The sequence below is a fragment of the Thunnus albacares genome, chromosome 1 (genome assembly GCF_914725855.1).
Source record: "Thunnus albacares chromosome 1, fThuAlb1.1, whole genome shotgun sequence".
NCBI lineage: Eukaryota > Metazoa > Chordata > Actinopteri > Scombriformes > Scombridae > Thunnus > Thunnus albacares.
The window spans coordinates 221463-293551 of record NC_058106.1 but is presented as its reverse complement, the minus strand read 5'-3'; the positions used below and the strand labels follow the sequence as shown (position 1 = coordinate 293551).

The window sequence follows — 72089 nt, the reverse complement described above, 5'->3', positions numbered from 1 at the left end:
AAATGATACAATACGCTTACCGTAGCACGTAGCACGTCAGCACGTCAGTTAGTGTGTATTGTTATCCAAATCTTTATTAGGGCCTGAGCCCAAAGGGCAAAGACCCTATTGTTTTTCGTGTGTTTGTTTCTTTATTATTCTTTCTTTATTAATACGCCACTTTAACTCTAAATTTGACCCCCTAAACATGCTCAAAAACTCACCAAATTTGGCACGCATATCAGGTCTGGTGAAAAATTTGATAAAATGTAAAAATTAACCCCTGAAGTGCCAAAATGTGCTCGAGAGCGCCACCTATGTATCTAAAATGGCCGCCACGGCCCGTAGGAATGTCGTAGAGAGATCGAACCAAAACTCAATTATTCGTCTCATCAAGACCTAAAAATCATATGCTGACACCCCTGACCTAAATCCAACAGGAAGTCTGCAATCAGCTTTTCAAAATAAGACTTTGCCCCAATTTTGGCCCCCGAACAAACGCTATCTCCTCCGAGGGCGTTAATGGTATCGGCTTCAAACTTGAATACATGACTTATCACACTGTGTTGAGCAAAAGTTATTAAAAACTTTGTAATAACTCGAACGGTTTAGATTTAGTAAGCCCTGAAAGTTGGAGTGCGACATTACACCTTACAATGTAAACCAATGGGGAAGCAATCTCTGGGCATGGACTTTGTGTCAAACAGAGGCTTCTGACATCTGAACTATAGGTCTGACCACTTTCAAACTTGTATCAATGGATTCGCAACGAAATTTCCTACTAAAATATGATTTTTAATGTTAGATTTGGCCAAAGTCATGGGATTTATGAGGATATTTCACAAGAAGCCTCCTCTCCAACTGCTCCTGGTGATGTCACTCCCTCAGTGCTGTGAAACATTCCGCAATACACACTCATTATAAAATCACAGGAGGAGCAAGAAAAGACTTTAAAACTCACACTCTAATATCTCAAAAACAATAAAAGATAGAAAACACATGTAAATTCAAGATTTGTAGGTCAAAGTCTCGTGACTCACTTAAAGTTCAAATGAAGTTTGTATCTAAAATTATGTGGAAGCAGTAAATGTTCAAAAAGGTGTGGGTTCGCTCACACTCTCCATTCAAATATATGAGTATTTTTCTGTGTCCAGCTGCAGTTACTTATTGTCTCTACACACCTGACAGTACACATGTCAATCAAACTTTCAAAATAAAAGCACACCACACTTGTAAGAAATATCCTTCATTTTTAAAAAGCGTGATCTGATCCCGACAGGCCAGAGTGCAACAGGAAGTATCATGCGTCGTTCTTTGTTGTATTACTCCTAGGAAATTTGGCCGATGCACCTGAAATTGATTCAGCTAAGATGTAAGACCTTGGTGATGCTACATTGGGCAGGTCATGACCCATGACCAAACGCCGTTGCCATGGCGACACATCCTTCGCCATGAAATACGATGCTGTATTTTAGGGATAAGGGATGGGTCTACAATCACGAAACTTGGCACACATGTCTGGAGCGACACCAGTTAAAATCCTGGATAGGTCATTTGCATAGACGTGACAATATGGCTCAACAGCGCCCCCTTGAAAATTTCAAAATTGTAGCCCCGCCTTCCAGATTAACCTAGGAAAAAGAAATTCGGGAGGCTTATGTATCATGTGAAGACGCACAAAAAAGCCTCTTAGAGCCGTATTGTAAGTCCTACAGGAAGTCGGCCATCTTGATAAAAGTGGTCATTTTTCGCGTTTTTTTGACCATTTCGCATACCTTGCATTTTAACAAACTCCTCCTACAGACTTCAAAATCAGTGTGTGTCATCTACACTAGTGTGTGATCAAAAGTTACCAAAAGACTTAGTTATCATTGAAGCGTGTGGCCGTGGCGTGGCGTTGAGTTTTGATGTTTCGCCATGACAGGCGAAATTGCTATAAGTTTAGTGTAAATGCTGGAGTCTAAACTTTACATGTTTGATAAGACTCCCAGCCTGAACACGTCTAAATAGCAATATTCAGCCAGTGATGAAAACTGGCTCCATAGCGCCCCCTACGACATTTCAATGCAGCAGCCCCTGCAGCAGGCACAGTAGGTGATTAAGGATGTGACGTTATTCTCCCCTTGCACTGTCTGAAAACAGCCCAGGTCTGGGGACATCTATATGCCCGTGACAGAAGCCCTTCACCAGCGCCGAGCCCTGACAAACGCAAGGACGCGAGGGCCCGATCATCGCTGCTTGCAGCTTTAATTCTTTATTAATACGCCACTTTAACTCTGAGTTTGACCCCCTAAAAATGCTCAAAAACTCACCAAATTTGGCACGCACATCATAAAAATGTGATTTTTATGTAGGATTTGGCCAAAGTTATGGGATTTATGAGGATATTTCACAAGAAGATCACTTTGAAATCCTTCCTTCCAACTGAGAGGGAGAGAGAGAATGGGAGGGGGGGATGGGTAAAGTAAACATCTACTGCCTGTGACAGAAGCCCTTAGACTGTGCCACACTCCACTTACTTAGTGTTTCTACACATCTGACAGCAGTGTTCAATCCTTACTTTTTTTCAAGGAGTACATGTGCTCCTAAATGAAAGAAATTAGGAGCATACATACAACTTTAGGAGCAGACTGAAAAATGTTCAAGTAAGAGTTTCTTACAGAAAACAATTCATTACATACATATTTACAATTTATCACATACATATTTAAACTGTGTGTGTGTGTGTGTGTGTGTATGTGTGTGTGTATGTATGTAAATCACAATTTGCTGATTTTAAGGGTTCCTTGATTATGGCAAAAATTATAATCACGATCATTTTTGTTCAATATTGAGATCATGATTATTTAACATGATTACTTTTTGACTGTCATCTTCTCCAATTGCTGTTGTTCATACATGCACATATTTTTTCTAACTTGGCTGAGGGGACTATTACACATGTGATCATATATTGTACTAATGATCAAGAAAGACTATAGCTGATATGAGGGAAAAACTCAGGAAGAGGGTGCAGTAATGCACCTAATATGCTGGTTGCCAACCGTTGTTATAAACCAAAAAGGGGAGGGTAAAATATTTTTCCTCACAGAGTGGTACATCCTGTCAGCCGAGGGATTTCCTATCTGTGCAGCTGAACACAGTAGTTCTCTACGGACTGTTTTACCGTGATGGTCACGGTGTTTTTTCCGCAGGTTTCACTTCACTCAGCTGGCCGACAGACCCGCTGATTCTCTCCGCTTTAACCTAAATAACAAATCGGGACTCGGTGCTCCGTTTGGATCTAAACAGAGAGCCGGGGTTAGCTGAGAGGCTAGCAGAGGCTAACTGGTTGTGCTTCTTTCGGTCATGCTGCAGTTAACGCTCCGCTGCTGCCTGTTTGCTGCCTGTTAGTTGTGTTGACCACGCTAGACTATTTTGTGTTTGTCCCGCTCGGGACTACTGCTGTGTTTGTGCTGCCGTGAGTGAGAAAGTAAACTGATTTGTCGATCTGAAACCAGACAACGTGCGTTACAGACTGCCGTCCATACGTGCGCTCTCTGTGGAAAAAGAACCGCTTCTCTCTCTCTCACGATCGCTTTCCCTCCTCCCTCTCTTGTGACTAACACCACACTCACACGCGCACAGATACACGCACCGACATCGTTTTGCACATCTGATGGTCAGATAATGTCGGACAAAAGTGTCCAACCTGCAAGTGTCCAACCCTGTGCAAAGCTGTTTGTGTTTTGTTTGGTAGAATTAGAGAATAGCTATTTATTGAATGAAGCATTTGTTAACTTTGTTAATTTTGCTAAGTTTAATAAACACTGTTATATTTTTAAAGAGAAGTTCTTTTGTCATTATTGGTAACATATTGTGAAAAGTGGCTGATTGAAGGAGTCAGAGCTCGAATTCAACCCTTCTTTGTTCACCCTTGAATGATTATCTCTCAGATATTAACATTCTAGGTGAACTCCCATTTATGAGATTACCTTGTTCGGTTATTAGTCCCGGTTTCCGGGTGGTGCTCCGTATTTGTTAGTTCATATTAATAATTCTATTAATTGTTATAATTAATCATTATTGATAATTGATAATTATTGCAAATAATCAATTGTGTTCCTCACAGATCCTACAGTTGGTGCCTGAATTATTGATTAAGGTTAACAATAATTTGATTTCATAATTCATAATTGTCAGTGAAAAGAGGGGTGGGCTCACAGAGAGACACTGGTTAATATTGTGTGTCAAAAGACTCTCACACTGATCATCTCCAAACGTTTTCTTGGTTCCCAGAAGCTTAGCTGACTGCGCCGCGGCCCGCTGTGCGCCTGGGCGCAAAGGCCCGTTCAACGCTGCTTGCAGCTTTAATTATCATTCTTTATTAATACGCCACTTTAACTCTAAATTTGACCCCCTAAACATGCTCAAAAACTCACCAAATTTGGCACGCACATCAGGTCTGGTGAAAAATTTGATAAAATGTAAAAATTAACCCCCGAGGTGCCAAAATGTGCTCGAGAGCGCCACCTATGTATCTAAAACGGCCGCCACGGCCCGTAGGAATGTCGTAGAGAGATCGAACCAAAACTCAATTATTCGTCTCATCAAGACCTACAAATCATACGCTGACACCCCTGACCTAAATCCAACAGGAAGTCTGCAATCAGCTTTTCAAAATAAGACTTTGCCCCAATTTTGGCCCCCGAACAAACGCTATCTCCTCCGAGGGCGTTAATGGTATCGGCTTCAAACTTTAATAGATGACTTTTCTTCGAAAGGTGTTGCCATGACGACGCGGCGAATTTCGATGTCTCGCCATGAAATTTCAAAGCCTTATAACTTGACTCCACATGGTCTGATCTTTTCCAAATTTCATATGCTTGTTAAGAGTCCCAGTCTGAACACATTTTCAGGCCCATATTTAGTGACAGTCATTGCGCCACCTACTGGCAACAGGAAATATCATGCGTCGTTCTTTGTTGTATTACTCCTAGGAAATTTGGCCGATGCATCTGAAATTGATTCAGCTAAGATGTAAGACCTTGGTGATGCTACATTGGGCAGGTCATGACCCATGACCAAACGCCGTTGCCATGGCGACACATCCTTCGCCATGAAATACGATGCTGTATTTTAGGGACAAGGGATGGGTATACAGTCACGAAACTTGGCACACATGTCTGGAGCGACATCAGTTAAAATCCTGGATAGGTCATTTGCATAGGCATGGCAATATGGCTCAACAGCGCCCCCTTGAAAATTTCAAAATTGTAGCCCTGCCTTCCAGATTAACCTAGGAAAATGAAATTCAGGAGGCTTATGTATCATGTCAAGACACACAAAAAAGCCTCTTGGAGCCGTATTGTAAGTCCTACATGAAGTCGGCCATCGTCATAAAAGTGGTCATTTTTCGCGTTTTTTTGACCATTTCGCATACCTTGTATTTTAACGAACTCCTCCTACAGAATTCATCGTAACGACTTCAAAATCAGTGTGTGTCATCTACACTAGTGTGTGATCAAAAGCTATGAAAAGATTTAGTTATTATTGAAGCGTGTGGCCGTGGCGTGGCGTTGAGTTTTGATGTTTCCCCATGACAGGCGAAATTGCTATAACTTTAGTGTAAATGCTGGAGTCTACACCAAACTTTATATGTTTGATAAGACTCCCAGCCTGAACACGTCTAAATAGCAATATTCAGTCAGTTACCAAAAGACTTAGTTACCAAAAGACTTAGTTATCATTGAAGCGTGTGGCCGTGGCGTGGCGTTGAGTTTTGATGTTTCGCCATGACAGGCGAAATTGCTATAAGTTTAGTGTAAATGCTGGAGTCTAAACTTTACATGTTTGATAAGACTCCCAGCCTGAACACGTCTAAATAGCAATATTCAGCCAGTGATGAAAACTGGCTCCATAGCGCCCCCTACGACATTTCAATGCAGCAGCCCCTGCAGCAGGCACAGTAGGTGATTAAGGATGTGACGTTATTCTCCCCTTGCACTGTCTGAAAACAGCCCAGGTCTGGGGACATCTATATGCCCGTGACAGAAGCCCTTCACCAGCGCCGAGCCCTGACAAACGCAAGGACGCGAGGGCCCGATCATCGCTGCTTGCAGCTTTAATTCTTTATTAATACGCCACTTTAACTCTGAGTTTGACCCCCTAAAAATGCTCAAAAACTCACCAAATTTGGCACGCACATCATAAAAATGTGATTTTTATGTAGGATTTGGCCAAAGTTATGGGATTTATGAGGATATTTCACAAGAAGATCACTTTGAAATCCTTCCTTCCAACTGAGAGGGAGAGAGAGAATGGGAGGGGGGGATGGGTAAAGTAAACATCTACTGCCTGTGACAGAAGCCCTTAGACTGTGCCACACTCCACTTACTTAGTGTTTCTACACATCTGACAGCAGTGTTCAATCCTTACTTTTTTTCAAGGAGTACATGTGCTCCTAAATGAAAGAAATTAGGAGCATACATACAACTTTAGGAGCAGACTGAAAAATGTTCAAGTAAGAGTTTCTTACAGAAAACAATTCATTACATACATATTTACAATTTATCACATACATATTTAAACTGTGTGTGTGTGTGTGTGTGTATGTGTGTGTGTATGTATGTAAATCACAATTTGCTGATTTTAAGGGTTCCTTGATTATGGCAAAAATTATAATCACGATCATTTTTGATCATGGTCTGATCTTTTCCAAATTTCATATGCTTGTTAAGAGTCCCAGTCTGAACACATTTTCAGGCCCATATTTAGTGACAGTCATTGCGCCACCTACTGGCAACAGGAAATATCATGCGTCGTTCTTTGTTGTATTACTCCTAGGAAATTTGGCCGATGCATCTGAAATTGATTCAGCTAAGATGTAAGACCTTGGTGATGCTACATTGGGCAGGTCATGACCCATGACCAAACGCCGTTGCCATGGCGACACATCCTTCGCCATGAAATACGATGCTGTATTTTAGGGACAAGGGATGGGTATACAGTCACGAAACTTGGCACACATGTCTGGAGCGACATCAGTTAAAATCCTGGATAGGTCATTTGCATAGGCATGGCAATATGGCTCAACAGCGCCCCCTTGAAAATTTCAAAATTGTAGCCCTGCCTTCCAGATTAACCTAGGAAAATGAAATTCAGGAGGCTTATGTATCATGTCAAGACACACAAAAAAGCCTCTTGGAGCCGTATTGTAAGTCCTACATGAAGTCGGCCATCGTCATAAAAGTGGTCATTTTTCGCGTTTTTTTGACCATTTCGCATACCTTGTATTTTAACGAACTCCTCCTACAGAATTCATCGTAACGACTTCAAAATCAGTGTGTGTCATCTACACTAGTGTGTGATCAAAAGCTATGAAAAGATTTAGTTATTATTGAAGCGTGTGGCCGTGGCGTGGCGTTGAGTTTTGATGTTTCCCCATGACAGGCGAAATTGCTATAACTTTAGTGTAAATGCTGGAGTCTACACCAAACTTTACATGTTTGATAAGACTCCCAGCCTGAACACGTCTAAATAGCAATATTCAGTCAGTGATGAAAACTGGCTCCATAACGCCCCAGACGACATTTCAATGCAGCAGCCCCTGCAGCAGGCACAGTAGGTGATTGAGGATGTGATGTTAATCTCCCCTTGCACTGTCTGAAAACAGCCCAGGTCTGGGGACATCTATATGCCCGTGACAGAAGCCCTTCACCAGCGCCGAGCCCCAACATACGCAAGGACGCGAGGGCCCGATCATCGCTGCTTGCAGCTTTAATTATTATTATCATTATTCCATACTTTTTTCACAAACTCCTTCATACTTTCAGCTATTTCAACCATTCAAATATCGCAATATTCAGCTCTTTAAATACTTTTATGCAGTTTTTTCACATCCTTTCACCTCTTTCATACTTTCAGCTATTTCAGCCATTCAAATATCACAATATTCAGCTCTTTAAGTACTTTTATGCAGCAATTTTTTGCGATTCATTTCAGCTGTCAGCATTCACACGCATTTTCCGCAGGAAATGCATTTTCTAGTTATTATTATTATTCTTTTTCCTCTTCTGTACGTTTTTCGCAACCTTTCAACTCCTCCATACTTTCAGCTATTTCAACCATTCAAATATCAAAATGTTCAGCTCTTTAAGGACATTTATGCTTGTATTCAGCTTTTTTGTATCTTTTATACTTTTTAAAATATTCAGCTTTTTCCAAAAAATTTCTGCCATTGAAATGAATGGACGGAATGTTCAAATCCTCTTCAACCCACCCCACTTTGACATTCAACTACTTTCACATACTTTCAGCTAGAGACTTCATTTCAGCTTTAAACGGGTCACAAGACTTTCAGCTATTAAACTTGTATTCAGCTTTTTGATATCTTTTACGGTTTTTACACAATCACAGTTGAAGTTTTATGAAATTTTCAGCCCTTCTCAGATGTTTACATTAGTGTGTATTGCACGGAATGTTCAAACTTAGAGTGCATGATGTCATGAGTGACAGTTCAGGCCTTCAAATTTTATCAAAATTTTTTAAAACATTATGATCTTACTTCCCCATCTTACACTCTACAAGCACAATTTATACAAAAAAATGTAGACAAACTTTGTTTTTTCTGTTATCGGTTAGCAAACTTTTGAAGGCGTGGCCTAATGCACTTAATGGACAATAACTCCTCAATAAAGAGTTGGATTGTGACCAAATTTGGGAATTTTGTACACAAGGTGAACTGTCAGAAGTGTGTAACATTTCATAAAATTTTGCCCAAAGGGGGCGCTAAAGTAATTTTTTAACATGCTATTTCTACAATTCTGTTGTCTTTAATGAAATGAAACTTGGTAGATAGGTTTTCCAAGAGAATCTGCACAAAATACTGAATTATGGCACCAATAGCCCCACGTTGTGGTCATAAATAAAACACCACCATACGACTTATTAACTGCCAAATCTGTTAAATGTAACATGCCATGGTAATCAAATTGTATTCGTACAGATGGGGATCCTGAATGAGTGTTTAGTATTAGTATTAGTATTTTCAACAGCGCTTTGCGATTTATTTCATTATTCAGCATTCACACACATTTTCCGCAGGAAATGCATTTCTAGTTATTATTATTCTTCCGTACGTTTTTTGAGAGTTTTCGACTCCTCCATACTTTGAGCGACAGAAACCATTCAAATATCAAAATGTTGAGCTCTTTAAGGACATTCAGGCTATTACTTTTCAGCTTTCTATCATATTCCAGTGATTTTATATATTTTTTTAAAATATTAAAATTTATAATGGAAAGTCTATGGGAGGAATGTTTGAAATCTAATATCTCAAAAACTAAAAATGGTAGAATGTTGATATTTGTGGTATACGTGTCCCATCAGTAAATGCTTACATTTTTCAAACATGGTACCAATAGCGCCACCATGTGGTCAGTTATTAAGTGTTTTGCGTTTTGGCCAATAACTCCTGAATAATAAGTCCTATCAAAAAAATTGGTGAGCATGTTCCTTGGATGATGCTGAGTAGACTGATATAGGCCACACCCATTTGCGCCTATAAAATTTTTCCGCCATTTCTTTTTTTTTTTTAATAAACATATGTTTTGCTTCTGTTGGCACATATTTCATCCAATCTTCACCAAACTTGGTACATACCATGTTTAGAGGACCCCGAACAAAACAATTTCATTTGTTTTCAGATATCACTTACAATTTGTCTGTTATTGGTTAGCAAACTTTTGAAGGCATGGCCTAACGCACTTAATGGTCAATAACTCCTCAATACTGAATCAGATTTCAACCAATTTTGGGAATGTTGTACACAAGGTGACCTTACAGGAGTGTGTAACATTTCATAAAATTCTGCGATGTCATGAGTGACATCACGCACTGACAGTTCAGGCCTTCAAATTTTATCAAAATTTTTTAAAACATTATGATCTTACTTCCCCATCTTACACTCTACAAGCACAATTTATACAAAAAAATGTAGACAAACTTTGTTTTTTCTGTTATCGGTTAGCGAACTTTTGAAGGCGTGGCCTAATGCACTTAATGGACAATAACTCCTCAATTAAGAGTCGGATTGTGACCAAATTTGGGAATTTTGTACACAAGGTGAACTGTCAGAAGTTTCATAAAATTTTGCCCAAAGGGGGCGCTAAAGTAACTTTTTAACATGATATTTCTGCAATTCTGTTGTCTTTAATGAAGTGAAGCTTGGTAGATAAGTTTTCCATGAGAATCTGCACAACATACTGAATTATGGCACCAATAGCCCCACGTTGTGGTCATAAATAAAACACCACTATACAACTTATTAACTGCCAAATCTGTTAAATGTAACATGCCATGGTAATCAACTTGTATTCGTACTGATGGGGATCCTGAACGAGTGTTTAGTATTTTCAGCAATGATTTGCGATTTATTTCAGTATTTAGCATTCACATGCATTTTCCGCAGGAAGCAATCACACATCGTGCTTCTCAGGCTTTATTCTTATTCCGTCATCCGTACGTTTTTTGTGGCATTTCAACTGCTGCATACTTTGTGCTATAAAAACCATTCAACTGTCAATCTGTGCAACTCATTCAGCAGATGTGTGCTTGTATTTTTCTGAAATGTAACATGTTTCAGCGATTTTATATAATTTTTTAAAACATTAAAATTTATAATGGCAGTCTATGAGATGAACCGTCCAACTGAGTTGGAACCTTGGTCACTTTGAGACTCAACTGCTCGGAAGTCCCTTATTGTACAAACGCCATTCAAACTGTAAAATGTTCACAAAACTTTGAACTTTCAAAGTTATCAGATTATTTAGTGATATCTGTTGTAGTTTTCCAGCAATTTAAGCCCAAAGTCAGGGGTTTGGCAGACTTTGTCAGGTCTCACCAGTGTGTCATGTGATCAGGCACAGTGGAGGGCACAGATATTTTTAGACCAGAAATGTTTTTCTAAACTGCTGTCACTCCCACAATTTTAACTCCTCAAGCACATATCTTGCCTCAGTACGTTGCCACAAGCCTCCTCTCTCTCAAAATGTAACTAGAAAATGCAATTTCTGTAGACATTGCGTGTGATTGCTGAAAGCAGATTCAGATTGCATAACTGGAAGCTGAACACTATTGAAAAATCTACCAAGATTAAAATTAGCAATGGGTAGAATTGAACCTACACCCTAAGGTTTATAAGACAGACATGCTATGCATTGAGCTAACATGTCTCACAGCAATGCTAGGCCAGATTTTGGTATTTAGTCTGCCAATTGCATGAAATTGACAAAAAAAGCAGTTCAGTTCAGCTCATTAAGCAGATTGACATCAGCTGTGCACTCCTGCATCCTTCAACTCTACTGAGTTCTGCCCTAAGTGGGACTTGAGCTACCAACCTTTGGATCTAAAAGGAGCTGAGAGGTGACATGAACTTAAACCACTGGACTACTCAGACAGGATCTGTAGAAGTGGAAAAGATGTATTTAACAAGAATAGCAATCCACACTTTAGGTGATAATGTTGAAGTAAGCTAGAGAGGAATTGACTTATGGTACATGATAGAGATGGAAAGCAACTTTGTACATGACAGCAATATCATGAGACACACACTGCAGTGAGCGGGTATCAAACACATAACCGTTTCATCTAAGTTGAAGCTCATCAGAGAACAGTGTTCTAAACCACTGAGCCAACAGAGATTCACAAAAATGTGAGGAAAAAATCTCCATTTTGATGAGGAAAATGTATTTGTCTCAAACCAGAGCCTGAAGCCTAGAGATTTGTACATCATTAGTGAAAGCAAGACTAGTTTAACATGAGAATGAATGATATGTGCAAAAAGTGTTTGAAAGAAGAGAGAATCTGTAAGTTTAAGAAACCGGAGTGAGAGGAGACACACATCCTGCAGACTGTATTGCAGTCAATGAGAACATGACAGGGACTCTCTATCAATTAAGGTTCAGATCTCAAAAACTATAAGTCCTATGTGAAATGTACTCACGTTTTGAGAGAGAGGAGGCTTGTGGTAACATACTGAGACAAGATATGTGCTTGAGGAGTTAAAATTGTGGGAGTGACAGCAGTTTAGAAAACATTTCTGGTCTAAAATTATCTGTGCTCTCCACTGTGCCTGATCACATGACACACTGGTGAGACCTGAAAAAGTCTGAAAACCCCCTGACTTTGGGCTTAAATTGCTGAAAAACTACAAAAGATATCACTAAACAAAAGTGGAAGTTTCGTGAACATTTTGAAGTTCAAATGGCGTCTGTAGGATAAGGGACATCCGAGCTGTTGAGTGTCAAAGTGACAAAGGCTCCAAATCAGTTGGACAATTCCTCCCATAGACTGCCATTATAAATTTTAATATTTAAAAATGTATATACAATCACTGTAAGACATTACAATAAAGTACAATACAAGCAAACATCTGCTGAGTGAGCTGCACACATTGACATTTGAATGGTTTTTATAGCACAACGTATGCAGCAGCTCTCACAAAATAATAATAAAGAGCAAAGATAGCTCTCACACTGTTATCATTTTAACTAGGCCTAAAACCGTCTACATACCCATAATAAAACCCTTCGACTGCAGCATACCCGAACATGCCCTGCTTGCAGCTCTAATTATTATATTCTAGTACGCCATTGCATTTTTGGGGAGCTTGGGAAGCTCAAAAACTGAAAATTGGGACAGAGCTGGCAAAAATTGCAAATTTCTGCAATGATTGAGCTCGGGCGTGGCCAGAGTGCTCCACAGTGCCCCCAAATGCAGAGCCATTTTGGAACAAAGTTTCTTTGATGTTCATGAAATTTGGTGGGATCACTGCTCTCATTTCCCACCCAACATAAAGTCAGCCATTTTGGATTTTGTGTGTCAATTTTCATCTAATGAACACGTTCGAGGCCTTTAGGATGTGCGAAAACTCACAAAACTTTGCACTTATGTTGAAAATAGTAAATATTTAAATTAATACTCATTATAACAACCTCAGTCCAGCTGAGAGTGAGCTGCACTCGGGCTCCATTGTAAATGCCCCCTGAAGATGTAATGTAAAATTTGAGCCAATTCATTTTGAAAGAGCAACGGCCAATGGGGAAACTCCATCACTGGGCTGGCTTACCAATGGTGTTATTTCATCACTCGGTGAGTCGGTTAAACATTTGGGGTTATAGGGCTGAGGCCTGTACTACGAAGTAAGTTCAACATACCCAGGATATCTTTTCGTTATCTGGCTTCACTGAACTTGAGTATAGAGAGAGTATTTTTGCTATTTAATTGGATGATATAGAAATCATTCTGAATATGTCACATAAAAAAGAAACTTTAAAGTAATGCCAAACTGTTTCTGCTACTGAAGCAAAGAGTGGAAAAGTAGTTAATGGCCGATGAGGTCTATCTGACCCAAATGTTGCATTTATAATCATGGGAGCCGATTAACAGTGTGGGCTATTTTTCTGATAAAAGACAATATTTTGTTTTCATTTCGTTATCATCACATAGTTGTATGATGTTATTCTGAGCTGTAGTGATGGAAAAAATCATTCACACTGTCAGCTGTCACTCCAGGGATAAAACAAATATTTATACTATTAAAAGGCAGCTAAAATAATCATTATGTGTTTAGTGTTGTAAACTATCTCTCCATTTGTTAGAGGCTCTGTTTTAAAACCAAAGCGGAAGTCTGGAACAATAAAATGTTTCCACTGACCTATAAAAATATATATTGCTCTTTTTTACTTGTCACTTTATTGTCCATGTCGGGATCTTGTGGGAATGATGACTCATTTGTTTTTCCAGTGATCTGATTGGTCAGTGGTCGCAGTGTTGACAGGTTGTGACCCGATCCTCTGAAGTTAACCTGCTCCGGAGCAGGTTAGCTGTTCAGCATAAGTTACCATAGTGATGAACCCCGGTAAAAAGTGAATCACCATCGTAGGACTGAAAACCCAGAGTTAAACCTAAAGTTACCTCACTAACCCCTAATCCTGCTTCGAAGTACAGGCATCTGGTCTGTTGCCTGTCCAGCCAAAAAAGATTGCTTGAGGTCTTTTTTTTTTTTTTTAAACAATATTCATCGAGTGGGCTGGAATTTTTGGAATCATAAGTGTGTAAAGTGTTCATTTCGTTGCTGTAATCAGAGAAACACATGGAGGACATAATACTGTATACAAGATAATAATGTAAGGCAGTCACTCAATATATTATTGATAATACTTTATTATATGCTGTGTATGTAAAATTAACAAAATGCAATCATGTATTGTTAATAATTTCAATTTTATTTCAGCACAATGATAATTGATCTTTAATCTGATCTTTTCTTTATGTGATTTACAAGTGGGTTTACACACAGATTCAAAAAGGGAGAGAAACTGATCAATACTGCCTCCAACAAATCAACGATGAGAGCTAAGAAAGAGAGATAAGCAGACACTGTCACATGGTGCAGCAAGTAATTCCAAAATCTTACACGCAAATGTGTACATCATTACGTGATCAGTATGGCAACTTGTCAACTAGCATACAATTCTGAGAATCACTGCAACCCCCCAACAACATGACTTGTCACCAAACAGTGGATTACTGCTTGGTGACAAAGTCACACATTGTAGTTGGTGGGATCTATAGAATAAACTGAAAACCAGGCCTTATTGTACAAGCATGCTAAAGCACACAAACACATGCTGCAGCTTTTCTGAACATGTCCATCCACTGACAGGTCCAGAAATAAACTGATTAATGAAACAGAGTCCATAGAGAGACACATCTGATGTTATTAATGAAAAGCACTGCCTAAGTATGAGATCATATGATCTTTTTTGACAAATATGTCAATCCTCCGACATACAATTTACTAAATTTTACTGCCATTTGCCATTTCTTTGCTGCCCAGCTGGGATGGTAAATGAATTCAGGGTCATGCAAAACGCTGCACAATTATTAACTGAACTGCAGCTGCCACAAACAAAGAATGACTAGATGAAAAGATGCTTTGCTTTAATGGGAACAACACTGTTTGTCCCTGTGGGGCCAAACCTAGCACGTGCTTCCATTTGTCCAGTCTTCAGTTTGGTTTAAAAGAACCTGTTTAAAACTGTCCACAAAGCCATCCTAAAGAACATCAGTTATTGATTATTCAAGGGTGGGGACTAGCTCATAAGCAACACCACTACCAGATTCTGTAGCCTTTATGCACACTCAGCTAATACATTCATCTCTCAATATGCCAAGATGCGGGGTTGATGACTCAGTGGATACACCTATCACAGCTAGCAATTCTACTATCAACAGTAAAATGATACAGGTTAAAGACAAACTGGTCAAGTAGGAATTCACAAAGGAATGGTGAAGACTTGCCACAAGTGCACATTGAAGGTAAGTGCAGTGTTGCTGACACATGCTTCTTATAATATAACATCTTCAACCTGTTGCAGAAAAAGGTTCTGCTAATGAGGGACAGTGGGGAGGAAATAATGCAGAAACATGAATAATAATAAAAATAAAAAGGAGTTATTTTAGCTCTTGGGAAAATAATGACATTTATTTTTATCCCTGATGTACAGGATGGGATTTTGTGTGTAGTTGTATATTCATTTTATAGTGAAATATCTATGGATGAGGATGGATGAGGACCTCACATCCTTCCAACCTGCAATAGTTTTAAAGGACCAGGCCCTCATAGACGGGGCCCTCAGACTCAGGGGATTCTCTCTGCAGGCGAAGATGCTCCAGTGTGTTGTGGAAGTGTTTGTTGATCTGCTCTGTTTCCTCACTTGCCTCCAGGTTGGGAAGATCCTCCCTGATCTTTTGAATCAGCTGGTTTAATACCTGGACAGTCACCTAGATGGGTGGAGGATCAGAGACAGTGAATAAAAGTGTTCCTGTTTATAGTGTGATATTTACAAAACTTTTAAGGACTACATTCAAAATCATATGGAAGCAATTATCTCAGTTCATACTCGTGCCTGTACTCATTTGAAGCCATAAAAATGACTTTTACCATAGGTGAACTCTTAGCTGTAGAAATTTACATACAGTATATAACAAAACTGAGTACACCACTGTGCAATATCACTAAAATGTTAAAAGATTCAAAATTATATCATCTTACAATAATTGTAGTATTTTTTGGGTGAAGTGTGGGGTATTTGCTCTTATTTGTAATTAAAAACAAACAGGTTAGACTAAATGACAGTACAGACAATTTGCTATCTACACAATCTTGCATTGAAAAACACACGGGCAAGCGCTTCTCACTTGGCACAAGGATTATCTGTGGAAATTGGTGCTTCAGTGACTGCAGTGACTGTGCAAAGGACATTGCATGAAGTCAACCTCAAACTTTGCAAAAAAACATGAAAAGAAGCCTGATGAATACTGGCAGCATATTCTTTGGTTGGATGAAACCAAAATGAATAAGTTTGGATCAGATGGGGTCCAGCATATTTGGTGTGGACCTGGCCCGGACTACCACAGTGACTGCATAGTGCTGACCATGAAACATGGAGGTGGGAGTGCGCTGATATGGGGCTGCATGAGTGCAAAAGGTGTAGGGGAGATAACATTTATAGATGGCACTATGAATGCAAGTTTGTATACCCAAATACTGAATGAAAAGATGACACCCAGTCTCAATAAGGTTGGCAGGAAAGGAATTTTCATACAATGAATGATCCCAAACACACTGTAAAAATCACACAAGATTTTTTAAAGAAGAAAAAAGTGAAAACAATGTGATGGCTAAGTATGTCCCATGACCTGAATCCAATAGATCACCTTTCTTAGTATTTTAAAGAGTAACAGAACCCCTCCAGCAAAGAGCAGCTGAAAAGAATAATTTGTGAAGGACAACAGAACATCTCTCCACAGATTTGTGCAAGACTGGTATCACCCATGCCCAGGGTGTCATCAAAAATAAAGACGGGCATACAAAATAAAAAATAAAATGGAGTCTCACTAAAGAAGGGTGTGCTGACTTTTGTTGCAGCTCATTCTTAAATATGAACCTTTCATTATAGTTTAATTAGTTATTAACATTCAGTGTTTCAAATGAATTGACTTAAGAAAGAAAGTAAGAAAACCTAGATAACATGGAAGTTAAATACAGCACAATTTAAAATATTGCATGTGTGTTGGACCTCAAGAATACACACAATATGTTTTGGTGAGTAACATCTAAACATAGCTTTGTTTACAAGAAGGCTCCACAGGGTATTTTTAATACCAGTTTCAGTTTTATTCTAACCTTGAAATAAAAAGACTTCTCTCTAAATGTAACGGTCATAGCTATACACATAATATTGATTACCTACTTTTGTGTCATCAATTTTATCAGTAACCTGCTTACTAAAGAGCAAGTGGCGCAGCTGGGAATAGGTGTCTTAACCATGTAGAAATTTAACATTTGTGGTGTCATACCGCATCGTTTTCCCTCTCATAGAAGCAGACGTATCTGTTGAGGATTTCAATGAAGAGCTGAACTTGCAGTGATGGGTCCATGCACTGGTTGGCAATCTTCAGGGCTTTCTTTAAACACTCCATCACCCGTTTACCATCACGGATCTAAAGATGCAACATCAGTAGTTAGAAATGACAGATGTGGAAACAGGAGTAAGTGCACCACATGTGTCAGTACAATGAACTAGCAACTTCACTGGGCAAATATATGTTATTGAAAGATAACTGTTGAAAAATACAAAAACCGTTTCCTACTGTATCAATTATTGCCATCTTTTTGGGGGTCAATTTCTGAGACATCATGAGTCTAGGAATTTAAAATGGATCAAGCCCACCTATGTGTCGTGACATCCAGCAGTCGGTTCTGGAGTCTGGCACAGGAAATTGCAAATATACCTGTATCTGCATATATGTTGGCACATGTACAAAAACACTCCTCAAACTCCAACACACCTCTTCACCATTTTTGTCGGTGCTGCGACCTGACCAGAAAAGGTGGGCACAGATACTGACGGCTCGGCACTGGTCAGGCTTCTTCAGCAGCTTGGAGGCAGCCAGTGCACACTGAGTCCTCAGCGGCTCATGGTTTTCCTCACTGAAACATCGCATTCGCTCAAAGGTACCAATGATCAGTGTGATGGCTGCCAACTGGGCTTTGGAGTCGCTGATCTCATCCTCATATAGAGAGAAGGCCTGGTGAGGGGTATGTATTGATGAGCAACAGAAGAAATGGTAAAAGTGGGTTGGTGTGCAAGGAGGGAGAGAGGAATATGAATGGTAGAGGATGTCAAAAGGAGAGAGCTAGAAGTTTGGGTGTTCACAATATTTGACAATCAGGAAAAAAAAAACAAATCACCATGGTTACCTCTGGATTTTCCTGTCTTTCTTAGTTGCTCAATTTTAAGTTTTACTGCACTCAGATTGTTCAGTGCTACTTTTCTATGAACTAGCTGCACAAATTCAATTGCTGAGGAGTCTAAAGCTAACACTTTTGTACCTCATCACATTTTCAGGATTTCCACTCATCATGTCATGTAACTGAAGCTCAAATGACTGTGCTGCCAATCTTTCTCAAATTTCTCTTTCTCCCCCATACATTTTCTGCTAGCTAGTCTGTCTGTTATGTCCCAATTTTTTAAATTTGTGCAATTATTTCTAAAAAACAACATGCAGAACTTTTTTTGTTGCCATTTTCTTTATCATTACCTGTATGTCATGATAAACACTTCTGAGGATATTCTATAGTAACAGTATCTGTAGCTTTTCCCCAATCCATAAACATTTAACTCTTAACATGTACATTAACTATTGGGACCAGCAGGAAAAAAATGTATTATTATAGACACAAAAATAACATTCACATGGGCAGGAAACCAGAGGGTTTATTATCGTAACCTGGGTTGCTTTCACACTTGTATTTGGGTTAATTTGGTCAGGACCAAAGATGGACTGCTTTCACTATGTAGCTTTTATAAGAGGTATAAGCAGCCAACACGTGCTCTAGAGTCTTTTTTAAAACCATTTACCTGTGACATGAACTCATAAGCTACAGTCTCGTGGTTCTCAAAGCCAATGTCACCTGCAGCCAGTGCCCCCTGCAGGAAAAGTCGGAGAGGCAGCTCAGCAAGCTCAGCCTTGATTAGAGCACTGATGGTCTGGTGGGCGAAAGAAAAGATCTTTTGACATTTCTTCTCCCACTTGTCGTCCTAATAAAAGAAAAAAAAAATGGTGTGATTTAATAGTTGTATAGACAAAACTACAAATACAGCATATGTGAGTGGAAAAAAAGGATGTCGGCAAACCAATGAGGAGTTTTCTTTGTATCTGAAGGCCAGCTGGTAGGCAGCGAACACCAGAGGAGGGAGAGTGTAGCGAATCCTTTGATTTCCACCCGCACCAAAGTGTTTGCGGGCTGTGTTCAGAATCTGATCACAAATCAGAATGTTCAATGACCAACAGTAACAACAGCAAAGACATTGTGGTGATGATTTAGTTATAGTTTGGGATAAAGAAGTTATACAAGCATGAAAAAGGTGACTGTTTTAAATCTCTTAACATTTCCTAAAGCATGCTGTTGAGTTTCAGATTTTTTTAATCCATTAGTTTCAAGGCAGCCACTGGTTTTTATTCATTTCCATACAGTATATAAATCAATCAACTGTCTATAATCCATCACAGTACACTTCAAATCTGATTTGGCCAAGGTGGGAAAAATCATTTAAAGAGGAAACACTACAACATGATTTTCAAAATAGTCAGCATTATTACAACAGCAGTAATAATAGTAACAATAGTATAGCAGTAGCAGTTTAGTATGTAGTATGTCTAGTACATAATCATTGGCATGCTCCTTTTAATGTTGAGGAAAGGACCCACAAGGTACTGCTGGTCAGGATCTTCAGAGTGGAGCAGGTGAATGAAACGACCCACAAGGCTCTGCTCCTCAGCAAAGTCCTCAGGGTCGGGATCATCAGCTGGTTGGTCTGGTTGGTCCTGTATCAGTGTGGATACCAAGTTCAAGATGGCATCCACCTAGAGAAACCAGGGAGGGGGAGGAGAAGGAGAAGAGAGAAGAGTGTTAAATTTGACAAACTTTTCTACAAATATTTTTTCTACTTTTGACTGAGGCGGGTAAGTCTTCTTAAGTCTACTAAGTGGAGCTTTACACATTACGTTATTAAAATGGGATATTACATGGGAACCGCAGAACTGTGATTGGTCAGTTTGTGTTTTCTTCTGCAAGTTTTTAATGCCACTTTTTGATTGTTCATAGTGAAGAGAAGCTTAAGGCAGCTGAAAAAAGACTCAACAGTTTTCTCATAACATATAGTACACAGTAACATACAATATATCTAATAAAGCCATCTCTAAAGCAAACCTTCAGCTTACAGCCATTGCTATTCTCTACCACAGTGAATGAAACAATGTAAACACGCTATAGGATCAAATTCAGTAATGAGGCGAGGAGAAATTAAAGTTACCTGGGTGTAACTCGTTGTAATTGTGTGTGTAACCCACTGTCGCTCTATTGAACTTATGTGTTTCAGCAACTAGAAAGAACTAAACTTTTTTTGTGGAAAAAACCTGACACACAAATTATTCAAAGCAGTATTTTTACATGTCTTAAACCATGTCTTTCTACAGCACAGTGCTGTAGATTTATTTCTACAGCACAGATGCTGTAGAAATAAATCATTTAAAATGTTAGCAAAGAGTGTAATCAGGGTTTTGTGGAATCAGTCAATATCAACATTCTGTCTGGTGATAGAGTTGGTACTATATTTACTGTTATTCTCATTAACAGGTCAACATGTAAATGTTGACATCTTTGTGCTTAAGTTGTAGCTATGAATCAGACCTGTTCCTGTGCCACAATGGTGGTGTTGTAGTCAAGCGTGTTGCTCAGCACATAGCAGCTCATGCTCTTGCGCGACTCGTAGTCAAAGTACTCGAAGAGTGGTGGGAAGTGTTTGAGCTGCAGCACTGTTAGAATGTTGTTGTAGGTATCCACTGGGATCTTCAACAGTCTGGTAAGTTCCTTTGACACTGCGCTGCTGGTTGCTATGCTATACGAGGGAAGAGAATGGAAAGGGTCAAAGTGTGTGTGAAAACAGGTAAGGCAAAGACTATATTTAAATGTCAGCTACTATCCCTGTTCTATCCTGTCTATTATCCTATTTGTGATAAAAAGGTCTACATAGAGTAACAATGATATCCAGGTTTCTGATCACTCTGCTATCTCTACTTCAAACAACAGCTTCCACTCTCCCTCCTCTCTTTTAACCACTCTCCCCATGTTTTCAGGTAATCTCCACTGTGAATATGATACTTTTTTTGTCTTGGTTTCACCCTCTTTTACCAAGACTTTTATTTTTCACTGAACAAAAACTGACTTTTGCTGTATTATGTTACCTTTCAAGTGTTGTCACAGCAGAGACAGTTAAAAAATTGAGGGTCAGTTTTTTATGTTTTAAAATAACTTCTATCTTATTAACTGCAACCCTGCTTGCTGTCTGACATCTCTTAAGCCAGAAATTCTGGAAAGCATTACTGTAAAATGTCAAATAATGGCCATATCATCATTCTGGAATGAGAGACAGTGGCTGCACCAGAGATGGGCTCTTGAATACATCTCAAACTTGGACCTAAAAAGTGGGACTTTTTGCAAAATAACCTTCAAATAATCTTCAGAAAAGACTCTAAAGAAGAGGTAACAGCATTAATCAACAAAATTAAGGATTCCTCAGAAGGGGATATATCATCTTTGGATACATTTTTTAAATCAAAACAAGTTATTTTATAAAGACAAGAAGAGAAATTTAGGGGTCCTTGTTGGTGGTATTCTCCCTCTCTCTCCATGTACTGGTGTGATGGCGGCACGACCAACGTTTGCGGCAGCTTCTCCTAGTTCTAACCATGCAGTGTTTTTGTCCATGTCTACGTCTACATCATTGTGTGGAGTGCAAGGGAAATATGTCTATGATCGTCAGTTTCTTTTGGACATTCATAACAAAGACTTTTGCTATGGGAAATACTGATTGAGAGAGCTTAATCAGCTGAGTGCGCTTGGTGTGCTACACCCAGTGGGCCCAAAGGAGACCACAGCCTTGCCTGGAGCTGCGCCGGGGAGGAAACTTTGGAAGCGGTGCAACAGGAAATGGAAGCGCGGCAAGCGCAGAGGAGTGCGAGCTAGGCTAGCTGTTAACCCATACAAACAGGCAGTTCCAACAATCATGTTGCCTAATGTTCTCTGGACAGCAAAATGGATTATATAACTCCCCCATAAGTGCTGGTCACTCGTTGACATGCAAGAGCTGTCTACATGGAACTGAGACATGTACTTTTCTCTCTAAATGCACTTTAATGCACTGTGGTGCTAACTGCTTGTTCTTTTTTGTTTTGTTTTGGTTTTTTCCTCTTGGGATTTATATGTTTTTTATCATTTTTAAAGGGAATTTTTAGATAGACAGTATATCTTTTTTCCTTTCTGTTGTTGTTTCACTCCTGTTGGCTGGGAGGAACAGCATTTCGCTTTTTTGTGTGTGCAAATACACAAGAAAATGACAAACTAAATCCTGAAATCTTGAATCTTGAATCTCTCTTTGCTGGATTGCTAGACACAGACAAAACTAAGATTTCTTTATACTGCATGCATCCCATGACCATTCAGCAGAGACACAGACACACAAATACACTGTATTCCTTCAACCTCAATGTGTCAGGACTTTGGGGGCTTACTGTTCCAAGTTGAGCTTGTTGAATATCTCCACAGTGCTCTCCAGGACCTTATCTACATAGTCAACACGATCAGGGTAGCATTTCATGGCCAGATTGATGAGAGAAACCTGAAGAGAGACCACGTCCTCTGATGGCATGTCCTGGCGAGACTGATGAGGGGGAATCATAGAGTGAAAACATCACCATATTCAGTACAGAGTACAATGTTTGTTTAAACTTTAACTTGAACTCAGAATATATGGACAGTGATGACGAGTTGATCACAGAGTCTTTTTTTCTCCTTTGACTTGCACAACACAACTTTTTTCTTTCTTTTTTTTTTAATCTGACCTGAGAGCTCATGACAACCTCTCTATGCTTAAATAATTATCTCACTATTAACAATTACAATGACTGATCAGCTTGGTCTTATAGACCACATAAACCTAATGTTACCTACCTGAATGACAGTGGCCACCTGCTGAGAGAAGATATCAAACAGTTTGATCTCAGTTGGAATACCGGGGCCATCTTCTCGATGAGCAAACAGGGCAAGTCTGAAAAGCAAAACAGAGAAAATCTAGTGCATTCTTATTGTTAAGTTTATAAACAGGGATCGCAATGGTAGTCGTCTTCTTCTTTAAATGCTGAAGACTTCTGAACAAGGGCTGTCTGCCAAGGAATGTGAATGGGTGCGGACAAAATTTTAACATCTTTAACGTAATGCAGAGACACCACTATCACAAACTACTGTCTCAAATATCATCAAGTGTACACAAATTTTTCATCTAATGGGTAAATTAAAAGGGCTCCAACAATTTGCAACACTTAACTGCTCTTTGTTATGATCATTGTAATGTGATCAAGAATATGGATTAATCAAAGGTTGTATATGCAAATGTCAAAACAAAGAAGTATTTACATGTGATTGAGTTTCTATTAGCTTTGTTTGTTTACAATGAATTAAATTGTACCTGTCAATGAGGGCTATAATGATGTTCTTGACATTGACATGTTGATGGAGCTCAGCACAGGAACGCAGGAAAGGGTTCAGGGTCTGAAGGTGGAATTCATCTGGGAAAACCTTACAAGATAAGACCATTTTAGTTCAGGAGTGCAGCTTTTACTTGTATGATCTATCTATGAAACTAATATGAAGGTTCATGTTAACTTCATTACACTAGATTTCAAGGGCTGGCTGGAATATCATTTTACAGGCATTGAGAATTTTAATTTAAATTAATTGTTAAATATGAGCACTGCTGAAATTAAAATAGGGCTTCCATGACCTTAAAATACAAAGCATACAAAGTTTCCCTTTGTTCAAAATATCCATAATCAATAATCCACATACATTTAAAAATGTAAACATTCTTTACACTAATGTAACAAATTAAACTAAAACGTGACATGCTGCTCAAATGTCCAGGCTACATGGAAACAGTAAACCTTGTTTATATTAACTGACACCATATTGTAATTGTGTGTTACTGTATTTGACTGTCTGTACTGATAGCTACTGTGCTGTTGCATTTCTCAGATTGGTGCGTTGTTGCTCCAGACTGATTAACTGCTTAGTTCAGCACTCAGGGCTGAACTAAGCAGACTACAGCATCTCACTCACCGCCGTGGTAGCGACTTGTCAATCACAAGGTAGCCACACCCTAAAATCATCTATTTTACTCTAAATGGGGCCATAAAAGTGCACATCATGCTGTATTGAAGAAGACTTGAAACGAGCAGTTGAGACCATAAACCCATTAGGAAAGTGTTCACTGAGGTAATAGGCTAGATCAAGTGAGAAGTATGGTCATTTTCCATAGACTTCTATACAAACAGACTTCTTTTTGGAGCCAGTGGAGTCACCCCCTGCTGGCCATTAGAGAGGTCTGCATTGGCTTCAATTTTCAGACTTGGAGCTACCCGCTTGGAGGTTTAGATCTGTTTTTTTTTTGTGGTCAAATCCCATTGTTCCAATATAATGACCCAAATCTCACAGGTAATGGGAATGTCCTGGCTGCCCCACGAAGCAGGCAGCTGCACTTAAATCTGCAACTGTGGACTGATGCTGACAATGGAAACAAAACATTTTAAGCATTTTAACAAAGTAAAACAGATAACTGAATTAGTCTATATTTCTAGGTTTTGTTGCCCAATCCTAGATTCAAAATAATAATAAGATGAATTAGTTTAGACAGTGTTATAGCCTGATATGTATGTGTTATAGGTGAACCAGTTAGGAGCGAAAACATTCAACCATTACAGTAACTAGACCCATAAAGACCCACTTTTATTCTGGTTCTTAAAACGGACACCTTTATGAGTCCCCAGATTTCCCATTACCATTTCTTTTTACATTAAATCTCATAAGGGAAAGCTGCTCTTTATACTGTGTTATGCAGTTCACAGTACAGTTGTTCTCATTTACATAATATCCGTTTCTGTTGTCAAAGTAACAAGGAAGAAATAGCCCAGTGATTTTATTGTGGCTCAAATGTCAACAAAGTTGCTACACCATGGTGGCAGTCAAATCATTATTTTATAATTCTGACATACTCTGACAAAACCTGCATAAACACAGGTTACACAACCCTGGCACAGCAGGTTACTCAGCTTGTTAAAACTCCATCACAGACCTGAAATTATGTCATTTTTAAGGCAAGGCCACTTTGGCCTTTGATAAGTACAAATTTATTGGGGCATCACAGCCAAAATGCAGTTCACCAAGGCCCAAACCAATGGTGCAATAACAATAAGTGATAACAATTAGTAGTCAGTGTATTGAAAAACAGTACTGAGTTTATTAAAATTGTACACTGAATGTTTGATTTTTCCACAAAATGCTGTCTGATTGATTTTTAAAACGAACAATTCATTATATTTATTGTTGTTATATGTTAATGATAAAATAAAGTCTATAAATGGGCAAAGGGTGATCAAAATTAATCTGAACAAGTTTCAATATCCATGCAACTATTAGCATTTGAGTCTGAGATCATAGGAGCAGTCACAAAAATGACTAACACTTTTTTTTTTTTTTACACGTAAATACACTGATGAGAAACTTCTCAAGGATAGCTGCGAGTCATTAACAGTTAACAGACTCCCCTGATCTGTCTTAACTGAGAAATGGCAGTCTGCTTACAGAGAAATGGATGTGTGTGTCTGTGTGTGTGTGTTAACGTCGCATCTCGCTGAAAAAGTAGCAACCCATCATATCTCACACTAAGTTATAAAATCTATGTACGTTCTTAGTTAGCTATAACTATGCACTAATATCCTAGTAAACTTTAAAACTCAACGTGTATTAATACTTACACAGTACAATGTTTAGCTGCTTGTGCTCATCACATTATGTTAACTGTTAGTTAACCCTCCCTTAAGAGTCTTGGGCTATTTTGGCTGTTTTTGCATACTTTTGAATTAATTTGCCTTTATATATCACTTAAAAAAATGTTTAACATGCCAATGTTTGGTATCTTTTTTTTCAGCACAACATCACCTATCTGACCAGACAATTATTTTTTCACTTTGACATACTATATCATCATATTGGACCAAAAAACACACAAAATACAAAAAATTCGATTTGGAAAATGTAAAACACGTTCAACAAAGCATTTTAAAGGTTGCAAATGTAAACACAGGTTGCAAATGTGAACATATAATGGTAACAATGAGATAAAATCAATCTATATACATCTATTTACAACAAAAAGCAGATGTAACAACAGGCGTTTTTTACTTTTTAGCTATGCCAGTCTTCAAAATAGTTGATGTAAACTATTAGACACAGAACTATATTACAGGCCTTGCATTCCCAGAGTGTAGTGAGGTTCCCAAATAGCGCATATATAATATGTATAAGGTAACACTGAGATAAAATCAAACTATAGAGAACTATTTACAACAAAATGCAGGGGTAGCCATAGGCGTTTTTGTCTTTTTCAGCTGGCAGAGTTTCAAGCCAGCACGTTAAACAGAAGTTGACAGCAACACTTAATGTGACTTTGTTTTTATGCTACGTCCTGAAACAGACACGTCATTTGATCACGCCGGCGTGATCGGCGACTCCTAAGGGTTAATGTTGGCTAGCGGGTTAGCTGTAAATATTTATGTTAATGTTACACATATAAAGTACTGCTTGAAAATTTGTGAACCCTTTAGAATTTTTTCCATTTCTGCATAAATATGACCTAAAATGTGATCAGATTTTTACACAAGTACTAAAACTAGATAAAGGGAACACAATTAAACAAATGAGCCAAACATTGAACTTATTCATTTATTTATCGGGAAAAATTATCCAATTTTACATATTTGTGGGGCAAAAGTATGTGAACTGGTGTGATCCCTTTTGCAGCAAACTTCAACCGAACATTTCCAGTAACTGTTTACTGTTTACCTCCTTACAGAACAGTCTCAACTCAGGGATGTTGGTGGGCTTCTTTGCATGAACTGCATGAACTTCAAGTCTTTCCACAGCATTTCTATGGGATTTAGGATTTAGGACTTTGACTCTGCCATTCCAAAACATTATCTTTCTTATGCTCCAAACATTCTTTGGTAGAGCGACTTGTGTGTTTAGGGTTGTTGTCTTACTGCAAGACCCAGTTCCTGTTGAGCTTCAGTTCACAAACGGATACCATGACATTTTCCTGTAGAATTTTCTGGTACAACTCAGAAATCATAACCCCTTCAATGACTACAAGCCTCCCTGGTCCAGAGGCAGCAAAGCAGGCCCAAACCATGATACTGCCACCACCATATTTCACAGATGGGATAAGGTTCTTATGCTGGAATGCAGTGTTTGCTCATTGCCAAACAGAAAGCATTTCATTCGAGCCAAAGAGTTCATTTTTCCAATTGCCCTCTGGCCTTAAGTGGTCAAGACCAAACAACAGGCGGCTGCAATGTTCTTTTTGGAGAGAAGTGGCTTTTTTCCTTGCAACTCTGCTATGCACACCATTGATGTTCATTGTTCTCCTGATGGTGGACTCATTAACATCGACTGCAGCCACTGAAAGAGAAGCCTTTAGTTTCCTAGACATTATCCTGGGATCCCTCCCGGAGTATTACACGCCTGCTCTTGGTGTGATCTTTGTTTTTCAACCACTCCTGGGTAGGGTAACAATGGTGTTGGATGTCTTCCATTTGCACATAATCTGCCTGAGAGTTGACTGGTGGAGTTCAAACTCTTTAGAAATGGTTTTGTAACCCTTTCCAGCCTGGTGTGTCAGCAACTCTTCTTCTAAGATCCTCAGAGATCTCCTTTGTTTGAAGCCATGATGCACTTCAACAAACCTGTGTTTTGAAGCTCAGACTTTGATAGTGAAGACCCAGATTTCTCTTCTTTAAATAAGGCAGGGCCTCCCAGACTCACACCCCATTGATTGAAACACCCGACTCTAATTTCCCCTTCAAATGAATTGATAATGGTAGAGGTTCACGTACTTTTGCCACGCACAAATATGTAACACTGGATCATTTTCCTCAATAAATATATGGACAAGTATAAGGTTTTTGTCTCATTTGTTTAATTGGTGTCTCTTTATCTAGTTTTAGGACTTGCATGGAAATCTGATCACGTTTTAGGTCATATTTATGCAGAAATAGACCAAATTCTAAAGGGTTCACAAACTTTTAAGCAGCACTGCATTTTGGGGGAGTGGCAGAAATCTCACAATATTGTTGATGTCCAGCGTGATGATAGAGACACTGGGAAACGTGAGTATGTTTATTTGCAGCATCGCATGTAGTTTTAAATGAGGAAATCCGCAACTTTCTTTTAAGGGCACAATGGCCAGTTAAAAACAGGGCATGCCAAACTGGCCATGTGGATAGTTAATTTTAGAAGGGGCATTACGGCAACACTGGGGCATCCACGGCACTGGCCGTTTGGCCCTGCAAGTCTCTGCATTCACCTATACTGTGTTTTAATAACAGCACTTGTGTGATACAACAACATTTAAAATGGGAAGGTCACATTTTCACATAGAAGGTTTCTTCTTAATTGTACATCATGTTTAATATTTCTGTGACTTGTGCTACAGTGTCAACCATGTTCTAATAGATAAGAGAATTCATTAGCACTGATACAGCTTTGGGACTCCTTGCTGCATACAGATATAGTGATGAGGGAGAGACTTTGCAGATTTTATAAAGCTGGAGCAGGGCTAAAGGATAGGCTAACCATTCCAACGAAATCACAGAGACGCTGCAACCAAACTGTGGCCGAAAAGTGGGACAATTTAAAGTGCTACTGCTGTGTATATATGTGATACTGTCAGAGAAGTGGAGAATTTTTTTGTGTGTGTTAGATCTACAGAATAGCTGTAAACTAACTGGGACTGTAGGTACAGTGTGTGACCACAATTTCAATCTGATAAAAAGTGCTCTATTATTCTCAAATTTAATCTGTGTATCAGCCAGTATGAAATCAATTGGGATCATTTAAGTAAAATGGGGCCAGAGGTTAATGTCTCAGTCTGCAGCCTGCTGCAGTTGACTGAATGTAGGTGATAGCAGGAATTTTTTAATGACACTGACAAGGAAACCATATTTAATGTGGATGGGTAAAGTTATAAAGGTCATTATCAGTGTTGATACCAACAGACTGCATTATTGCATCCCAAATGTGTACCTGAATGATGCACTCCATTAGATACTCCTGAGCCAATGAGTCTCTGCAGTTCACAACCTGCTCCAGAACTCCAGGAAGAACAACCTGTGGTGACAAACAGAAATAAAGAAAAGAAAAGTTTTACCAGACAGATATAATATGTGTTAAGATACATGTCAAATGTAGCAAACAAGACAATTAATACTGTTTTTCTACTACAGGATCTTAATGACACATGACCTTAAATCCACTGGAATTAAAAGGGCTAAGGTGGTCAGCTCTGCATTGCTTTTCACTGTATTTTACAAACCCAGAAGGATCAATGTCTAAGTTAGACACTGTAAATTGAAATCACAGTCGAGTCTTGAATTTTTATTCTCTCATTGTTCTTCTTATTTAAAAGGCCTTGCCGATGTACACGCAGAAGTGAAATGGTGGTTACGGCTATATTGTGTTTGTTGTAGTTTAGCTGTGATGACATGCTTGAATCACAATCACAGGCAATGGCCCTGTGAGCCCCCGCTTACCCTGGCCAAAGCAAGAAATTAAAATCTTGGCTGGTCAATGCAAGTCAGTGTTTGTCTACACCCAATGACGATGTCTCAGAAAGAAACCCCACTAGACCAAAAGCAAGTGCGCTGTCTTCAACAGTTTAAAAGTGAATCTAAATGATATGTCACTTTTTATAGATAGAATGTTCTAGTTTTTGGTGTTCAGAGTTTTGGAGAAGTCATCTGAAGGCTTTGGCTCAACTGTATCAGGTGGCCATGAGAGTCTTGGCCATTCCTGCGACCAGTGCACCGGTTGAGAGGGTGTTCAGTCATGGAAACAATATCTTGTGCAAGACTGAGTGCAAAGATACTTTCAGATTTGTTATTCCTGAATTCCAACAGCACTATTTGATAAAAATAGACACATACACATACTACTCTTGTTGAAATAATGCTCACACCTTTGAAATTAGTCTCTAAATCCTACTTGTAAGTTAAAAAAAAGAGAACTGTTTTAAGTTACTATTCAATCTTTATTTAAAATACTATTCCTCTAAAATACTTATCTTATTGCCTGTGGTATATGTAGGAAACAAAGTCATAAAGTCAAAAAAACAACAAATCACTTAAAAAAAGTGGACAAAGAAAGCACAATAACAAACAGTACAAAGAAAAAAACACAGAACACATTATAAAAAATACAAGGCTACACACAACAGCACATCACATACACCCATGATGTCAACTAGAAATTAATAATGTAAACTTGTCAAATCAAAAGATTATTTGCTTTAATGAGAAGACGATAGATGAAATTTAGATTGAGTGGTTACAGAGCTGAATGGTTTTTAGTACATTTTTTAATTTGGTTTTGAATGTATTGATGGAACTGCAGCTCTTCATATCATCAGGTAGGCATTCCACTGAGTTGTGGCTTTCACACAGAAAGCTGACTGCCAAATGCAGTACGACGAAATGGTATGGTACAATCTTGTATAGAGGATATTCTGGAGGATCTAATAGAACTTACTGAGTGAGTGTGCACAAAGTCACATAGTGGAGGGGCCAAACCATTTAAAATTTTATAAGCTAGGTACAAATTTGAGAATTATCTAAAATTCTCAAAGCACCCTACAGTGATGGAAATACATTGGCTTTTTGTCCAGAGTTTTCAGAGTTTGTTTGTATAAGGACTCAAGAGGTTTTATGGGTGTTTCTCCAGCCTGCCCCCAACATGTGATGCAATAACTTCATTAGGTTGCATCCAAAGAGAGATAGTTTCAAATATGTCTAAAATTTGCTAAGTTGTACTTTATGGTTTTAAACTTTTTTTTTTTTTAATGTTTCTTAAAAGGTCAAATTTGGATCCAAAGTCACACCAAGATATTTAAAATCAGTGACTATGTCAATCTTTTCACCTTAAGTGCAAGGTAGCAGTTTCGGTGGAATGATGTGCTCTAAAGCCAAATTGCATACAATGTAGACCAAAATTTCTTGTATTGAGAAATGTTGACTTTCTCAGCAACCTTTGAGAGTACTGGCAGTATACTTATTGGTCTGTAATAACTGGCCTCAAGGCGGTCTCCAGATTTAAAAATAGGTGTGACAATGGCACATTTCCAGTCATCAGGAAAGGAGCTGTGTTTAAAAGACAAGTTAAACAAATGAGCAATAGGGGGAGTTAAAATATCTTTGTGTGATTTAACAAACATGGTGTCAAAATTTTAGAGCTTTTTCAGGAGCTGATGATTTTGTTTACTTGTAACTCATTAGTCTCTACCAGTTTGAAAACCTGGTCTGTAGCATCTATAGGAACAATATCCAGTTTCCTTTTCAGAAATTTTTTTCCTAACTCATATACAGACTCAAGAAAAAAATTAAAGCTGCAAGCAGCGTTGAACAGGCCTTTGCACCCTTGCACACGTCGGGGCGCGGTGCAGTCCAAGGGCTTCTGTCACGGTTATGTAGATGTCTCCAGACCTGGGCTGACAGGTCTGACTTTACAAACATGTAAAGTTTGGTGCAGACTGGAGCATGTACAATAAAGTTATAGCAATTTCCTCTGTCATGGCGAAACATCTGTCTAGCTCACCCCTGTGTCATCAAAATTATGCAAGTTTTGGGCCCTTTCACTGTAATTTCAATTAATTATTTGAAAACTTTTGAGAGTGTGAGCGAACCGCTAGGTGCTTGGGCTCTTATAAAGGAAAAACTGCAGTACAGAGCTACAAATTTTAGTTTTGATTTTATTTTTCTGCAGCGCTTTATCACTAAACTGTCACTCTCACTCCATTTTTTCCCTTCCCCTCATAGGTCATCCCCACTACTGAATTATACATATAAGACTCAAAATTATTGTAAAATAAATGGTAATAACACCAAACTTCATACAAAGTTTGTATATAATGTACTGTATGTATATAGACCTTTCTGCTGTATCCTTCAAAAATGAGCTGCATTTAACCGTGACACCCATCCCCCCACTTTCTTTCCTCCCTCTCCCTCTCAGCTGGAGAGAAGGATGTCAGAGCACTCTTCTTGTGGAAATATCTTCATAAATCCCATGACTTTGGCCAAATCTCACATTAAAAATCACATATAGTAGTATAGTATAGTAGGAATTTTCGTCGCAAATCCATTGATACAGGTTTGAAAGTGGTCTGACTTATAGTTTAGATGTCAGACGCCTCAGTTTGGCACAAAGTCCATGCCCAGAGATTGCCTTCCCATTGGTTTCCATTGTAAGGTGCGATGTGGCACTTCAACTTTTGAGGCTTATACTGTCTAAATCGTTTGAGTTATTACAAAGTTTTTAATAACTTTTGTTCAGCACAGTGTGATAAGTCATGTAATTAAGTTTGAAGTCGATACCATTAACGCCCTAGGAGGAGATAGCGTTTCTTGGGGGGGGCCAAAATTGGCACAAAGTCATACTTTGATGGGCATATTACGGACTTCCTGTTGGATTTAGGTTAGGGGTGTCAGTGTATGATTTGTAGGTCTTGACGAGACGAATAATTGAGTCTTGGTTCAATCTCTCTACTCTCTCTAGTTTTAATTGCCTTCCTTAGTGCAGCATCTCTAGATTTCATTAGTTTCCACAATTTTTTATTAAACCATGGTAAATTGTTTTTATTTTTAGATTTTATCTGTATCCTCACAGAGTTGATTCTGTGAGTAAAAGTATCACAGCCATAGTCCAGATCATCAGAGGACAGTACATCATCCCAGTTCAAGCTGTTAATTTCATTGATAAATTCTTCTTGCTTAGCTCTGGGTATGCATTGAAGGATCATTGTCATCGTTGCCATGGTCCTAAATCTATTTTTAGTCAGTTTTCTCACACACAGGGTAAGGTTATGATTAGGGCTGTGCTAAAAACTCACTATGGCAACATATTGCGGTATTTATTTTCATGATTTACTACATCAATTTCCTGCTCCAAAAATTGTTTTTTTGAAGAAAAAAAAAGGAATGTTTTAATCGAGTTGTGAACTACAACCTCGGCTTCATTAGATGTCGCAGTACAGCTCGTTGCCTCAAATTGCCGGGTGACATTTCTCATGTTTTGCAGACGAGGGCAATGCATGAGAGCCATACTGGCAGTAACAAAAGTAAGTAATGAAAGGGTGCTGCAACAAGTCACTCAGTGACTGATGCTGTAAATAATGTATTTTGAAATACTGAAAATGTATCAAAAACAATGAATAATACTTAATTGTGATATTATTGATACTGCAGATGCTGCAAAGAAATTGAAAACCACAGAGGACCAGGCAAAGGAGGAGATGGCAAGATAAAAAGAGGAAGCTCCCCTGCCACTTGGTGTCAATCCACTGGACTGGTGGAAAGAGCATCAGAGTGAGTATCCTCTCTTGTCACACATTCCAAAGAGATACCTGTATATCCTGAGGACTAGCGTCTCCTCAGAGAGAGTTTTTTCTACTGCGGGGGATATTATCACAGCACAGAGGAGTGCACTTACCCCAGACTATCTTGATCAAATTCTGTTCCTGAACAAAAATCTGAAGTCAAAGTAGGCCTGCAATTGTATCCATGTTTTTACAAAGGGTTCATATATCAAAGTATAGTGGACACATGCAAATAACATTTGAGTTGGACTACAATATGTTTACGGTTTATTTACATCATACTGACTATTTTAGTTTTATTAATTTTGTTTATAAGAAAACTTAATATGCACTATTTTTTCCTCATACATTTCAGATCATTGTGTTCAATGACAATAAGGAGTACTTGTACATATGCACTTTATTTTCATATGTCTACATTTCAGCTCACAGTCCTCTACGAGCCCCAAACCATCCTCAGTGAGTTCACTGTGCACTTTATCGTCTTGTTTTCAACAACTTATGCACTTTATTTTCATGTTTTCAATAGTGTGTCCACTGTTTCAGTGTGTCCAGTTAAAGTGCAACAGTGCACTTAAATTTCATTTTTCATTTTGATGTTATGGCAGCTACATCTGTGTGTTTGGTAATTTGCCAATACCATGAAAAATAAATTGGGAAGGAAATTTTGAATTATATTGTTTTGATTAAATTTGTCTGCTGAATTATCAATATAATGTGATGTGATGTATTAAAACTACCCAGATCGTACACAGAAACTTGTATTTCAGCTCTGTTTTTACATTTTCAGTGAACTATGCGGAATATTGCAATATACTGCAATATGCATCATATCGCAATGAATCGTGATATAATCGTATCATGACCCATGTATCGTGATGCGTACCGTATCGTGAAGTCCTTGGCAATACCCACCCCTAGTTATGATCTGATCAGCCAGTGATTAAATTATAACTAAGTTATTCTTTCTATTTTTTTAGTAAATATCAGATCAATTTGTGTACTGGAGCATTTTGCAATCCTAGTTGGACCTTTTACTAGTTGTTCTAGTTGGAATTTCTCTGATCATTTTTAGTTTTTTACTCTTAGATTTATCCTCCCAGTTTACATTAAAATCACCCATAAGTAATAATTGTTGAGATTGCACTCCTGCAAGACTTCTGTGAGTTGATCCCCTCCCCCCTCCCCCTTTCCCTCTCTCTTTCTCTCTCTCAACCCAACCGGTCAAAGCAGATGGCCGCCCACCCAGCGCCGGGGTCTGCTTGAGGTTTCTACCCGTTAAAGGGGAGTTTTTCCTTACCGCTGTCGCCAAGTGCTTGCTCATGGGGGAATTGTTGGGTCTCTGTATATTAAAGAGTACGGTCTTGACCTGCTCTATGTGAAAAGTGCCTTGAGATGACTTCTGTTGTGATATGGATATGGAAATGATATGGATAAATAAAAATTGATTGATAAAATTTATATATATATATATATATATATATATATATATATATATATATATATATACATACAGTACAGACCAAAAGTTTGGACACACCTTCTCATTCAATGAGTTTCCTTTCTTTTCATGACTATTGACATTGTAGATTCACACTGAAGGCATCAAAACTATGAATTAACACATGTGGAAATATGTACTTAACAAAAAAGTGTAAAACAACTGAAAATACGCCTTATATTCTAGTTTCTTCAAAGTAGCCACCTTTTGCTCTGATTACTGCTTTGCACACACTCTTCTCGCATTCTCTTGATGAGCTTCAAGAGGTAGTCACCTGAAATGGTTTTCACTTCACAGGTGTGCCCTGTCAGGTTTAATAAGTGGGATTTCTTGCCTTATAAATGGGGTTGGGACCATCAGTTGTGTTGTGCAGAAGTCAGGTGGATACACAGCTGATAGTCCTACTGAATAGACTGTTAGAATAGAAGAAGAAAAACGAGTGGCCATCATTACTTTAAAAACTGAATGTCAGTCAGTCCGAAAAATTGGGAAAACTTTGAATATGTCCCCAAGTGCAGTCGCAAAAACCATCAAGCGCTACAAAGAAACTGGCTCACATGAGGACCGCCCCAGGAAAGGAAGACCAAGAGTCACCTCTGCTGCGGAGGATAAGTTCATCCGAGTCACCAGCCTCAGACATCGCAGGTTAACAGCAGCTCAGATTAGAGACCAGGTCAATGCCACACAGAGTTCTAGCAGCAGACACATCTCTAGAACAACTGTTAAGAGGAGACTGTGTGAATCAGGCCTTCATGGTAGAATAGCTGCTAGGAAACCACTGCTAAGGACAGGCAACAAGCAGAAGAGACTTGTTTGGGCTAAAGAACACAAGGAATGGACGTTAAACCAGTGGAAATCTGTGCTTTGGTCTGATGAGTCCAAATTTGAGATCTTTGGTTCCAACCACCGTGTCTTTGTGCGACGCAGAAAAGGTGAACGGATGGACTCTACATGCCTGGTTCCCACCGTGAAGCATGGAGGAGGAGGTGTGATGGTGTGGGGGTGCTTTGCTGGTGACACTGTTGGGGATTTATTCCAAATTGAAGGCATACTGAACCAGCATGGCTACCACAGCATCTTGCAGCGGCATGCTATTCCATCCGGTTTGCGTTTAGTTGGACCATCATTTATTTTTCAACAGGACAATGACCCCAAACACACCTCCAGGCTGTGTAAGGGCTATTTGACCAAGAAGGAGAGTGATGGGGTGCTGTGCCAGATGACCTGGCCTCCACAGTCACCGGACCTGAACCCAATCAAGATGGTTTGGGGTGAGCTGGACCGCAGAGTGAAGGCAAAAGGGCCAATAAGTGCTAAGCATCTCTGGGAACTCCTTCAAGACTGTTGGAAGACCATTTCAGGTGACTACCTCTTGAAGCTCATCAAGAGAATGCCAAGAGTGTGCGAAGCAGTAATCAAAGCAAAAGGTGGCTACTTTGAAGAAACTAGGATATAAGACATATTTTCAGTTGTTTCACACTTTTTTGTTAAGTATATAATTCCACATGTGTTAATTCATAGTTTTGATGCCTTCAGTGTGAATCTACAATTTTCATAGTCATGAAAATAAAGAAAACTCTTTGAATGAGAAGGTGTGTCCAAACTTTTGGTCTGTACTGTATATATATATAAATATCTCCATTCACCATGAGGGGTGGTGTGTCTTTCTCAAGCTTGGGTCCTCTACCAGAGGGTTCTGCGCAGTATCTTAGCTGTTCCTAGGACTGCACTCTTCTGGACAGAGACCTCAGATCTTGTACCTGGAATCTGCGGGAGCTGCTCTCCCAGTTTGTGGGTCACAGCCCCCAGTGCGCCGATTACCACTGGCACCACTGTTGCCTTTACTCACCACATCTTTTCTAGCTCCTCTTTCCTCCCTTGGTATTTTTCAAGCTTCTTGTGTTCCTTCTTCCTGATGTTGCTGTTGCTTTGGATTGCTAAATCTATCACCACTGCCTTCTTCTGTTGTTTGTTGATCAACATGATGTCCGGTTGGTTAGCCATCACCAGTTTGTCAGTCTTGATCTGGAAGTCCCACAGGATCTTAGCTTGGCCATTCTCAACTTCCTAAGGAGATGTCTTCCACTCTGACCTTGGGACTTCCAGCCCATACTTAGTGCAGATGTTCCTGTACACTATGCCAGCCATTTGGTTATGGCGTTCCATGTACACTGTTCCTGCCTGCATCTTACACTCTGCTATTATGTACTGATTGTCTCAGGAGCATCTTTGCACAGCCTGCACCTGGGGTCCTCTCTGGTGTGGTAGATCCCCGCCTCTATTGATCTTGTACTAAGTGCCTGTTCTTGTGCTGCCATGATTAGTGCTTCTGTGCTGTCTTTCAGTCCAGCCTTTTCCAGCACTGGTAGGATCTCTTGATATCAGCCACTGCTTCTATCTGTTGGTGGTACATGCCGTGTAGGGGCTTGTCCTTCCATGATGGTTCCTCCTCCTCCTCCACATCATTGGATTTCTGCTGCCTGAGGTATTCACTTAGCAGCTCATCTCTATCATATTTTGAAACATGATTTAACGTCTGTGTCGTTGCCTGGGTAACTCCAGGTAGTGTAACTCCTTTTAAGGAATAGGGCAGTGCATAAGCGAGTGAGTGGTTAAGTGAGAGAGCGAGCGTCAGAAAAATGACAGTGAATGCGAGCAGAGCAGAAGAAAGGGTTAGCAGGAAGTTGTCAATCTGGCAGTTAACAGTGTGTCAGTTAATAAATGCTGCAACTTGTCAAGACCAAGAAAAGTTGCATCTGTTGTTTCCCCAACAGCTGGAAACGTGAAGGGGATTAGCTCCAAAGTTAGCAACACTGGGTTAGCCTAACCTGATGATGCAGAAATGTGTGGCTGTGTGGCAGTCCTCCTTTACTTTTGGCCTATGGAATTGCCAATCAGCTACAAACAAAACAGAATTTATCCAAGCACTTGCTAATATGACAGACATTCAGGTACTAGCCCTGACTGAAACCTGGATCCGTCCAGAAAATACTGGGTGCTGGACTTGGGATGAAACCCTCCATACATTGTGAGGAGCTTTCTTGTCTTGATAGCAGTGGCCTCTATCTCCTCCTTTGGCCATCTTATTATACCAGCGGGGTATCTGATGACTGGCAAGGCGTACATGTTGATGGCCCGTATCTTGTTCTTCCCATTCAGCCAACTTTTCAGGACCTGCCTTACTCTGTGTAGGTATTTGGCTGTGGCTGACTTCCTTGCGGCCTCCTCCAGGTTCCCATTTGCCTGCGGGATCCCAAGGTATTTGTAGCTGTCCTGAACATCTGCAATGCTGCCTTCTGGTAGCTCAACCCCTCGTTCCTGATCACCTTCCCTCTCTTCGATACCATCCGACCACACTTATCTAGTCTGAATGACATTCCAATGTTGTTGCTGTAGATCCTGGTGAGATGGATCAGTAAGTTGATGTCTCGCTCTTTCCTGGCCTACAGCTTGAGGTCATCCATGTAGAAGAGATGATGATGGTTGTTCCACTTCAGAACCGGTATCCATAGCCACTCTTTGTGGTGATCTGGCTGAGGGGGTTCAGGCCTATGCAGAACAGCACCAGGGATAGTGCATCACATTGTTATATGTCGCACTTGATGGTAACTAGTGCAATTGGCTTTGAGTTGGCCTCCAGAGTTGTTTTCCACAGCCTGTTGATGTTGTACATCTCCAAGCATTCCAGTATCAGTGTGTGGCATTGAGTTGTAGGCTTTCTTGTGGTCAATCCAGGCGGTGCACAGGTTGCTCTGCCTGGTCTTGCAGTCTTTATTGTCCTGGCTTCTGCTTCCTCTGTATCTCTCCAGGCAGGTAGCCAGAGCTGTGAGCCTTTGCTTGGCAGTCTCCAGTGTACTTTGTCACCTAGCCTTGGTAATCGGCTACAGGGGTGCCGGGTGTCCAGTTTAGTCATGATTTTCAATCTGAGGTCAGTCGCCCTTGTGTAAAGGGAATCTGTGTCATAAGGGCTTGTTGGGGCTTGGTACCCAATCTCTGAGTGTGGGGATGATGATGATATCTCCCCTCTGACATGTCATACTGGCTCTACCTAGCTGTGGCATGTTCGTTGTACCTCATCAATCTCTAAATTTGATAGCAGTTGCCATTTGCAGATGTTGCTACACTGGGCTGGTGTTCTGACATCTTAGAAGTTGGGTTTTGAAACATCCATATATCCCACAAACTCCGCATGAAGCCCCTCTCACTGGGGTCACTTGTATGAAAGCATTCCAAAAGATCCATATTCTCTGCTCTTGTCCGCCTATGTCTTGTTCCAGTGAACAGTGTTGAAATTAAAAGATATTTTATTATCAATGCTTGTCTATGTTTGATTTGCAGTGGAACAAAACAAAAAAGTTGTGAAAACAACTGAATTCATACTTAATCTACAAAGACATTCTGAAATAGCCTAGACAAAATTATTGGTACCCTGTAGAAGTTGTAAGAAATAATTGATTTGTAGTGATGCTTTAAGCAGACTAATGCGTTTTAATTAGTATCACAGGTGTTTTCGATCCTATAATCACTCATGCAGGCAGTTTAAAAGGAGAAAACTCACTCTGCTGTTTTGTGCCACTGTGTGCATCACAATGAATATGGAAAACAGAAGGAAAACTAGAGAGTGGTCTGAAGACATTAGAAAAAAGGTAATAGCCAAGCATGGTCAACGAAAAAATTACAAGACCATCTCCAAAGAACTTCATGTTCCTGTGACCACTGTTGCCAATATTATTAAGAAGTTTCAGGCCCATGGAACTGTAGCCAACATCTCTGGACATGGTCACAAGAGGAAAACAGCCCTGAGATGGAACAGAAGGATTGCTCGAATGGTTAAGAAAGAACCAAGGAAAACTTCAGTACAGATCCAAGGTGATCTTCAAGCTCAAGGTACAATAGTTTCAAGGTGCGCTATCCGTCACTGTCTGAATAAAAATGGGCTCCATGGTAGAGGACCCAGGAAGAGCCCATTTCCAAGAGGGAGACACAAAAAAGCCTGGCTGGACTTTGCCAAAGTACTTGTTGAGCCACAGTCCTTCTGGGAGAATGCGCTTTGGACAGATGAAATAAAATTAGAGATTTTTGTTAAATCACACCCACCCTTTGTGAACAGAAGAAAAAAATAAGCCTTCAGAGAAAAGAACACCATGCCTACTGTGAAAAACATGGAGGAGGTTAAGTGACGTTCTGGGGTTGCTTTGCTGCTTCAGGTACCAGGTGCCTTGAACCCCTGCAGGGCACAATGAAATCAGAAGACTATCAAGGCATTTTGGAATGAAACATACAGCCCAGTGTCAGAAATCTTTGTCTCAGTCGCAGGTCATGGGTCCTCCAGCAGGACAATGACCCCAAACATATATCAAAAAGCACCCAAGAGTGAATGAGAAGAAAACGTTGGACTGTTCTAAGTGACCTGCTAAGAGTCCTAATCTGAATCCCATTGAACATCTGTGGAAAGAGCTGAAACTTCCAGGTGGGAGACAGCACCCATTAAACCTGAGAGAATTGGAGCAGTTTGCTCAAAAAGAGTGGGCTGAACTACCAGTGGAGTGTAGAAACCTTTTCAGAGTTACAGGAAGTGCCTGACTGCAGTTATTGTCCACAAAGGCTGTGCTACAAAATATTAAGTGAAGGGTACCAGTATTTTTGGCCATGCCATTTTCATTTGTTTTATTGAATTAAATAATGTTAAGTTGTAAATCAAAGTTTCAGTGCAGTGGAAACTGCTTACAGTGATCACATCTGTCTGGGTCAAACTGATCACTCTAAGAGGATGATTAGTATAACCTATTTTTTTTCTTTTTCTTAATTTCTCATGCAGATTACTGTCTAATTGACATTTGTAAACATAGCACAAAAAGTGAGGAAATTTGTGTTTGGTAGATGATTTTTTTGTTGTAACAATGCTTCTTGGCAATAAATCTTATACCGTTGGAAAGCCTGTTTATTTCCCTTTTAAATGGTGCCACATTTGTAAGGAACATGCATTTGTGGGATGAGCAGCAGAGCTGAGTATGTGGCTTGCGCCAATGAAAAATTTGCCAAATCTTCTCTGCCAATGCCAGACAGCTTATTTTGCTGTTGCTATTGATTCTTGTTTTGAACATCTGGTACCCCCAGGGCTGCCAGGAGGCCTGCCATGACTGCCTTTCACCATCAGGCCCATTTGCACTGGTGTCGGCAACACATGCACTGGAACCAGAACATGTGGAGGAACATTATGTTCAGCGATGAGTCCAGATTCTGCCTACGGCAGTTGGATCATAGGGTCAAAGTGTGGAGAAGATGTGGAGAATGCTATGCTGATTGCTGCACCGATAGAGTAACATCTTTTGGTGGAGGCAGTGTGATGGTGTGGGGCGGCATCTCCCTCACTGGAAAAACGAGGCTTGTCATCATTGGAGGCAATCTCAATGCAGAGAGATATTGAAATGAGATTCTGCAACCAGTGGCAATCCCATATCTCCACAGTCTGGGACCGAATTCTATCCTCCAAGATGACAATACTCGCCCCCACAAGGCGGAGTTTACCTCCAGAATTTGGGAGTGGAGAGGATGGAACGGCCTGCCAGCAATCCTGACCTCAACCCCATTGAACACTTGTGGGATCAGCTTGGGTGTGCTGTTCGTGCCAGAGTGACCAACTCAACCATGTTGGCTGACTTGTGACAAATGCTGGTTGAAGAATGGGATGCCATCCCACAGCAGTGTGTGACCAGGCTGGTGACCAGCATGAGGAGGAGGTGCCAGGCTGTTGTGTCTGTGTATGGTTCTTCCACACGCTACTGAGGCTCCTGTTTGTTAAATGAATAAATTGTTAAATTGCCAATATGTCTTGTTTCTTCAAACTTCAATCATCCAATCCACCAAACAATGTCAATGGCAGAATAAGCTGTTTGGCATTGGCAGAGAAGATTTGGCAAATTTTTCATGGGCGCAACCCACATACTCAGCTCTGTTGCTCATCCCACAAATGCATGTTCCTTACAAATGTGGCACCATTAAAAGGGAAATAAACAGGCTTTCCAACAGTATAAGATTTATTGCCAAGAAGCATTGTTACAACATAATAATCTACCAAACACAAATTTCCTTACTTTTTGTGCTATGTTTATATTTATTACATGAATATAAAGTAATGAAGCGGGCAGCTTCTCTATTTACTGAAATTTATTGACTGTTTTAAAATACAGTAGAGTTGTTTCAAATGCTTGTTGTTTTGCTGCTGCATCTTGTTGGCTCGTTTTTAGCAGTTTGTCATAAGCTTCAAGGAGGCTACATTTGTCATTGAGAGTAATGACTTCCTTTCTTCTGTTATGATTTCAATGTGCACACAGCATCAGCCTCAGGTCACCAGCTGGCAGCAGACGGGTTGTGCAATGTGCGTTAGGCTGTGGGGAAGGGGCCACAGGGGCGCTGCAGCGAGAAAGTTGAACCAGAATCGACTTTTGTAGAAATGCAATCTGTAATGCTGTACAACTGGAAGACAAAAACATTACTAGGAAGAGGGGAGGACATCTGTCTTCATTTGATGTTTAAAGTTGATGTTTCATTTAAAGTTAAAAGTAAAGTTAAGCTTTGCTGTCGGCTTCCCGACTCATTTTAAAAAAGACGAGAAAGAGAGAGAGAGGGGGAGAGATAGAGAGGGAGAGAGGGAGAGAGGGAGAGAGAGAGAGAGAGAGAGAGAGAGAGAGAGAGAGAAGCAGTGGTAGAGTGAGCTGAAGAGTGGATGAAGAGAGCGAGGAGTGGTAGCGAGAAAGCCAGTGAATGAGAGGAATAAAACATTATTTTCTGATTGTTTCACTATGGTTACAAAAAAACACCCCCACCCTGCACCTCCACACATCCCTGCAGAGGTGCTGTGGCTGCTAAATACACATCACACGTGTATTACGGGAGTAAGGTAAAAAGAAAGGTTAAAGTTAAAATTTTTTTCCCATATGTTTTCATACATGAAAAGACCCAAAGTGAGCACTGTAAGCGGACTACTTGATTACCAAAAGCAAATTATTTAAACAGCAAATGTATAGGAATGACTCTGTCCTGAGCTTTTTGATCTACATATGCGGTTGATCACTGTAACTGTGAGCACTATAAGCGATTGCCACTGTATATTAAATGTGAAACAAAGAATATATATAATGGATACCATATACTTCTGTAAGTTTCAACTTAATACAGAGAAAATTTTGTTTTTTTAAAAAAGGGTGTATATATATATATATATATATATATATATATATATATATATATATATGTACACACACACACACACACACACATACATCTCCCATACATACATATATATGTAAATATACATATATATGTTAACCCATTAGAAGAAATGAGTGCCAACCATAGACAAACCTGTTTGTACTTTTCCACATTGACACCCTCCAGCTGGCTGAGGCGAACCAGGTTGGTGCCCACCAGAATCCTTAGCTCTTGTCGTTCCTTTTCTCTCTTCTCTCGATCTCGGCTGTGACCCTGATGCTGCATTCGAACCCATAACTTGTTCATTTCCGCAAAGTTCAGAAGGACAAAGTCGATGGAGTCATTGATATCACCAGTCATCTCCTCCGATCCTCTGTGGAGTAAAGGCTACAAGTTTAGTACATGGATGCATGTAAAATTTTCAAAGACTAGGTTAAAAACACACTGATACATTGTGACATCTATGTTTGCGAGGCATCTAAAGTGTAGGGATGGATGACACAGTGTGATGCAGTGATTACATAGGAAGATGTTTCCACCATGAAATATCTTTTTAAGGAATATTTCAACATTAATAAAGTTCATGTTCAGATCAATCATACTTCTGTGAGTGAAGTACAGAGCTGGAGTCAAGAAATGGTTAGCTCAGTTTTGTATTAAGACTGGAAGCAGGGGGAAACTGCTATCTGTCCAAAGAAAAAAATCTATCTAATCTATCAATAACTCACTAATTATTATTATAATAATGTATAACCAGGACTTTTCCATGATTTTAAATTAATTCTCATGACCAAACACTGTGATTTGTCACATTAGGGCTGTCTTAGTACAGGGTGCTATAGATACCCACCACTCTCAGAGCTGGCTCGTAAATACCTGTGTGTACCTGAGACTTGTGTTTCTGGCTAATAATATGCAATAGCAACTAAGTCTGGTTGTTCGGCTTGCCTATAAGTTGTTTTGTTTTACCTGTTTGTTTTGTTGCTACATTTTTAGTTCAAAGCTATCAGAATTCTCTCTTGTTGTCTGTGATTTGACATGATATATGAATACATCCAATTTAACATTCGATTGCTGGAAGAATGTGACATTAAGCTTGTGTAATGGAAAGTTAAAAAATAATGGAAATATAGTTGTCATTCATTGTTAAAGTTGAATTGCATGCATTACACATTACATGGTACTGAATGGAGGGCTGTAAATTCAAATTCGTTCAAACAAATTGCATGTCATTTTAAATTCGTTGGAACTTGATTTTTGGAAAAAGTGACAGCCCAAGTAAACATGAAAAGTTCATATAATGAATTAAGATCAATAATTTTCAACAACATCAGGACCAGAAATTAGAAATTAGCAGCGGTCACCGGCCAAATGCTGGTGAATTTGTAAAGTGACTGGTGAATTTGTGAAGTGACTGGTGAATTTGCTCAACCTACCAGCCACGGTGACTGATGTACTGTAACATTACCAGTTGATGGCGAGTCTCTGTTGCAGTTTGTATAATTCAGTTTTTGCTTGTGTGTGACTGTGCATAACATGCATAATAACATGACGTTGTTACTGAATGTGATGTTGTTACTGTCTGTGCTGCTACAAACAACAGCTTTAGTGTGGGCATCAGGGACAACAAAGCCTCCCAATGCCACAAATATGGAAAATTATATCATTCAAAAAGGTGTACTTGACATCAGGATTTGTATCTGTAACCTTAGTTTGGTAAACTTGTACATTTATGTTTATAACTGTAAATTCTGTGCTGCAAGCTTGCATATACATACATGCAGACTAAACATTTTGGTGTCTGCCTGCAAACTCTGTTTTGCAAGTTTGTGCATTCAGATACAGTCTGCAAGCCTGTATTCACAACCTGTTAGAGAAAACACTTGTTGCAGTTCTGTACACTGAGCTTTGAAAGAAGGAGGGGCGGGACCTTCAACTTTTGATCAATCAGCATTGTTGGAGCTGCTACAGTGAATCCAGTTGGTTAGGCTGTTCAGTCAATCATATCACTGTCAACAACTAGCCAGCTGCTAGCTCGAAGATCTCACTGGACCACAGAGCTGTTCACACTGATGTCCTCTTAGAACCAGGTAAAATGACTTCTGTAAAAACTCATGTATTAATTGGTAAAAACCCCAAAATGGATTATATTAAAGGTGAACATAATTAAGATTATATTGGGAACTCAATAATGCTAGCATTAGCTTTTGCTGTAAACTAACTTAAGCTTAATTTATATATATATTTATAATTTAGTATTTATTCTGTCCACCTTTAATGTCATTCATTCTGGGATTTATATGAATATGATTAATACGATAGACTTTGAAGAGATTGTTTAACTGGCTGTGCATGGTCCAGTGGGATCTTCTAGTTAGCTGCACTAGCATAACCTTTTTGAATGACATAATATTCCAAATATCGCTCTCACTGGGGTGTTGAGCTGTTTTATGGGAGAGCTCTTTCAATAATGTGAAGTTTGCAGGTGAAGCAAGCCAAGAAAAGGCTGCACATGAGAGAAAGTCGGCGCACCGCCACTGCAAAAATTTCAGATGATCATTAATATCAACGGGCTGCTAATGATTTTCACTCGCACACTGTGCGAGCACAATAACACCCTACGTTATTGTGGATTTTTTTAGTCATCCTCCCTCTCTTTGTTCTTCAAAGGACATCTACATGAAAGGTACAAGAGTATCGTAGCTCCATTAAGGAATATGGCAGTGCGTGTGTGTCTATGTGTGTGTAAATGTGTGCGTGTAGTTGCACGAGCGCAGAGGGCAAGTGGCAGAAACATGATGTGAACATGAGCGGACCAGAGGAAAAGTTTAGCAGTAAGTTGTCAATCTGGCAGTAAATGTACATTACAGGCTGTGTGTCAGTTAATAAATGCTGCAGCTCCTCAAGACAAAGAAAATACTCATCTATCAAAGGGGGTTAGCCCGAAGTTAGCAACAATACGTTAGCTTAACTTGACCAGGTTCACTTAAGGTGGATTGACTTTTAAGGTGGACCAGCAATTCTCATTTTAGTGTTAAGTAACAGAGAACGGAGAAATGTCTGGCTGATGAGTCTCTGCCTTTAGTTTTTCATATGCCCCCACATATGACAACCCTTTTGACTCTCCCCAGCACCAACCATGAAGCAGCAAACTGCGTAGTTACTATGGCAACGGCCGAAAAAACTCCTCAAATACCGTCACACACGCGTACGATAGACAGTGAATTAACAGTGTTAATTACAGTGGTTAATTAACAGTGGTGAATTTACAGTGTTAATTCAGCGTCACATATTTTAGTGAGAAATCTTATTTTTTTAAATGGTTCTCCTCTCATTCCCACTGTCTTCTCCCACTAAAACAGCGCAGCTAACAAATGGAGGGTGGGAGCAAGTTGAGGCAAAAATAATGCAAAATGTAAGGTCTGTATGCAAATTACAGTTTATCTTTATGGATAAGGGGGCGGCTGTGGCTCAGGAGGTAGAGCGGGTCGTCCAGTAATCAGAAGATCGAGGGTTTGATTCCCGGCTCCTCCAGTCTGCATGTCGATGTGTCCTTGGGCAAGATACTTAACCCCTAATTGCTCCTGATGGCTGTGCCATCAGTGTATGAATGTGTGTGAATGATTAGATTTCCTCTGATGGGCAGGTTGGGACTTTGCATGGCAGCCCCTGTACCCATTCAGCGCATGAATGTGTGTGAATGGGTGAATGTGATTTGTAGTGTAAAAGCGCTTTGAGTGGTTGGAAGACTAGAAAGGTGCTATACAAGTAGTGCCATTTACCATTTACCATTATATTGATGCTGAATTGAAAAGAATACTGTCGACATATGACGCCTTTTACCTTGTGTTTCTAGAGTTAAGTGTTTTTGCTGACACGTTAGGAATTGTTAATATGTCATATTTCTTAAAGGGAGTTTGGCGTAATATTTTCCCCGGAGAGCGCAGGAGCTTCAGTTTAATTCAAACTGCTAATATGTATATTTTTTAACATTTTGTCACCACCGCAGAAACACCAGGTAACTGCTTAAGTATGATAAGGTTGTCTGACGTTGACTGCTGTTATTGATTTGACCGATTCTGACCAATAGCCAACACTCGTTAACCGACAAGATTAAAATGTAGGCTACTATTTAGAACGGACGAGTGTCTGTGACCCATTAAAAAATATACCAATACAGCAAACTTTTTTTTTTTCATAAGAAAGGCTTCATTTTTACATATGCAAATAGCAGCATAAACAACTGAACATGAGGATTTACACATCATCACATCTGCAGCTCTGCTGTGAATGGAGTAAAACAGACAGAGTAAAATAGACCAATAGGCCAACACGACAAATATTCAACTTAAATAAATGTTTAAGTAAACAGCAAATAGTAGCCAGACTTCCTAATGAACAGAAACATTAACAAAACGAAAACACACATTTAATCCTCCCGCACTGAGTGCACTCTTTAACCGGCATAATAGCCTAGATCTCATGTGTAGGAAAATATTTTAGAACTTATTAAAACAATCGCAAATAGTAGCCAGACTGTGTAATGTATGAACAGATTAACAAACAAAAACACACATTGAATCCTCCAGCGACGAGAGTGTTGAAACGAAAACCTCCTCCTCCTCCTCCTCCTCCTACTCCTCCTCCTCCTCCTCCTCCTCCTCCTCCTCCTCCTCCGGCTTATTCATGATCAAAAACAGCCAACAGCTTAACAAAACGGAAACTTGTAGTCACAATTTTCAGACCTCAGCCTCAAAGTTTGTGTGATGCTCAAAACTATTTATCCGCCATTTTACAGCCACAACAGTAGGTTACGGCCAGTGTACTGGCAGCATACTCAGACATACTGGGACAAATCCAAAGTCCTGCGATCCAACTTTAACTGTTTAACTGATAGTATTAATCAGTCAAAATTAAATAAATAATATTTACATAATTAAGAACATCCCTAATGGTTTACAGCTAATTGTACTCGGTTTCTATAGGCAGTATGCAGTAAATGGTCACCTTTTGTGTCCGTGTTTTTCTGTACATCCCCCTCCGTCCCCCGTCCCCCCCCCTCCTTTCACATTGCCCCCACGGCAAACCTCTTGTTCCATAGGAAACACTGTGTATGGCGCCTTTATAGTCTTCTGACCACTCAAAGCGCTTTTACACTATGAGTTCATACGCTGAATGGGTACAGGGGCTACCATACAAGGTGCAAACCAGCCCATCAGAGGGACCTAACCATTCACACACATTCATACACTGATGGCACAGCCTTCAGGAGCAATTTGGAGTTCAGTATCTTGCCCAAGGACACTTCGACATGCGGACTGGAGGAGCCAGGAAGCCAACGGCTGATCAACTGATTAGAGGACGACCCGCTCTACCTCCTGAGCCACATCTGCCCCGCTACCCCTCCCATGTTCCAAATGCCAAATATTTGTCCATTCAAGCAACATTTTGCAAAGCTGTATGGATGTCCCTCCAAGCAAGACATTATAGGCTCACTACTGTAGTCTACTACACCTGTGATTATCATACCTGAGTCATTGTATGTCTGCTCTATTGTGTGATTTAAAAAAATACATGTCATGTTTAAAACTGTTATTTCCTGTGTTAAAATATTTATTCAATTCAGTTCAATTCAATTTTATTTATATAGTGCCAAATCATAACAAAAGTTATGTCAGGGCACTTTTCACATAAAGCAGGTCAAGACCATACTCTTTAATTTATCAAAGTATTTGTAATAACTTTTCCAAAACCTTTCATTATTCCACATTTTTCCAAAATTTTTCCATAGGCGGTTATTTATAGGACTGGTCCTTATTCAAACCTAAAGTGGCGGGGGGATGGTCAATAACTGCTGAGTGAATTCTGATTGTAGTATCTCATTTTCGTAAATTAGAATCTGTTTACAATGCAGAATAGCATGGTAAGGGGAAGTGTTCAGGATGAGACACAAAAAGAAAAAGCTCGACTTGCTTACTCTGACTGTTCTCCATCATCTGGCAGTATGTTGCGGGTGCACTGCAACAGATAGTTTCTGAGGAAGAGGCCCCTGAGTGGATGCTGGACACCACGACACATCTCGACCAGGTCCTTTAGAATGTCCTTACGAGACTGGGGGAAGGAGCGAACGTACACCACACCCACTGTGATTAGCAGATAGCTGGGGAGAGAGGGACAAAGCAAAGAGACTTGATCCAATTAGAGGTTCACATTTCCCAATACTTGTATTTAAGTATAACCCCCAAAATAAAATCTCTATGAAGCCTGACATCTTTTCATATAGGGTCATGCATGACACACAATCAAGGATGTGTGTGCAGCTGGGGGTAGAAAACACAATGGCTCAATGTCATGAAAGCTTAGGTATGGATAATTTCCTAACTTGATTCTAACAAATTCAACAACAATGTTTGTGACAGTAATAATATAACTACAGTGAAATCAATATATAATAGGTATAAGTGAATCTTTACACCAAACTGACAGCAGCTACATTAAACCTTCTTTACTATACAAACCTATTACGACAAGGTGAATTAACTAATATTAACAGTGATATCTGGTGGCTTTAACCAGACATGGTAGCTTACCCCTAACGATGCAGCGCTTAATTAGCAAACAATCAGTTAATAGAATTGTTGCACTGAACATGAGTTGCAGGCAGTAATTCAGCATTTTAAAACTACCCCAAAACACAGGGCACTTATATAACTCAAGATACAATCTACTAGGTGAAGTTAAATATCACATGAACAAAGACAAGAAAAGCAGGAAACTACTAACCAGCATGATAATTGGCATATTTGCACAGCAGAGTAATGTCAAGTGTAGGTTAGGTAAAATGAGTATTTCCTACACAGGTAGTAATTAAACACTCCACAGAAGAACAAACAAGAAACTATTTACAATATGTCAGAAACACACAACACCACATGTATTTGCTGTCTAAAGCCAGCCACTTTCTGCTAAGCCTTAGTCTCTTCTGTTACCCACTAGGTATAGTAATTAATCCAGCAAATAAATGGCAGTGGTGCATTGTTCTGTCACTAAATATGCATATCACAACAAGAATAAGGTAAGGTAAAATTATTTTACACCTAATATAAGAACTTCTATCAAACAAGAAATTCTGAACTTCCTATTCCCATAGTCCCATTACAAGCCTTTCTAACAATCTTATTCCTCTGCCCCCCCACTTAAACAGTTTCAGATCGATTTCCTCACTAAAAAAATCTCTAAACTGTATCTCTATGTTTCATTGTATCTCTAACATGTCTGTCCTGCTGTTTGCCATCAAAATATAGCAGACACTCATTAGATGGCAGCAGAGTACACAGGCAAAGCTTCACTTAAAAGACACTGTCACTATAGAATTTAAGTATTATTCATCAGCAGGGCAAATGATAGCTGAATGGTTGCACGCATGCCATGTGGCCATGGTATCCCTGGTTCGGCTCTAGCTGAGAACCTTTATTGCCTGTCATGCCGCTTTCTCTGTCCTCTTGTTTCCTGCCTGCCTCTTCACTATCACCTATCCAATGAAATGCCAGGGGATCATGAAGAGACCCTGCAAGGCTGATTTTTCTTCTCCGAAGAATGATCAGCCAAACAACTTAAAACATTTTCAGCTGTCAATTATTGTGTGCTGATACTCTAAACCCACATCAAACTGATTGAACCATTGATCATAAAGTTTGTTAAAGCATTTAAGGGTTTTAATATGACAACGTCTATTTGTAGCTTTTGTTGCTAGGGACAAAGCAAAGAGACTTGATCCAATTAGAGGTTCACATTTCCCAATACTTGTATTTAAGTATAACCCCCAAAATAAAATCTCTATGAAGCCTGACATCTTTTCATATAGGGTCATGCATGACACACAATCAAGGATGTGTGTGCAGCTGGGGGTAGAAAACACAATGGCTCAATGTCATGAAAGCTTAGGTATGGATAATTTCCTAACTTGATTCTAACAAATTCAACAACAATGTTTGTGACAGTAATAATATAACTACAGTGAAATCAATATATAATAGGTATAAGTGAATCTTTACACCAAACTGACAGCAGCTACATTAAACCTTCTTTACTATACAAACCTATTACGACAAGGTGAATTAACTAATATTAACAGTGATATCTGGTGGCTTTAACCAGACATGGTAGCTTACCCCTAACGATGCAGCGCTTAATTAGCAAACAATCAGTTAATAGAATTGTTGCACTGAACATGAGTTGCAGGCAGTAATTCAGCATTTTAAAACTACCCCAAAACACAGGGCACTTATATAACTCAAGATACAATCTACTAGGTGAAGTTAAATATCACATGAACAAAGACAAGAAAAGCAGGAAACTACTAACCAGCATGATAATTGGCATATTTGCACAGCAGAGTAATGTCAAGTGTAGGTTAGGTAAAATGAGTATTTCCTACACAGGTAGTAATTAAACACTCCACAGAAGAACAAACAAGAAACTATTTACAATATGTCAGAAACACACAACACCACATGTATTTGCTGTCTAAAGCCAGCCACTTTCTGCTAAGCCTTAGTCTCTTCTGTTACCCACTAGGTATAGTAATTAATCCAGCAAATAAATGGCAGTGGTGCATTGTTCTGTCACTAAATATGCATATCACAACAAGAATAAGGTAAGGTAAAATTATTTTACACCTAATATAAGAACTTCTATCAAACAAGAAATTCTGAACTTCCTATTCCCATAGTCCCATTACAAGCCTTTCTAACAATCTTATTCCTCTGCCCCCCCACTTAAACAGTTTCAGATCGATTTCCTCACTAAAAAAATCTCTAAACTGTATCTCTATGTTTCATTGTATCTCTAACATGTCTGTCCTGCTGTTTGCCATCAAAATATAGCAGACACTCATTAGATGGCAGCAGAGTACACAGGCAAAGCTTCACTTAAAAGACACTGTCACTATAGAATTTAAGTATTATTCATCAGCAGGGCAAATGATAGCTGAATGGTTGCACGCATGCCATGTGGCCATGGTATCCCTGGTTCGGCTCTAGCTGAGAACCTTTATTGCCTGTCATGCCGCTTTCTCTGTCCTCTTGTTTCCTGCCTGCCTCTTCACTATCACCTATCCAATGAAATGCCAGGGGATCATGAAGAGACCCTGCAAGGCTGATTTTTCTTCTCCGAAGAATGATCAGCCAAACAACTTAAAACATTTTCAGCTGTCAATTATTGTGTGCTGATACTCTAAACCCACATCAAACTGATTGAACCATTGATCATAAAGTTTGTTAAAGCATTTAAGGGTTTTAATATGACAACGTCTATTTGTAGCTTTTGTTGCTAGGGTTGTTGCTAAGGTTTTTCCATGTATTGTTCACGTTGTTCACTCATATTTTGGATCAGATTCAGACTTGAACATGTATGGATGAATTTGAGAAGTTTATTTTTTGAGTAAAGAACGAAGGAAAAAAGTAAAATCCAACTACAACTGTTAGCATATAGCCTCCAGAACCACCAGGATATTTTTTTTATTGAACAATTTCTCATGTACAAATATTATAGCTTTAAGATCTTTGCACTGAACCACAAGAAGTCCTCCCGGAAGCTAATCAATCAGAACAGTGTCTTGTATTCTCTTTCCTAATGGATGGGGTCCCAGCCATTCAGTACACACCATTTCAAGAATAACTTCGCTCTTAATGCATCTCCATCTTACACAAGTAAACATTGAAGACATTGAAGAGAGTGCCCTAATTACCACAAAAACAGCCATAGTCTGCTCTACTGGTCCAGTCCAGAAAATGGTGGTAACATGATAAAAAGGAGCAGCAAACAGTAAGATGCCTTGGTAGACTAATATGTAGGTTCTCACCACATTTTATATGCACTGTTGCATATTTGCAGCTGTAACTATCACAGAAGCAGTAGGCCTTTAAGCATTAAGCAGAATATGATAAACAAATCAAGAAAATGTATTTTTTGGAAAAACAGGAATAAACGTCCATTCAGCATTGTGTCAATAGCTGAATGGACAAGCTGAGCTGTTGGATGGAGAGTGTTTGTTTTTCTGATTTAGTTTAGCAAATTTAAAAAAGTTATAAAAGTAAATTAAAATAAATTAAAGAGTATGGTCTTGACCTGCTCCATGTGAAAAGTGCCCTGAGATGACTTTTGTTGTGATTTGGCGCTATATAAATAAAATTGAATTGAACTGAATTGAAAAGCTTAATGTACCAAGCTAGACAACAACATTGTTACTATGTAAGCTGAAGCTCCATCCAGGTAAATTATCACTGATGTGAATTAAAATGTAAAGTCAGCATTTAACCCCCATAATCATTATTTCATGTCAGATCCAGTGTGATTAGGTACAAAGCCAAAAATAACAAAACACTGTAAAAACACTTTAAGATTGGGATGTATTGTCAGTACTTACAGGGCTTGACATAACTTTTTGAGCCACTTTTCCTTTGGATAATTAAGTTTGCCTTTCACTTGTCCAGGCACAAAAGTCACTTATCCAGGTAAAAATGACAAATGACAATAATTTACTTTTTTCATTTTGTTTGTGAATAAGCAAATTCAGACGAACAAACAGTTGAAACAGTCATTAATGATTAAATTCATGAATTTTATTACAGCCATTACTTCCCTGTCAATGATCTTTTCATTTGATCCTGAATTGTACAGCACTTTGTAAAGTCTGTTTCAATATGATCATCCCTCTGACGTTTAATAATAATGACCAACAGTGTTTCCCCTAAGATTTTTTTCAGTGGGGTGGTAGGCCCCCTGAAACTACTAGTTTTGTCCAAGTGAGTTGCTCCCAGTCTGAAAAGTGAAGCCAATGCAGAAGTGCCTTAAACCTGCATTCTTTCTAATGGCCAGCAGGGGGTGACTCCACTGGTTGCAAAAAGAAGCCTGATTGTATAGAAGTCTGAAAAAATGACCCTACTTCTCACTTGATTTATTACCTGAGTTAACACTTTCCTAATGAGTTTATCGTCTCTAATGCTAGTTTCAAGTCATCCTCAATACAGCATGATGTTCATTTTGTAAATTATGGTCCCACTCGAAACAAAATAGACAATAAAGCAGCGTATGTTTTAGGGCATGGCTAATTAAAATATATTTTGTTTTAATGGTTTTAGGCCTGTTTTTCACTAGTGAAAATTAGCATAATCACAGTTAACCATAGACTGTAAATGCACAGTGCTAACCAAGCTAGCAGCTAGTGCTTGGCTCAGCTCCATCTTTTCGTCCAAATATGGTCATTTCCGGCTCCAAAAATCCAAGATGGCGACAGTCAAATCACTAAACTAAATTAGAGGCTTCAAAACGGCAGTCCACAAGTCAATGGCTGACATCACAGTGACTTTTTCCATATTTTTTTTTTTTTTTTTTTTTTTTTTTTTTACAGTCCATGGTTTTGTTGCAGGGCAGGCGTGTTATGGATACTTGGTGTCAACAGTGTCGTCACAGACATTTTACTTGCAGGAGAAACACGTTTGGTTTTTGGGGTTTTTTTTTAATGACTTTTAACTTGTCTGATGGGACAAGTAAATTTCTCTTCCACTTGCCCTACAAAAAAATCCACTTGTCTCATACAACCAGACAAGCCTTAAAGTCGAGCCCTGATTTAAAAGCTTTTATATTCCTCATGATTTACAACAGCTTGAAATGTATTGTGTGTAGATTGGTGAAAAATAAAGGTCTGAATACTTTCTGAAGCTTCTTGCTTGATTGAAGTGCAGTGTATGTGGTACTTACAGCCTGGGGATGATGTTGCCTGCATACTGGACCAGCTCATAGAGATCTGCCACTTTGCGTCCCTTGGCAAACTCATCAGTCAGATAAACCTCTAGGTAGTGGAGTTCGTCAGAAATAGCCATATCTGAAAAAATTGTCAGGGACAAGTGCTAACCCACCATAAATCATCCACATACAAGAATAATTGCTAGCAGGTTAGAGATACAGATATTTCCAAGAGCTGTCAAGTTGCTTTCCACCGAAAATTAGATGGTGTCCTTTGTAATGCAGGGGGCATTTAATTTACAGAAATGACAGTTTTAATGATTATGATGGTAGAATCCAGGTTGGTGCAGATGGGTTGACAAGAATTGAGTTAGAGTATTAACAGAGAAACATTCAGTAATCCAAAGTCATTTTTGTGTGAAAAATCTGACCATTCTAACTCCATGATCAGCAAGCTTTGCATACATCTCACCTCAACAGTGATCTCTCAATCGGCAAAAATATGTAACACACACAATTTAGCAGCCCACCGTTACAAAAATATCAATACAAGAAAGCTCTGTGAAGTGAGCAAAAATGTATTATTCAAGCCTTGTATCTGGAGTTGTAATGATTAGTCAATTGATTAACCTGAAACTATTTTGACTAGCAAATAATTATTTGTGTCTTTTTTAGAGGCAAAAATACCAGATAATTGCTGGTTCCAGTTTCTAAAAAAGGTGAGATTTTGAGGATTTCTTTTGTCATAAATGATGACTGACTACCTTTGGGTTTTGGACTGTTAGTTGGACAAAAAAAAGACATTGGAAGATGTAGACTTGGGCTGTGGGAGATTATAATGGAAATATTTCATTACAAATCGATTAAATCAAGAAAATAATCATCAGATTAAATCAATAATGAAAATAATCATTAGTCATAGCCCTGCTTGTATCCATCTTTTTCTTGAGACAAAATTTCCACAATGCATACCCAAAAACTGTAAAGGATACAGAGCTCATAGTAGCTCTTTGGAGAAAGCATGGAGGTCCTCAGCTCACCCAGCATGTTAGAGGCATGTTTCAGAGCATCCATCAGCTTGTTCTTGTCCTGTAAACCGCACAACAGAGTCGAGCTATAAACATAAGAGAATCACAACCAAAATATCTGAATATTTAAAAAAAAAAGTACAATTGCTTAATAAAAGTTACATCATAAGTATAACAAGTTACACACACACAGTATATACATACACTTTTTAAAAATAATCTAAATAATGAAATGTCATATTTCTGGGGGTTTTTTGGGGGGGGGGGGGGGTTACTAATCAAGGAATATTGTGAAACACAGTGGCGTCGTTAGGCCTGGCCATTCACAAGGCTACAGCCTGGAATGTTTTATGAATAACCCCGAATCTCAAAGATTTTTTTTTTTTAAACAACAGACCTGCCAACCCTGGACGAACTTTGAGTATCACTTCCACGACCTTGATGCGTCAGATGCAAATCACTGCCGTTCGCACAATGAATTATTGTACATAATTTGCAAACATACATGTAACGTGTACATCATGCACACACATGCAGCAAACTGACAAAGATGTGAGGGATGCACTGATATGAAAATTCTTGATACCAATAACAGATTGTTTACAAAAATATGTGAAGATGCCTCTTCTGTTAGTTGGTCATTTATGCCTGTCTGTCCATTTGTCTTTCACCTGCCTAAACACACATTACCAAGGAACACAATTTCTCTCAGGCCACAAACTAACCTCCCACTTCTGCTGCATTTATATAGTTTATATTGTTTACACCTCCACAATAATCAAACTTTAAGCCAATTTGATTTTTGAAAATATGATTTTCAGCTAATTTGAAAAGATTACAATGTAGCTGTAAAACCCAAACAAGCCTAAACAGACTATTTTGTGGCTATGATTAAATTAATATTTTAGAGCTGGGTAATACAACAGTTCTCATTATAGGAATAATGACAATACAGGCTGAATATGAACATGGCTGTTGAAACTGTAGAAGTTATTACATCCCTCAAATATTGTACTTAATTTGCAGTGAGGGGTTGTTTCCTTGAAATTTTTCTGGAGTAGGCAAAGTTATAGACTACAGTGCCAACACACACACACACACACCTTGCAGGCCACAGACCCATTCTGCCTTTTACAAACATCTGCGCACACATGCTTCCTAGTAACTTTCTAGCTAACATTAATGTTATTTCTGTGGCACATTAACTCATCATGCCACTGCTCCTCTCATTACGGTTACGGGTTTGGCTGCAACAATAATTACGAATACACACTATGAAAAAGTCACGTTTTACAATCTGCGACATACAGACAATATATCCTAACGTTACTTTGCTACCTTAAATGCCTGGTGAACAAGCAAGCTAGCTTGCGAATTACGTAACGTTAGGCTAACGTTATTAATTTTAAATATTTTCCCAAAGTAGGAAGGTCTGCATTAACTTAACACAATTCACAAATTCAACTTTTCACATCCACCCCAGTACGTTTACAATTACAAATGAGTTAAAAGTAGCATCCTCACTTGAGGAAATAGCAAGCTGGAGTGAGAAGGGGGATCGAGAGGGTTAAAATCAGTGACATGTTGCTTTCAATTTGCAGTCTCTTGTAATGTCATTACACATTTGTCAAGTATGACCATATCATGGATGTACAGACCATATCCCCACTGATATTTGGGTGAAGGCTGGAGGAATGAGTTCGGTGCTATGATTGGTTGAACTCTTCTTCTTCTATTGCTTTTCGGCAGGCTACAAGCTGATGCCTCTTGCTGTTGGACTTGAGTACTGCACGTGCACAAGTGAACCATAGATTTATGAATTGAACTCACAGGCGTCACCAGCTTTTGCATAGTTTAGAGTGACCAATCGTATCAGCATACTTTGATGTCAAAATGCGTACCTGCTATGCAAAATGCATACAGGTTGGCAGGTTTGGAAAAGTAAAAAAATAGCACTAGATCTATTCATCTGCAATTCCAATCATGCATTAAAGCCCTCGAAAATAACATATCTATCAAAAATGCAAATATGTTTTGCAAATATGTTCAAACAGCAGATCTACTTCACACTTGGCACACACACATTTTATGAGTGCAAGAGAGAGAGAGCAGCAGTTACAGGGCTTGTCACTGTTGGCTGGTGGGAGCTAGGTAGCTAATTCACTAAGGCAAGACTTGAAGGCTATGGATATAAAAAGCTTTTTTCAAAAAGAAACAGGATGATGGCAACAAGGCACAGGCAAGGCTAGAGGACATGGTAGAAGAGCTCTATCCTGTTGCTGTAGCAGCACATGAGTCAGCTTTCGGGGGGAGCTCACTTATTTTCTTTTATCAAGGGAGCTTGAGGACTGACTGTGACTCTTGTTGCAAAGAAACATTTATAGCTGCATGTAAGTAGGCCTACTTGCTTTATGTCAGCACATCTAATATATAATAATCAGTTAATGACCACATCAAACCTCCACACGGGTATCAAAACCAAACTTCATAGTATGATACAATATGGCCAACTAACGCAGGGCACAGTGTACTCTGCAGAGTGATGTAGCCTACAATACAGTGCTAACAGCAAATAATTCTGTTAATTGTGAATAGCCCTTACCGTAAAACAGAAGTGACCACAGAGGCCTGACTTCTCCCCAAAATTTCACAAATCATGTTTTCAGGGGAGCTCATGTCTTATTAAGAGGAGCCAAGCTCCCCCTGGCTTCCCTGTTATTCACACCCGGGACGTGAGAGTGTCACGGCCTCATCTACAGGCTCAGGTTGGTGAAGAACAAGGTTCTTTAGCTAGCTAGTCTAGCTCAGGTTTTTGTCACAAGGCACATCATTTATGACATGTATTTCCAAGGCATATCTTTACATATGATTACATAGCTATGTAAATCATCATAAATAAGACTAGCCTAATTCCAAGGCACACCTGACCAGCTCCCAAGGCACACAGTTTGAGAACCACTGGTCTAGCTAGCCTGCACTCACTGATGGAATAGTGCATTAATGCTTTTGTATAATCTGATATTGGTTGGTGTGTTCAAATAATCGTTTAAGGCTATGTATAATATAAATTGATAAAGAACATGTTCATGATCTAATCATCACATCAAAAAATAAGAGATTTGGTAAGATTGTGGTTGGTATATGCTGACTGCATCATTTTTATGACCAGGACAGGAGAGAGGGGAAGAGAACAGGAGGAGAGAGCAGAGGAGTTTTATGATAGGTAGCCAATAGATTTCACCAAAGCTGTGATTTAGTATTGTATAGCATTGGACTTTCAGCAGTGTCTAGCTATGATATTAAGAAGTCTGACAACCCTTAAGGTATTAATTACTTAGCTAGATAAACATTGTCAATGTTAGACATTCAGGTTAATCCCAAAATTCTGCCAATGGACTGCAACTCAGCTTGGGCGGTATCTATTTCTTCATTCCTGAATACCTTCCCAACATTTCACCTGGGTATTATGTAAGATATTTTTGGTCATAATTAAAATTAAAAGTCCAAATAGAAAATTAAAAAGAGATCAAATTAAAAAGATTATTTTACTACACTACTAGGAATAATCAGACCATAATTAAACTTAAAAAGAAAGAGGAAATTGAAAAAGCAAATTTAAAATGGAAAAGCTTATATGGAAATACTTAAATTAAAATTAAATTAATTTTGCCTCCATGAAGTATGATGGCATTTGTAAAATACAAACATTTGCAGCAACTAATGGGAATAAAACCCAACGAGCTGACATTCATATCAACTTCATACTGTGATTGGTCAGCTGCATGGAGGTGAAAAAAGAGTTAGGGTTTGAACTTCTCTGTCAGCTCTTTTTCATTCAGTTTCATTCATTCAGTTTTTATGTAAACAACAGAGTGCAATACTATGAATGTCTTCAAGAAGAGACTGTCTGCAAATATGCATTGATATCCCCATCTTGATAACATATCTCCTTCCATTTCTATGACAACTGGCTTTTAACTCCATCTTCGAGAACGGCTGTTCCAAACAACTGTTAACACTTTTGATTTCTGACATGGTTGGCCAACACCTACTAATTCAGATCAAACATAAAACCGAGCCACTCTTTCCCCACAACTTTTTTTATGTAGCAAATAGTGCATACAGTTTTGTCTGTGTTGGCTAGTTCACCTGTATCATCTGATCTCAATCAATAAAACTTCATGTAGCACCTTTCATAAAAGTCGAATGCAATTCAAAGTGCTTTATCATGAACCAACTGACCTCTGGAGGCGAGTATTGTGCGCTACATCTTGTAAGTAGAGCATCACTGTGTCAGTCCAGATCCCTGAAATTCTTGGCTGTTTGATAAAAAGATGGGTTAAAGGACTGGTGGTGAGCACCAACCATTCGAAGTAAATGGCTGGTGATTTTATTTGTCTTATTGTCAACAAATCTCATGCTTGGTCATGTATCAGAAGTGGCGTAACTTGATATCTGATATGGGTCTTTGGTTTGGATGTGGCAAAATTGCTCAAGGGTGCCCCCTAGAAAATTTCAAAGTCAAAGCTCCCACCTTTAAATTTGATGTTTATGTACAGAATTTGGTAGGCAGAAGTAATATCTACAGACTTTGAAAAAAGTCTTTTGGAGCCCTACCCTAAGTCCAACAGGAGGTCAGCCATTTTGAATCTACTGTACACTTTTTTCGCATAGTGAGACCTTTGAGGCCATATATTTTAATGAAGCCCTCCTAGAGATTTAACCTGAGCAACTTCAAATTTGGTAGGTGACATCTAAAATACCTTTACGGTGCTAAATTGCAAAGCTCTTTTGTTTCCACTGAACATCCTTGGCGTGGCATGCCAAAACAATTTTGGGTCATCTTGAATTTACTTTACTTTTTGCACACTTTTTGGCATTTTCAGGCTCTGTATTTTAACAAACTCCTCCTAGAGATTTAACCTGACCTACTTCAAATTCGGTCAGTGTCATCTAAAGACTTATGCGATGAAAAGTTATCAAAATCTTGACTTTTCATTAAATGCCATTGCCGTGGCAACGTGGCAAACATCAATGTTTCGCTATGAAGCGTGAATTTATTGTAATTTGAATGTACATTGTCTAATCTGCCCCACATTTATCATGTTTGATAAGAGTCCAGGCCTGGACACATCTACATGTCAATATTGAGTCATAGTCATAGCGCCACATACTGACAACCAGTACTGGGAATTACACTACTTTTGGCAGTAACTACTTATGTAACTAATTACTTTTTCTAATTAGATAGCGTGATTACTGAAATTGTAATGGGCTCGTTTTTTTCTTACGCGAATATAGTGGATAACTACAGAGGACAGCAGACAAACGCACACACAACACAAACATATCATCCAACCTTACCATGTCTCAGAGCTGTGTTATAAAGTCATGTCATTGTAGCCAACTCTTAGTAAAAAATAAACTTGTCTCTAGAGCTATAATGTAATATATTGTAAATAATACCTGTTACTCAACTGTCACTGCTATTCCTGATTTAAGTCATGGATCTGCAGTAGAACCCAGAGTGGACTATCGAGTTGTCTTTCTTGTCTGTTTGTGAAACTGGACTGAACTGAACTGATTTAGGGATGCGGAGCAAAAAAAATGGACTCTGATACTGTGGGACAAGTTACAATTTTGCATTAAAAGTAACACAAGCATGAGAAATTTGGGGCAGATTAGACAATGTACATTCAAATTACAACTTCCTGTATCAAGGCGGAACATCAAAGTTTGCTATGTCACCACAGCAAGGGTGTTCCGAATTTGAAGTCCGTCAGGTTAAATCTCTAGGAGGAGTTCATTAAAATACAATGACTGGAAATTGCAAAAAGTATACAAAAATATCAAAGTAAATTAAAATGGCTGACTTCTGTTGGAAGTATGGTCAGGAGGGTATGGCTCCATGAGGCTTTTTTGTTTGTCTGGACATGATACATGTGCCGACCAAATTTCATTCATCTACATCAAATTTAAAGGTGTGAGCCCTTAATTTGAAATTTTCTAGGGGGCGCCCTCAAGTTTGCCACATCCAAGTCAAAAATATCCCATATCGTATCTAACTAGAAAATACAATTTCTGCGACTCTCTATCAATTAAGGTTCAGATCTCAAAAACTATAAGTCCTATGTGAAATGTATTTACACTGTGAGAGAGAGGAGGCTTATAGCAACATACTGAGGCAAGATATGTGCGTGAGGAGTTAAAATTGTGGGAGTGACAGCAGTTTAGTAAAACATGTCTGGCCTAAAATTATCTGTGCTCTCCACTGTGCCCGATCACATGACACACTGGTGAGACCTGATATTGTCTGATATCCCATATCAGACAACTAAATATAATCCTTCTGACGCGTGTGCCAAGTTTCATGACTTTTCAAGCATCCCTAGCCCTTCAAAGACAGCTTCCTGTTTCATGGCAAACAATGCGTAGCCTTGGCAACAGCTTTTGATGAAAACTCAAAAGCTTCACCATTCAGCATCATCAACGTCTTACAACATAGCTGACCAAATTTTAGAAGGATCTGCTTAAGCTGATAGGAGTAGTTAGTAAAAGTATGGGGCTTAAAACTTCCTGTTGCCAATAGGTGGCACTATTACTATAATTCAATATTGTCCTTTACACTCCTAGGTGCTCGGGCCCTAATTAAAGCTGCAAGCAGCGATGATCAGGCCCTTGCACCTTAGCGCATGTGGGTGCATGCTGCAGTCGAAGGGCTTTTATTGCAGACATTCAGATGTGTTCAGGAACGGGCTCTTATCAGACGTTGCACAAACAAGTTAAATATCACTTCCTGTGTCCATTATGTAGTGCTAAAGAACACCCACTTATTATACATCATGTTACTATATATCAACTGTAGACCATACCTTGAAAATTTCAAGTGAATCGGATGATGTTTGTCATAACAGACTGACTTCCTGTTGTCAGCAGGTGGCCCTATGACTCACTATTTACACATAGATGTGTTCAGGCCAGGACTCTTATCAAGTATGAGAAATGTGGTGCAGGTTGGACAACGTACATTCAAGTTAAAACAACTTCCTGTTTGATAGCAAACCATCGATGTTTACCACTTCGCAGCAGCAACAGCGTTGAATGACAACTCAAGATTTTGATAACTTTTCATCTTAGGTCTTAAAATGAAACTGACCAATTTTGAAGTTTGTCAAGTTAAATCTATAGGAGGAGTGTGTTAAAATATAACACCTGTAAATTTCAAAAAGTGCACTAAAATTGCAAAAAAAATTCTAAGTGGCTGACTTCCTTTTGGACTTATGGTATAGCTCCAAGAGGCTTTTTTTTTACGCATCTGGACATGATACAGGTGCCTACCAAATTTCGTTCATCTACGTCAAATTTAAAGGTGGGGGATTTTAAATTGGACACTATCGAGCCACACCCATGACCCATAAAATATTAAATATTAAACCACTTCTGACGAATGTGCATAGTTTGATAAGTTTTCGAGCAAGTTTAGCCCCTCAAATTTGTTTCTTTTGGAAGAAGAGATATAAATATAAATGCATTTCCAATGGAAAATGCATGTTAATACTGCAAACTCAAATAAATTGCAAAGCATTGCTGAAAATACTCAAGACTTGCTCAGCATCCCCATTTAGAATTTAGTTACCATGGCATGTTACATTGAAGAGATATGACAGTTTGCATGACATACTGAATCATGGCACCACTAGCCCATCCTTGTGGTCATCAATAAAACACCACCATAGTATTACTGATTCTCAGGGAGAACTTGTGTACCAAATTTCCTTTTATTAAAGGCAACAGAATTGCAGAGATATCATGTTATAAAGTTACTTGAGCGCCCCCTTTTGGTAGAATTTTATGAAATTTTACACAATTGTACAATGTCGCCTTATGTTCAATTAGATCCACAAGTATGGAGGAGTTGAAAGCTTTCAATATTAAATTATATAAAATCACTGGAATATGCTAGAGAGCTGAAAAGTAAATGCACACCTGTCTCTTAAGAGCTGAACATTTTGATATTTGAATGGTTTCTGTCGCTCAAAGTATGGAGGAGTTGAAAGCTTTCAAAAAATGTACGGAAGAATAAGAAAAAGAACTGGAAATGCATTTCCTGCAGAAAATGCGTGTGAATGCTGACAGCTGAAATGAATCGCAAAAAACTGCTGCATAAAAGTACTTAAAGAGCTGAATATTTTGATATTTGGTTGAAATAGCTGAAAGTGTGAAAGAGGTGAATGGTTGCGAAAAAAACATACGGAAGAAGAAAAAGAATAATAATAAAGATTTGGATAACAGAAGTGTGAATGCTTTCACCATTCAAACTAACTAGAAATGCATTTCCTGCGGAAAATGCATGTGAATGCTGAATACTGAAATAAATCACAAAGCGCTGTTAAAAATACTAAAGACTCGTTCAGAATCCCCATCTGTACGAATACAAATTGATTACCATGGCATGTTACATTTAACAGATTTGGCAGTTAATAAGTTGTATGGTGGTGTTTTGTTTATGACCACAAGGTGGGGCTATTGGTGCCATAATTCAGTATGTTGTGCAGATTCTCATAGAAAACTTATCTACCAAGTTTCACTTCATTAAAGACAACAGAATTATAGAAATAGCATGTTAAAAAGTTACTTTAGCACCCCCTTTGGACAAAATTTTATGAAATGTTACACACTTCTGACAGGTAACCTTGTGTACAAAATTCCCAAATTTGGTCACAATCCGACTCTTTATTGAGGAGTTATTGACCATTAAGTGCATTAGGCCACGCCTTCAAAAGTTTGCTAACCAATAACAGACAAACCGTCAGTGATATCTGAAAACAAATACATAAGTTGTGTTCAGTGTCCTCTAAACATGGTATGTACCAAGTTTGGTGAAGATTGGATGAAATATGCGCCAACAGAAGCAAAACGTGTTTATCAAAAAATCCAAAATGGCCTATATCAGTCTAATCAGCATCATCCAAGGAACATCCTAAGCAAATATTTTTTTGATAGAACTTACTGTTCATTACTTATTAGCCAAAACGCAAAACATTTAATAACTGACCACATGGTGGCGCTATTGGTACCATGTTTTAATATATAAAGCATTTCCCGATGGGACACCAATACATCACATATGAACATTCTATCACTATTAGTTTTTGAGATATTAGCTTTCAAACATTCCTCCCATAGACTTTCCATTATAAATTTTAATGTTAAGAAAATGTATATAAAATCAATGGATTATGATACAAAGCTGAAAAGTAATAGCATAGATGTCCTTTAAGAGCTGAACATTTTGATATTTGAATGGTTTCTGTCACTCAAAGTATAGAGGAGTTGAAAGCTTTCAAAAAACATACGGAAGAATAAGAAAAAGAAGAAACTAGAAAAATTGCGTGTGATTGCTGAAAGCGAATTGCATTCCAGTTATGCAGATTGCATAACTGGAAGCTGAACACTATTGAAAAATCTAGCAAGATTAAAATCAGCAATGGGTGGAATTGAACCTACACCATCATGTTTGTAAGACAGACATGCTATGCACTGAGCTAACATGTCACACAGCAATGCCAGACCAGATTCTGGTGTTTACTCTGTCAATTGCATGAAATTGACAAAAAGGCAGTTCAGCTCAGCTCATTAAGCAGATTGACCTCACCTGGACCCCTTCATCCTTCAACTCTACTGAGTTCTGCCCTAAGCGGGGCTCAAACTCACAACCTTTGGATCTAAAAGGAGTTCAGAAGTGACATGAGCTGTACATTTAAACGTACATGAGTTCTGCTCAAACACTCTTAGCTCTCTCCTTAGTGAATTTCTCACTAATCCCACAGTTGTTTGGACGCTATTAAGATCTGCTAGTTTCTTAGCTCAGCTTACTAGCACTGGCCTCTATCTTTCCCTCTCACTCTCCTGCTCAGTGTGTCTTATGTTTAGCTATTCCTCTACCTCCTTTAGTGATTATGGTACATGTAATAAATGTAGTTTATTTGCCATGATGGAGGCCAGGCTCGATGTATTGAAAGCGCAGCTCTGTAGCAGTTAGTAGCAGCTAGCCAGCCCCCAGTAGCCGATGTGAGCCAATCCAGCCTGTCAGTTTAATTATATTGAACATTTATTGAACATCTGTTATATTTCTGTCAAGGAAAATTAAATCAAGATAATTACTGTTATCGTTTTATCACCCAGCCCTACTTCAGAGACATGCTATTCCTTCTGGTTTGCATCTTTGTGGGGAAGAATTCATACTGCAGCAGGATAATGACCCCTAACACACCTCAAAGCTTTGCAGGAACTACTTGAAGACCAAAGCAGACCAACGAGTCCTGACTCTCATGACCTGACCTCAACCCCATTGGACATTTATGGGGGCACTTGAAACGGAGAAAGCCAAGCATTCTGTGACATCACATGGAGCTCTTTGGAACATTGTCAAATTGTGCTGGGATAACATGGGTCATCAAGTTTTGCACAAACTTGTAGAGTCCATTCCAGCTCGAGTGCATGCGGTTATTAAAGTAAAAGTGAGACATACCAAATACTAAGATATTTTGAAATTCATGGACATTTTTTTTTTAAAAAAATTCAACTTTTCACTCAAACTGTTAAGCTGATACTATCATTTGTAATGAAAAAATAGTATTACATTTGAAACAAATGCAAAACAGGAGTATCTTGACAAGCGGTCTCAGACTTTTGGACCCTACTGTGGATTTGCAAACTAAAGACACCACTGCCCTGTAATGTGTGATGCGGAATCAGTTTTCCTAAAGAAAACTAACATGTGGAATGGAAAATGTGCACTGGAGATGCCAGTATTTTTACTCAGCAAAGGGGACCTTCAGGCTTGTCAGCTCATTATGGCTTAGAACTAGCGGTTTAAAGAGTTATCACAGCCATAATAATATTTATATATTTATAACAAAGTGAAACCATCCTACCAGGCATCGCTTCATCTGGAACGACTGGACCTTCACAGCTTGCACAGCTTCATCTAGAAGCTTCTCCTGTTCATCCTGGGGGGACTGCTGTGTGGTTGGCTGTAATACCATGAGAATGGGTACACAAGTTGAGAACAGATACAAGTTCTTAAATGCTAGAATAAATCAACAATACAGACAGACATTCATCAAGCACTTTATTAAGAACACCATACCAATTAGATTAGATTATTTTTATTTCAAACATGTTAAAATAAAATATATAGGCAGCGAAACAAAAAACAAAAATAAGCAAACTTTCAGTAAGCAACACAAATAATAGCCTTTCAATGTTCGAAAAGAGCATAGGATCAAGTATATGAAGCTTTTATTTATACTTCATCAATCAAATAAAAGCCAAAAACATTCAAAACAACACGAGAATAAATATAACTTGCATAGAAACAACAACAAACAAAAACAACACAAGTCAAAAAGACACTGTACCACATCATATTATTCCAGTCCACCTCTTTGTTCCTCCATTCTATATCTGTTCAATACGTTACTATTAAAGATACTAAAACTGGGAAGGGCCTCCCTTTGCTCTCTAAACAGCCTAAATTCTTTGCAGCATGGATTCCACAAGATGTTGGAAACATTCCCTTGAGATTCTTGTCCATGTTGACATGATTGCATCACTTCATTACTTCAGATTTGTCAGCTGCAAATTTGGTTGTGCTGCAAATCTCCTGTTCTACCACATCCCAAAGGTGTTCTATTGGATTCAGATCTGGTAACTGGGGAGGCCACTGGGGTACACTGAACCCACTGTCATGTTCATGAAAACAGTTTGAGACAACTTTTGCATTATCAAACTGGAAGAAGCCATTAGAAGATGGTGAATTACTGCCATAAAGGGAGTCACATGGTCAGCATGGTCAAGGAGGTTTGTGTGGGTTCACTAAGTAAGGTGAGGATATATTGTGGAATGCAAGTGTGCTGAGCTTTCGAGTGCGGAGGTGCACTCATTCTTGACACCAAAATTGCAGTGCGCTACTGGATTGAGATCACCACACCCTCCGCCTGTGGCACACAGCGAGTCACCAACATATCAAATTGACAAAGCCAAAGAAATAACGTCAGTATGGCTCAGAAAAATGGCAGTTTATTAGTGCACCACAGAATTTATTGCCATTTGCACAGGCAGAAGCACATTGGAATTGTTATGCAGTTCACTCAGTCAGGATTAAAAAATAAATGAAATTTAAAAAAAAAAAAAAAAAAAAAAAAAAAAAAGAGCAACAAGAGTTTATCCAGCAAGGTGCTCTGCTGGCCAATCATCAATCTGCAAGCGCACACTCCTCATAGATTACTTTGTAACGTCGCGGTGAAAGATTAACAGTTGCAGCTGTGAATCGGAAAATCCTGTCTGAACATATATATATATATATATATATATATATATATATATATATATATACATATATATATATATGTGTGTGTGTGTGTGTGTGTGTGTGTGTTTGTGTGTGTCTCATAAGCCTTAAACGCATAAATCTGTTACTCCAAATGGACTTGCTGGATCTCTCCGGTATCAGAACAACAACCCTCCACCAGCGCAGCCCTCTGAGTTGTTGCAGGGCTGTTTTCGGTCTATATCCTGGCAGAGCTTGAACTGCCGTACCCGTGCTGTGTGGAAAACACCTATATACTCCTAATTCTGGGATCCTGGCTGCCGAAATTAACTCCCCAATTTCGCTCCTCTGTTACATCTATGATTGTAACTCCATCAAATCTAACGTAGCTGACGCGGCTTACCGTTTGCGGAAGGAGCATGCACGTCCGCACGAAAGGCACATTCATGTACGCGGTTTGCATGCGATGTGTTCTGATCTTTAACAGTTTTGGCATGGCAATGATGTGTCTGATTTGCTAACCAGCTCACGCAATTCCCATTCACATAACATTTAACCTCGTGTAAAATATGACACAGCACAGTGAGGAAACAAGCTAACAACAGCTAACGTTAACGTTAACGTTAGCTGTCTCACAGTCACCTGCTTTGTCCCGTACATCTCTGGGGTAACACTGGTTGACTTATTTGATCCTACATATATCGTGATATCAGGGCATGATAGCTTGAAAAAAATAAACGTTCAAGTAAAGCACCTCGCTAAATGCTTGCAAACAGTTGGTAGCTTGTTAGCCTTGCTAGAGGCTGTCTGACGGAAGCGTTAGGCCATAGTAGCTCACATACAGGTCGGGTTTTAGATCAATTTAAGATACACACTTTACATTACTTGTAAACGAAATTAAACGCATGCGGGGTATCCGAAGGACACATGCGAACAATTTGCGTAATCTTGTTTTTGGAGAACTGCTTACCATGGTTCTTAGATCTGTGTAGGATCAGTCGGAGAAGTCTGCCTGTCATGTGACTCACAGCAGTGCTGCCTTCATGGTCTGTCTGTACACAGCTGTACACAGTAGACAGGCGTGGCCATGTGTCCCACTACTTGCAGGTTCTGGGGAACTTGGACATCACCATGGAGCACATGTGTTTTTTTCCTCCTTTATTGAACCCCCAAATTCATACAATCAAAAAATGAGGGCTCAATTCAGCAGCGCCAAAGTCAAAGTCCACAACGTGAGCAGCAGAACATAACAGATGTTTACGAATACCCAACAAAAGTTGATTGCAAAATAACGTTATCACCCTTTGAGCAATTTGACGTTGAAAAGACGTTTAATAGATGTCTATCATACGTCTATTTGTCTGTAGACGCTGAGTTTAGATTAAGGTTATTCGAGGTTGAATAACGAGAAAATTTAGTGGACGTCTAAATTTAATCTAGACGTTTGTACACATCTTTATAGACGTTTATCAGACGATCAATAAACGTCCAATATATGAATTTAGACGTCTAACGTTACTAAACTTTCATTTTTCAACTTATTTTCACCAGGTTTCAGCTCAGCCGTTTAATCAACGTCTGTTACACTGATAAATAACACAGATGGCCTATTGCATGAAGCATAAAATATGCAAATATTCAAAAATGAAAATACACAAAAAACAATGGATGACAGAAGAAAATAAACATAATATATAATATATATATAGGCCTATAAAATCCCTCTCTCAACCCTGGGGCTGCTTCATTGAATGTCGTAGGGGGCACTAGGGAGCCAGTTTGCATCACTGACTAAATATTATCATGTAGACGTGTTCAGGCCTGGACTGTTTTCAAATGTCAAGTTTCAGGCAGATCCGACCATGTACACTAAAGTTATAGCAATTTCCTCTGTCATGGCGAAACATCAAAACTCAATGCCACGCCACGGCCACACGCTTGACCACTTGACCAAAATGACCACTTTTATCAAGATGGCCGACTTCCTGTAGGACTTACAATACAGCTCCAAGAGGCTTTTTTGTGTGTCTTGACATGATACATAAGCCTCCCGAATTTCATTTTCCTACGTTAATCTGGAAGGCAGGGCTACAATTTTGAAATTTTCAAGGGGGCGCTGTTGAGCCATATTGTCACATCTATGCAAATGACCTATCCAGGATTTTAACTGGTGTCACTCCAGACATGTGTGCCAAGTTTCGTGACTGTAGACCCATCCCTTGTCCCTAGCGTATTTCATGGCAAAGGATGTGTCGCCATGGCAACGGCGTTTTGATATGGGTCATGACCTGCCGAATGTAGCATCACCAAGGTCTTACATCTTAGCTGAGTCAATTTCAGGTGCATCAGCCACATTTCCTAGGAGTAATACAACAAAGAACGACGCATGATACTTCCTGTTGCCAGTAGGTGGCGCTATGACTGTCACTAAACATGGGCCTGACAATGTGTTCAGACCGGGACTCTTAATAAACATATGAAATTTGGAAAAGATCAGACTATGTGGAGTCAAGTTATAAGGCTTTGAAATTTCATGGCGAGACATCGAAATTTGCCGCGTCGTCATGGCAACACCTTTCGACGAAAAGTCACCAACTTCATAATATACGATCTCCAAGGTCTTTAGGCTATTCTGAGTAAATTTGAGGTGGATCCCATCACCGTGCGACCCACAGAGTGTCAAAGTGTAAAACATGTAACTTCCTGTTGCCAGTAAGTGGCGCTATGACTTAGATCCAATATTGACACATGGATGTGTTCAGGACGGGACTCTTTCCAAGCACAAAAGGTTTGGGTCTCTTAGGATCGTGTACAAGAGGGCTTCGCGCTGGTCAGCGCTCGGGCCCTTATAATAATAATAATTCCTTTGGATACAAGAGGGCTTCGCGCTGGTCAGCGCTCGGGCCCTAATTATAATAATTCTTTTGGATACAAGAGGGCTTCGCACTGGTCAGTGCTTGGGCCCTAATAATAATAATTCTTTTGGATACAAGAGGGCTTCGCGCTGGTCAGCGCTCGGGCCCTAACTACATAGAATGTGGGTATTTTTGCAATACGCAGTGTCTGCTAGCCTAATATTCCATTTCTATGCGCAGTTTGATGATGGTCATGATAGTGATGGTAATGACAATAATGACGATGATGTGATGTTACCAAAATGTAAAATTCCCTGATATTCGAGATTAAATCAATACATTTGTTAAATTCCCTGACTTTCTGTCTGGAATGCATGCTTTCCATAACTTTCCAGATTTTCCATGCCCTGGTGAAACGTAGGTAATAGCAAGAAACACAATCAGTTTATTCATAAACTTTACAGTCTTGAAGTGGCACAGTAATGACAGATTCAAAATTAAGTCTGTAGCAGTTATAGTTACTGGTGTTATGGCCAGACTCATGTTGGCCAGGCTCATGTTGACATAAAGGGGAGATCATAACCAGTTTGAAAATTAATAAAAAATGTTTATTTTTAAATTTACAAATATTAAACAAATACAAACATGAAACCAGCCCTATAGTCCTGGTCTAAATTGACTAAGTAGAATACCTGTAAATTAATTACTTGTAAATGGAGAAACTCCATTTAAAGGGCTGTGCCTAAACAACAGTTACTAGATGTAGGCCAATAGTGGAAGAGAAATAAC

At 39.1% G+C, this 72089-nt stretch overlaps 1 protein-coding gene across 2 annotated transcripts; it reads right to left on the bottom strand.

Annotated features, from left to right (window-relative positions):
• Positions 1-14225: 14225 nt before the first annotated feature.
• Positions 14226-69522, bottom strand: vps35 (VPS35 retromer complex component). Of its 2 annotated transcripts, none has more exons than XM_044351965.1 (17): positions 69416-69522; positions 67049-67147; positions 56076-56172; positions 55099-55222; positions 49316-49498; positions 43492-43711; positions 29285-29368; positions 23616-23725; positions 23102-23198; positions 22663-22811; positions 20783-20990; positions 19801-19956; positions 19227-19349; positions 18951-19130; positions 17878-18117; positions 17386-17529; positions 14226-15807 (listed from the first exon to the last, which is right to left on the bottom strand). In XM_044351965.1, exons 1-17 carry the CDS (start codon positions 69416-69418, stop codon positions 15628-15630), a joined length of 2397 nt encoding a protein of 798 aa, XP_044207900.1. In that variant the 5' UTR covers positions 69419-69522; the 3' UTR covers positions 14226-15627. The 2 variants fall into 2 exon arrangements, with proteins under 2 accessions (XP_044207900.1, XP_044207100.1); XM_044351165.1 differs by lacking the exon at positions 69416-69522 and adding an exon at positions 69088-69120.
• Positions 69523-72089: the final 2567 nt, after the last annotated feature.

Excerpts from the sequence above, each read along its gene's own strand:
- vps35 (XM_044351165.1), bottom strand. Across the intron at positions 56,173-67,048 it reads TCCAGATGAAGCGATGCCTG|GACAAGAACAAGCTGATGGA; the intron begins GTAGGATGGTTT and ends TGCGGTTTACAG. Across the intron at positions 23,726-29,284 it reads TAATGGAGTGCATCATTCAG|GTTTTCCCAGATGAATTCCA; the intron begins GTACACATTTGG and ends TTATCTTGTAAG.